Here is a 72,089-nt window from a genome sequence, read left to right on the forward strand (position 1 = left end):
GCCCGGCCACAGCAAGAGCCAAGTGCCGTTATAATATTATACAATAGGAGGGGAGTGTATGTTATACTGAATTTACCTGTAACAATGGGTCAGCCAGGTCCCAGAAAGGCGCACCCCGACGCACGTTTCGGATCTCAGTCCTTCGTCAGGGGGTGGCCACTGTATCGAATGTGGGGGCTTTTATATAAAACCTTCACCCGAGCGCTGCGGCCCGGATGTAATCGGCGCATGCGCAGTTGCGTAGTTCGGGAACTTCCGGTGCCCGCGTCATGCCGCTGGACGTACGGGGTCAGAGTACCCGACGTCTCCCAGCAACAAGGACGCTAAAGCCACGGAGCTCCGTCGCAGCAACCAGGCATGCGCACTACCAGGGACCGAGTCTCAGGTAAGTATACGGAGCTTCTCCCTATCAGCGCTACAAAATCGCTATCTCTTAATGTATGTTTGTATGTGAGAAGACCTCTCTTGCGTAACCCACTATAATGTATGGCAGGTATCCGCATTTAGGCTCAAAGGAAAAAGGATAGTACGGGAAATGACCGATGTATACCTATCAACTGGGGTGAATATATATGTGAGAATACATCCATATATGTGTATATATGACACACGAAAATGGAACCCCCCATATAAGTAAAATGTATGAACTGGGAATAAACAATATATATATATTGACTGCGGTGCATGTGTATGTATAAATGCATACACATATATATAAACAACATACTAGAGAGGAACCCTCCATATATGGGATGTACAGATAACCCGAAAAGGGGACAACCGACTCTATAACAGATAGAATATAACAATATGTGGATATGGAATGTACAGAAAATCCAAAAAGGGAGCAACCGACAATATGCCAGATGCGATATAGCAATATATAGAGAGCATCCCTAATACGTGTACAGTTCATATATTACTTGATTTAGACATTTGTATATATATATATGGCAATAATTAACATATACACTATTTTATGCAAAATAAGCAGGTTTGGTCCAAGGAGAGTCCCAAGTCATCCGCCACAGCAACCACATCCCGACATCCATCACTGGATGCCAACATGGTAAGTAGACACTGAAAGAATAAGGTAATAGTTAATATATAAAAACGGCATAAGATCAACAGTAGCCGGTTAGTTGAATAAAATCTAACATATATACATAAGTTCATACATATATACTGGTGGTACCCTGCTAAATTCATAAATATATATAAAAATATAAAAGGATTAAATGGGGATATGTAATACAATTAATGATAATTCTCATATTAAAATACTAAAAAGGGACAATATTTAAAAAGAGAACAATATTTATATGTAATGTTTAAAAGGAATTAAAAAGGAAGGAACGAAGGTTTTTATAAAAAGGGAGCAAAACTCAAGTTCTCATTTAGACCCTTGGGTGCTACTGTATCAAGGGTCCAGATCCACTTGGTCTCTAATCTAGCAAGGGGCATTCCAATCTCACCACCTCGCTCACTCAAAGTGATAGTATGAATCCCTATAAATTTAAGACCAGATGGATCACAGTTGTGGTGACTTTTAAAATGTTTCGGGATTGTTTTGAGTTCTGATATATCTACCACATCATGTGCAGCCTGTATTCCGCGCACATGTTCTCTAACCCTCACCTTAAATTGCCTGGTTGTCATACCCACATAAATTAGTGGGCATGGGCATACTGCGTAATAGATTACGGCCTTTGATGCACATGTTATAGCATGTTTGATTTTGAATGTGCTGGTCCCACTTGAATTTGTGAATGTTGTTGCTCTCATTACATTTGGACAAGCCACACATTTGCCGCATTCTTTACAGCCAGATGGACGTCTGCCACCGTCCAAAAAGGAAGGGACTATAGGCTCAAATTTATAGTGGCTCTTAATCAAGTAGTCACTCAAATTTCTGGATCTCCGATACGTTATACTTGGTCCATCACCCACATATTGAGACAGGATTGGGTCAGATTTGAATTTGAGAATCTGAACCCAATCCTGTCTCAATATGTGGGTGATGGACCAAGTATAACGTATCGGAGATCCAGAAATTTGAGTGACTACTTGATTAAGAGCCACTATAAATTTGAGCCTATAGTCCCTTCCTTTTTGGACGGTGGCAGACGTCCATCTGGCTGTAAAGAATGCGGCAAATGTGTGGCTTGTCCAAATGTAATGAGAGCAACAACATTCACAAATTCAAGTGGGACCAGCACATTCAAAATCAAACATGCTATAACATGTGCATCAAAGGCCGTAATCTATTACGCAGTATGCCCATGCCCACTAATTTATGTGGGTATGACAACCAGGCAATTTAAGGTGAGGGTTAGAGAACATGTGCGCGGAATACAGGCTGCACATGATGTGGTAGATATATCAGAACTCAAAACAATCCCGAAACATTTTAAAAGTCACCACAACTGTGATCCATCTGGTCTTAAATTTATAGGGATTGATACTATCACTTTGAGTGAGCGAGGTGGTGAGATTGGAATGCCCCTTGCTAGATTAGAGACCAAGTGGATCTGGACCCTTGATACAGTAGCACCCAAGGGTCTAAATGAGAACTTGAGTTTTGCTCCCTTTTTATAAAAACCTTCGTTCCTTCCTTTTTAATTCCTTTTAAACATTACATATAAATATTGTTCTCTTTTTAAATATTGTCCCTTTTTAGTATTTTAATATGAGAATTATCATTAATTGTATTACATATCCCCATTTAATCCTTTTATATTTTTATATATATTTTTGAATTTAGCAGGGTACCACCAGTATACAGTTAGGGCCAGAAATATTTGGACAGCGACACAATTTTCGCGAGTTGGGCTCTGCATGCCACCACATTGGATTTGAAATGAAACCTCTACAACAGAATTCAAGTGCAGATTGTAACGTTTAATTTGAAGGGTTGAACAAAAATATCTGATAGAAAATGTAGGAATTGTACACATTTCTTTACAAACACTCCACATTTTAGGAGGTCAAAAGTAATTGGACAAATAAACATAACCCAAACAAAATATTTTTATTTTCAATATTTTGTTGCAAATCCTTTGGAGGCAATCACTGCCTTAAGTCTGGAACCCATGGACATCACCAAACGCTGGGTTTCCTCCTTCTTAATGCTTTGCCAGGCCTTTACAGCCGCAGCCTTCAGGTCTTGCTTGTTTGTGGGTCTTTCCGTCTTAAGTCTGGAATTGAGCAAGTGAAATGCATGCTCAATTGAGTTTAGATCTGGAGATTGACTTGGCCATTGCAGAATGTTCCACTTTTTGGCACTCATGAACTCCTGGGTAGCTTTGGCTGTATGCTTGGGGTCATTGTCCATCTGTACTATGAAGCGCCGTCCAATCAACTTTGCAGCATTTGGCTGAATCTGGGCTGAAAGTATATCCCGGTACACTTCAGAATTCATCCGGCTACTCTTGTCTGCTCTTATGTCATCAATAAACACAAGTGACCCAGTGCCATTGAAAGCCATGCATGCCCATGCCATCACGTTGCCTCCACCATGTTTTACAGAGGATGTGGTGTGCCTTGGATCATGTGCCGTTCCCTTTCTTCTCCAAACTTTTTTCTTCCTATCATTCTGGTACAGGTTGATCTTTGTCTCATCTGTCCATAGAATACTTTTCCAGAACTGAGCTGGCTTCTTGAGGTATTTTTATGCAAATTTAACTCTGGCCTGTCTATTTTTGGTATTGATGAATGGTTTGCATCTAGATGTGAACCCTTTGTATTTACTGTCATGGAGTCTTCTCTTTACTGTTGACTTAGAGACAGATACACCTACTTCACTGAGAGTGTTCTGGACTTCAGTTGATGTTGTGAACGGGTTCTTCTTCACCAAATTAAGTATGCGGCGATCATCCACCACTGTTGTCATCCGTGGACGCCCAGGCCTTTTTGAGTTCCCAAGCTCACCAGTCAATTCCTTTTTTCTCAGAATGTAAGAAGGGATAGAACAAGCTTGTTAAATCCCACTGCTAGAACACAAGAACAGGATTCTGTTCGCTTCATTACTACCTTTGACAATGGGGCAAATTACGTAAGGCGTATTATTCAGAAACATTGGCCGATTCTGCGTATGGATCAGGACATTTCTCAGTATCTCAGTGACTCCCCTGCAATTACTTATAGAAAGTCCCGCTCCTTAAACGATAGATTGGTCCGCAGTCACTTCACTAGCCCTGTGGCCGAGACCTGGCTTAGAAGTGATGTTACGGGGTGTTTTAAGTGTGGACACTGTACCATCTGTCGTTATATTGAAGTAGGTAAAAGCTTCACAAGTAATGTTACGGGTAAGAGCTGCACCATCAAACAATTTATGAATTGCAGTACTAGAGGAGTCGTGTATAGGGCTTCCTGCTCCTGTGGCGCCGAGTATATCGGAAAGACTATCAGAGAATTCAAGCGACGTGTTGGTGAACACATTGGCGATGTGGAACATAAGAGAGACACCTCTTTAGCCCGGCATATTAATCATCTGCATGGTGGCCAACCTAGCCACCTTAAATTTATGGCCATCGAAAATGTCAATAGGCCAATACGGGGAGGTGACTGGGATCGTGTATTGTTACAACAAGAGGCCAAGTGGACCTTTTATTTGAATACTGTGAGCCCACATGGCCTTAATGATCAGATCAATTATAGTTGCTTTGTTTGAGGGGCCTCCTGACCTCCTTTTCCTTTAGCCTTCTTTCTGTGTTTGTACAGTTTTTTAGTACATTGTGCCAAAATCCTTTATCATGTCATCCAAATAGTTATGGGATTCGCTATATTTACAATATAATATGCTATTTACCATTTCTGTATTTGTTTGGGCGCTTTTTTTTGCGTGGCCGGTACATCATGGGTAGTTGGGGTATTTTTCTTTATATATTGGTTGCTGATCATGTAGCTGCACTTACTATTTCTTGTTAAGGTTTCTAAGTTAGCATACATGTCCTTAGTGGAATTCATATACTGCACTCAGCATTTTTTCTGTCATCTTAATCTATTGACAGATCACCTTGATTCCACTTCATACTGTGCTGTCATAAACCTTTCTTTGGGCACTCGGTTATATAGGTGGTAATTATACTGCACCACCTTTTAGAATCGGGGGATATATACAGTGGGGCAAAAAAGTATTTAGTCAGTCAGAAATAGTGCAAGTTCCACCACTTAAAAAGATGAGAGGCGTCTGTAATTTACATCATAGGTAGACCTCAACTATGGGAGACAAACTGAGAAAAAAAAATCCAGAAAATCACATTGTCTGTTTTTTTAACATTTTATTTGCATATTATGGTGGAAAATAAGTATTTGGTCAGAAACAAACAATCAAGATTTCTGGCTCTCACAGACCTGTAACTTCTTCTTTAAGAGGCTCCTCTTTCCTCCACTCATTACCTGTAGTAATGGCACCTGTTTAAACTTGTTATCAGTATAAAAAGACACCTGTGCACACCCTCAAACAGTCTGACTCCAAACTCCACTATGGTGAAGACCAAAGAGCTGTCAAAGGACACCAGAAACAAAATTGTAGCCCTGCACCAGGCTGGGAAGACTGAATCTGCAATAGCCAACCAGCTTGGAGTGAAGAAATCAACAGTGGGAGCAATAATTAGAAAATGGAAGACATACAAGACCACTGATAATCTCCCTCGATCTGGGGCTCCACGCAAAATCCCACCCCGTGGGGTCAGAATGATCACAAGAACGGTGAGCAAAAATCCCAGAACCACGCGGGGGGACCTAGTGAATGAACTGCAGAGAGCTGGGACTAATGTAACAAGGCCTACCATAAGTAACACACTACGCCACCATGGACTCAGATCCTGCAGTGCCAGACGTGTCCCACTGCTTAAGCCAGTACATGTCCGGGCCCGTCTGAAGTTTGCTAGAGAGCATTTGGATGATCCAGAGGAGTTTTGGGAGAATTTCCTATGGTCTGATGAAACCAAACTGGAACTGTTTGGTAGAAACACAACTTGTCGTGTTTGGAGGAAAAAGAATACTGAATTGCATCCATCAAACACCATACCTACTGTAAAGCATGGTGGTGGAAACATCATGCTTTGGGGCTGTTTCCTGCAAAGGGGCCAGGACGACTGATCTGGGTACATCAAAGAATGAATGGGGCCATGTATCGTGAGATTTTGAGTGCAAACCTCCTTCCATCAGCAAGGGCATTGAAGATGAAACATGGCTGGGTCTTTCAACATGACAATGATCCAAAGCACACCGCCAGGGCAACGAAGGAGTGGCTTCGTAAGAAGCATTTCAAGGTCCTGGAGTGGCCTAGCCAGTCTCCAGATCTCAACCCTATAGAAAACCTTTGGAGGGAGTTAAAAGTCCGTGTTGCCAAGCGAAAAGCCAAAAACATCACTGCTCTAGAGGAGATCTGCATGGAGGAATGGGCCAACATACCAACAACAGTGTGTGGCAACCTTGTGAAGACTTACAGAAAACGTTTGACCTCTGTCATTGCCAACAAAGGATATATTACAAAGTATTGAGATGAAATTTTGTTTCTGACCAAATACTTATTTTCCACCATAATATGCAAATAAAATGTTAAAAAAACAGACAATGTGATTTTCTGGATTTTTTTTTCTCAGTTTGTCTCCCATAGTTGAGGTCTACCTATGATGTAAATTACAGATGCCTCTCATCTTTTTAAGTGGTGGAACTTGCACTATTTCTGACTGACTAAATACTTTTTTGCCCCACTGTACATTAGTCCTCTAATAGCTATTTTATAGTGTCACATTGCTTGCCATTCATTTGTGATGCTTAGTGCCATCCCTTTGGCATAGCGGCTAGTTTCGATTACTCTGCGTGCCGTCTGGTCACTAGGTAACCATCATTTCCGGCTTTGTAGCTATAAACATTCAATGCCCTCATAGTAACGTAGCAGTTCCGGTCTTGGTATGTCTAGCCTTATTTAGTGTTATTTTCACTTACAGCGCTATACATTGCTTTTTTGGACCGCTTTTTCCTTTTGTGTTAAGGACCTTATTGTTTTGGTGAGCGTATCCCGGAGCGTGTACAGTGTGGTCGCTAGGCAGCGTATACTTCCGGTTCTGGGACTCGGGACCGGAAGCACCTTTTAGACACACGCCACACAGGGTTCCAGTATGATACATCGTGTGTGAGTATTTCATCTTTATGTATACTGGGGTGCCTATGGAGTGCTGGGGTCCACTTCCTATGCAGTTTACAGCGTGCATGAGTGTTATCTTGGGTACGCATTACTGGGTCGTCATGGTAATGTGGACTTCCGGTTTCGGGACGTAGCACCGGAAATACCTCTCCTGTATTGGATTCGTGTGCTCCACATGTGGCTGGGCGTGTGACATCACCGGACCTGTGAGTGTCTGATTATGTATATCTGGTTGTTTATCTAGTGCCGCATTACTTCTGGTATGAATCATACAGTGCGCTGCCATCAGCTTCTACCCTAACTACTTGCAGCTGCTTAGCATTCAGTTGGCCCTTTGTTGGGGGCGTGACATTTCACACTTCCTATTTAAGAATTGCTCTAACCCCTCATTCTTTGCAGGACAGCATAGAGGGGGGGCAGGACCTTTTGTCCCTCTGTTATTTGCACTTAATCCCCTTACACAAGCGAGTCCCCTGATGACTTGAGCTTGGAAGAAACGCGTCGGGACAACACAGGGAGAGTGCAGGGCATATGTGTTTACAGGGGTAGATGTGGACTGCCCTTGTAAGGGCGGGAGCTTGGGGGATAGTTTATCGTAGCCCCCTAGGGATTGACATAGGGACTGTCATCTCTTCACGGTCTGGATGTCCGCTTGACTAAAAGAATATCCGGTGCTCCCTTGCCTGCCCACGGAATTGGTGAGACCATTCCTGTTTATTTATTAGTACAGTAAGCATATTTTACAGTACATGCTGATTACTGTCTATTGTGTCTATATGCGTCCGGTGGTATAGAGTTAGTTGCTGTCTTATAGATTGTTGAACAGCTTCTTTTGGATACTTTATCCCGGATTGATTCCGCATATATTGCTGGAAACTTTTAATCCTGTGTAGGACCTGTCATCTCTCTATGTCCATTTTATATGGTGGTGACAGGGTCCCGTATTATATGTTCACTTGGATGACTGCTTTTAGCTACTTTTGAGTATTAAAAGTTATGTTTTATTTTCCACTTTGTGCTTTTTTCTCCTATTGTTAGTGGTATTATCTGCTAGATTTACACGCTTTATGCAGATTTTCTTGCTTTGTTATACTTTTTTCTCAGAATGTACCCAACTGTTGATTTTGCTACTCCAAGCATGTCTGCTATCTCTCTGATGGATTTTTTCTTTTTTTCAGCCTCAGGATGTTCTGCTTCACCTCAATTGAGAGTTCCTTTGACCGCATGTTGTCTGCTCACAGCAACAGCTTCCAAATGCAAAACCACACACCTGGAATCCACCCCTGACCTTTTAACTACTTAACATAGTAACATAGTTAGTAAGGCCGAAAAAAGACATTTGTCCATCCAGTTCAGCCTATATTCCATCATAATAAATCCCCAGATCTACGTCCTTCTACAGAACCTAATAATTGTATGATACAATATTGTTCTGCTCCAGGAAGACATCCAGGCCTCTCTTGAACCCCTCGACTGAGTTCGCCATCACCACCTCCTCAGGCAAGCAATTCCAGATTCTCACTGCCCTAACAGTAAAGAATCCTCTTCTATGTTGGTGGAAAAACCTTCTCTCCTCCAGACGCAAAGAATGCCCCCTTGTGCCCGTCACCTTCCTTGGTATAAACAGATCCTCAGCGAGATATTTGTATTGTCCCCTTCATTGATTACAGGTTAACGAGGGAGACGCCTTCAGAGTTAATTGCAGCCCTTAGAGTCCATTGTCCAATTACTTTTGGTCCCTTGAAAAAGAGGACACTATGCATTACAGAGCTATGATTCCTAAACCCTTTCTCCGATTTGGATGTGGAAACTATCATATTGCAGCTGGGAGTGTGCACTTTCAGCCCATACTATATATATAATTGTATTTCTGAACATGTTTTTGTAAACAGCTAAAATAACAAAACTTGTGTCACTGTCCAAATATTTCTGGCCCTAACTGTATATGTATGAACTTATGTATATATGTTAGATTTTATTCAACTAACCGGCTACTGTTGATCTTATGCCGTTTTTATATATTAACTATTACCCTTATTCTTTCAGTGTCTACTTACCATGTATGTTTGCCTCTTCTGATTCTCATGTTGGCATCCAGTGATGGATGTCGGGATGTGGTTGCTGTGGCGGATGACTTGGGACCCTCCTTGGACCAAACCTGTTTATTTTGCATAAAATAGTGTATATGTTAATTATTGCCTTATATATATATATACAAATGTCTAAATCAAGTAATATATGAACTGTACACGTATTAGGGATGCTCTCTATATATTGCTATATTGCATCTGGCATATTGTCGGTTGCTCCCTTTTTGGATTTTCTGTACATTCCATATCCACATATTGTTATATTCTATCTGTTATAGAGTCGGTTGTCCCCTTTTCGGGTTATCTGTACATCCCATATATGGAGGGTTCCTCTCTAGTATGTTGTTTATATATATGTGTATGTATTTATACATACACATGCACCGCAGTCAATATATATATATTGTTTATTCCCAGTTCATCTTTATCTATAGTCTGGAAAGCGGATTGACTGTACATTTTACTTATATGGGGGTTCCCTTTTCGTGTGTCATATATACATATATATGGATGTATTCTCACATATATATTCACCCCAGTTGATAGGTATACATCGGTCATTTCCCGTACTATCCTTTTTCCTTTGAGCCTAGAATGCGGATACCTGCCATACATTATAGTGGGTTACGCAAGAGAGGTCTTCTCACATACAAACATACATTAAGAGATAGCGATTTTGTAGCGCTGATAGGGAGAAGCTCCGTATACTTACCTGAGACTCGGTCCCTGGTAGTGCGCATGCCTGGTTGCTGCGACGGAGCTCCGTGGCTTTAGCGTCCTTGTTGCTGGGAGACGTCGGGTACTCTGACCCCGTACGTCCAGCGGCATGACGCGGGCGGCGGAAGTTCCCGAACTACGCAACTGCGCATGCGCCGATTACATCCGGGCCGCAGCGCTCGGGTGAAGGTTTTATGTTATGATTAGGTAATTCAGAACCACAATGGACCTTGAAGTTCAGAGCACACAAGTGACCTGACAAAACCCACAAAACATAGGACGAGCTCTGAGACGTGGAAACTCTGCTGACCGCAATCCCTAATCCTATCATACCACACTAAAGGTAGCCGTGGAGCGCTCCTGACCAGACCTAGGCGCCTCGGGCACAGCCTGAGAAACTAGCTAGCCCTGAAGGTAGAAAAATAAGCCTACCTTGCCTCAGAGAAATTCCCCAAAGGAAAAGGCAGCCCCCCACATATAATGACTGTGAGTAAGATGAAAATACAAACATAGAGATGAAATAGATTTAGCAAAGTGAGGCCCGACTTACTGAATAGATCAAGGATAGGAAAGATAGCTTTGCGGTCAACACAAAAACCTACAAACAACCACGCAAAGGGGCAAAAAGACCCTCCGCACCGACCAACAGTACGGAGGTGCTCCCTCTGAGTCTCAGAGCTTCCAGCAAGCAAGCAAAACCCAAAAAGCAAGCTGGACAGAAAAAATAGCAACAAAATAAACACAAGCAGAACTTAGCTTATGCTGAGCAGAAAGGCCACAGGAACGATCCAGGAGGAAGCAAGACCAATACTAGAACATTGACTGGAGGCCAGGAGCAAAGCACTAGGTGGAGTTAAATAGAGCAGCACCTAACGACTTCACCACATCACCTGAGGAAGGAAACTCTGAAGCCGCAGTACCACTTGTGACCACAGGAGGGAGCTCTGCCACAGAATTCACAACAGTACCCCCCCTTGAGGAGGGGTCACCGAACCCTCACCAGAGCCCCCAGGCCGACCAGGATGAGCCACATGAAAGGCACGAACAAGATCGGCAGCATGGACATCAGAGGCAAAGACCCAGGAATTATCTTCCTGACCATAACCCTTCCACTTAACCAGATACTGGAGTTTCCGTCTCGAAACACGAGAATCCCAAATCTTCTCCACAATATACTCCAACTCCCCCTCCACCAAAACCGGGGCAGGAGGATCAACAGATGGAACCATAGGTGCCACGTATCTCCGCAACAATGACCTATGGAATACGTTATGGATGGAAAAAGAATCTGGAAGGGTCAAACGAAAAGACACAGGATTAAGAACCTCAGAAATCCTATACGGACCAATGAAACGAGGCTTAAACTTAGGAGAGGAAACCTTCATAGGAATATGACGAGTTGACAACCAAACCAAATCCCCAACACGAAGTCGGGGACCCACACAGCGTCTGCGATTAGCGAAACGTTGAGCCTTCTCCTGGGACAAGGTCAAATTGTCCACTACATGAGTCCAAATCTGCTGTAACCTGTCCACCACCGTATCCACACCAGGACAGTCCGAAGACTCAACCTGCCCTGAAGAGAAACGAGGATGGAACCCAGAGTTGCAGAAAAACGGCGAAACCAAGGTAGCCGAGCTGGCCCGATTATTAAGGGCGAACTCAGCCAAAGGCAAGAAGGACACCCAATCATCCTGATCAGCAGAAACAAAGCATCTCAGATATGTTTCCAAGGTCTGATTGGTTCGTTCGGTCTGGCCATTAGTCTGAGGATGGAAAGCCGAGGAAAAAGACAAATCAATGCCCATCCTAGCACAAAAAGCTCGCCAAAACCTCGAAACAAACTGGGAACCTCTGTCAGAAACGATGTTCTCAGGAATGCCATGTAAACGAACCACATGCTGGAAGAACAATGGCACCAAATCAGAGGAGGAAGGTAATTTAGACAAGGGTACCAAATGGATCATCTTAGAGAAGCGATCACAAACCACCCAAATGACCGACATTTTTGAGAGACGGGGAGATCCGAAATAAAATCCATAGAGATATGTGTCCAAGGCCTCTTCGGGACCGGCAAGGGCAAAAGCAACCCACTGGCACGAGAACAGCAGGGCTTAGCCCGAGCACAAATCCCACAGGACTGCACAAAAGAACGCACATCCCGCGACAGAGACGGCCACCAAAAGGATCTAGCCACTAAATCTCTGGTACCAAAGATTCCAGGATGACCAGCCAACACCGAACAATGAACCTCAGAGATAACTTTATTCGTCCACCTATCAGGGACAAACAGTTTCTCCGCTGGGCAACGATCAGGTTTATTAGCCTGAAATTTTTGCAGCACCCGCCGCAAATCAGGGGAGATGGCAGACAAAATTACTCCCTCTTTGAGAATACCCGCCGGCTCAGACAAACCCGGAGAGTCGGGCACAAAACTCCTAGACAGAGCATCCGCCTTCACATTTTTAGAGCTCGGAAGGTACGAAACCACAAAGTCAAAACGGGAGAAAAACAGCGACCAACGAGCCTGTCTAGGATTCAACCGCTTGGCAGACTCGAGATAAGTCAAGTTCTTATGATCAGTCAAGACCACCACACGATGCTTAGCTCCTTCAAGCCAATGACGCCACTCCTCGAATGCCCACTTCATGGCCAGCAACTCTCGATTGCCAACATCATAATTTCGCTCAGCAGGCGAAAACTTCCTGGAAAATAAGGCGCATGGTTTCATCACCGAGTAATCAGAACTTCTCTGCGACAAAACAGCCCCTGCTCCAATCTCAGAAGCATCAACCTCGACCTGGAATGGAAGCGAAACATCTGGTTGACACAACACAGGGGCAGAAGAAAACCGACGCTTCAACTCTTGAAAAGCTTCCACAGCAGCAGAAGACCAATTGACCACATCAGCACCCTTCTTGGTCAAATCGGTCAATGGTTTAGCAATACTAGAAAAATTACAGATGAAGCGACGATAAAAATTAGCAAAGCCCAGGAACTTTTGCAGACTCTTCAGAGATGTCGGCTGAGTCCAATCATAGATGGCCTGGACTTTAACAGGGTCCATCTTGATAGTAGAAGGGGAAAAAATGAACCCCAAAAATGAAACCTTCTGAACACCAAAGAGACACTTTGATCCCTTCACAAACAAAGAATTAGCACGCAGGATCTGGAACACCATTCTGACCTGCTTCACATGAGACTCCCAATCATCCGAGAAGACCAAAATATCATCCAAGTATACAATCAGGAATTTATCCAGGTACTCTCGGAAGATGTCATGCATAAAGGACTGAAACACCGATGGAGCATTGGCAAGTCCGAAAGGCATAACTAGGTACTCAAAATGGCCCTCGGGCGTATTAAATGCAGTTTTCCATTCATCGCCCCGCTTAATACGCGCAAGATTATACGCACCACGAAGATCTATCTTGGTGAACCAACTAGCCCCCTTGATCCGAGCAAACAAATCAGATAGCAGCGGCAAGGGGTACTGAAATTTGACCGTGATTTTATTTAGAAGGCGGTAATCTATACAAGGTCTCAGCGAACCATCCTTCTTGGCCACAAAAAAGAACCCCCCCCTTGATCCAGGAGGAAGCAAGACCAATACTAGAACATTGACTGGAGGCCAGGAGCAAAGCACTAGGTGGAGTTAAATAGAGCAGCACCTAACGACTTCACCACATCACCTGAGGAAGGAAACTCAGAAGCCGCAGTACCACTTGTGACCACAGGAGGGAGCTCTGCCACAGAATTCACAACAGTATCACACTGCATAGGCTCAGGTTTATGCTCGGATAATACCGCCAAATGGTGCACAGATTTACGCTCACGCAAGCGTCGACCGATCTGAATGGCTAAAGACATAGACTCATTCAGACCAGCAGGCAAGGGAAATCCCACCATGACATCCTTAAGGGCTTCAGAGAGACCCTTTCTGAAGATAGCTGCCAGCGCTCCTTCATTCCATTGAGTGAGCACGGACCACTTTCTAAACTTCTGACAATAAATCTCTATCTCATCCTGACCCTGACACAGAGCCAGCAAATTTTTCTCTGCCTGATCCACCGAATTAGGTTCATCGTACAGCAATCCGAGCGCCAGGAAAAACGCATCAATATTACATAATGCAGGATCTCCTGGCGCAAGGGAAAATGCCCAGTCTTGAGGGTCGCCACGTAATAAAGAAATAATGATCTTAACTTGTTGAACTGGGTCACCAGAGGAGCGAGGTTTCAAAGCCAGAAACAGTTTACAATTATTTTTAAAACTCAGAAATTTTGCTCTATCTCCAGAAAACAAATCAGGAATAGGAATTCTTGGTTCTAACATAGAATTCTGAGCCACAAAGTCTTGAATATTTTGTACTCTTGAAGTGAGATGATCCACACATGAAGACAGACCTTTAATGTCCATCACTACACCTGTGTCCTGAACTACCCAAATGTCTAGGGGAAAAAAAGGCAAAACACAGTGCAAAGAGAAAAAAAAATGGTCTCAGACCTTCTTTTTTCCCTCTATTGAGAAGCATTAGTACTTTGGGCCTCCAGTACTGTTATGATTAGGTAATTCAGAACCACAATGGACCTTGAAGTTCAGAGCACACAAGTGACCTGACAAAACCCACAAAACATAGGACGAGCTCTGAGACGTGGAAACTCTGCTGACCGCAATCCCTAATCCTATCATACCACACTAAAGGTAGCCGTGGAGCGCTCCTGACCAGACCTAGGCGCCTCGGGCACAGCCTGAGAAACTAGCTAGCCCTGAAGGTAGAAAAATAAGCCTACCTTGCCTCAGAGAAATTCCCCAAAGGAAAAGGCAGCCCCCTACATATAATGACTGTGAGTAAGATGAAAATACAAACATAGAGATTAAATAGATTTAGCAAAGTGAGGCCCGACTTACTGAATAGATCGAGGATAGGAAAGATAGCTTTGCGGTCAACACAAAAACCTACAAACAACCACGCAAAGGGGCAAAAAGACCCTCCGCACCGACTAACGGTACGGAGGTGCTCCCTCTGCGTCTCAGAGCTTCCAGCAAGCAAGCAAAACCCAAAAAGCAAGCTGGACAGAAAATGTAGCAACAAAATAAACACAAGCAGAACTTAGCTTATGCTGAGCAGAAAGGCCACAGGAACGATACAGGAGGAAGCAAGACCAATACTAGAACATTGACTGGAGGCCAGGAGCAAAGCACTAGGTGGAGTTAAATAGAGCAGCACCTAAAGACTTCACCACATCACCTGAGGAAGTAAACTCAGAAGCCGCAGTACCACTTGTGACCACAGGAGGGAGCTCTGCCACAGAATTCACAACAGTTTTATATAAAAGCTCCCACATTCGATACAGTGACCACCCCCTGACGAAGGACTGAGATCCGAAACGCGCGTCGGGGTGCGCCTTTCTGGGACCTGGCTGACCCATTGTTACAGGTAAATTCAGTATAACATACACTCCCCTCCTATTGTATGCTATTATACCGGCACTTGGCTCTTGCTGTGGCCGGGCAGTGGCAGCTTTTTCCTGTCTTGAGGACAGCATCAGGATCTTATGCTATTATATAAACGTTTAGCCATTTACGTATGATCATTTTTTGCGATTTTTTGCACATCTTAAATTAGCTATACACTGCTATTAATTCTGTATTGTTTGGTTTATGCAATTTTTTGTGCTAGCCACAATCCTTATGGTCCTTGCACTATATTGCACATTGCACTTTTCTTTGCACTATACACTTCATGACATTTTACCAAATGCCATATTAACTTATACCTTCCTGTTTAGCACCTTACACTGTAGTTTTGCACGCACATTTTGGCATTTATGACCGAGGACTTTTTGCTATAATTTGCACAATTTTTTGAACATCCATGATATGAATATGTAATTTTCTGTCCATATGATTTTAGTTATCTATAAATTGTCTGGGGGTGTATGTACCTGTTTTTATATTTATTTATATATACTCTTTGGGTCAGCCTGTACCATTCTGTATTGATTTTAATTATTAATTATATTGTCCCTTGTGCGCACAATTCTTTGATTTATTTTTTTATTACTGTTAATAATTGCCAATCTGATATAATAAAGACATTTTTTGTATCTTATCCCTGTCTGGTGGTTCTTCTTGGATTACTCCATGTCGGCTGTGGTTGCTTTCGTCTTCTCCATCTTTAAGAGAATCAATCAACACTGCTAATGATCTGGCACCATATTCATCCCCTTTTCATAGGTTTATCCCAAATTCTACATAACTGTTGGAGATGCCGGTAATCCAAAAACTCCCTGACCTGCCTTTATTACTTCCATTCCCAAATCCTGGATAATTTGGTCAGAGATTAAAGGAATGCAATATGTTTTTTCTTACAATGGAGCCACTATATTTATATAAGTTCGTTAGGCAAAGGTAAAATATATATAATGAAAAGTGATTCAACACTTTCTCTGATTTGGATCTTTGATGCTTTGATTTTATCAGTGCCAGTTTAATTCAACAACCTGGATTCTCATTGTACATTAACCCCTTACCATCAATTGCCCTACTCATCAGATGATGCCTGTAATACACAGCAAGGACCTGCTTCTAATATCTGGTAAAGTGGAGCTCCACGTACAACTGTAAGCTGTTAATGCCCCTTGTCATTGTGCCAGCATGGGGTGCATCATTCTTACTGCCCATTGTGAATCCATGAGGCATCAATGGGTATCTATGACAGCTGATGGGTCTGTTGAATAGCTCCTTGCCTACCATCATGGAGCTCCTTTGAAACCTCTCCTGTGGCTGTACTTCAAAGGAGACTTTATTTTTTTACTATATGCAGCAGTATTGCTTTATATAGCACAAACGATCAGATGATCACAGATTCAAGTTCTCTAAGGAGACTAAAAATTACAGTAAAAAGTAGCAAAAAATAAAAGAAATCTGAAAAAATAAAATGAAAATTGAAATCACTCCATTTTTCCCCATTAGAAAAAAAGATCAAAAAGCACAAGTATGTGGTATCGTTGAGTCCATAAAAGTCTGAATTATCAAAATATAGAAATAATTAAGCAGATCACTATACACTTTAAACAGAAAACAATGAAAAACGCCCAAATTGTTTTTTTTTTGTTGCCACAATATTGCAAAAAATGCTGTAAGGAGCGATTAAAATGTTATATCTATCCCAAAATGGTATCAATAAAAATGTAATTTCGCCCCACAAAAAACAAGCCCTCAGCACAGCTCTATTAACTGAAAAATGAAAACGTTATGAGTCTTGGAAAATAGCTACACAATCAAACATTTTTTTTTTTAATTTCTGATTTTTTTATACAACTAAAATAATAAAAATACTGGCCAAGTTTGGTATTGCCGTAATCGTACTGTTGTGCAAAATAATATTGCCAGGTCATTTTTAACACACAATGTATGCCATCTAAACAATTCCCAAAAAACAATGTTAGAATTGCAATTTTTTTTGCAGTTTCACCACACTTGTACTTTTCCCCATGTTTTCCAATACAGTCTGTGGTAAAATGAATTGTTTCACTCAAAAGTACAACTAGTCTTGCGAAAAAAAAACCCTCATACTTCTATGTGAAAAGAAAAATAATATAAAAAAGTTATTAAAAAAGTTATGGCCCTTAGAAAAAAGGAATGAAAAAAAGAAAACTTAAAAACGGAAATTGGTCGTGTCGGGAAGGGGTTAAAAATAGCCAAGCACTTTGAAGGCTGAAGCACAGAAAAGGGGATGGAGATTATACAAATTTTACACTGTATATTTCTAATAACGGCGATCTATGTTGATGGAGAATACATGCAAAGCATTTTCAGGATGTTTACAAGTGTCTATAAAAGAGTAAAAAAGAAAGATGGTGTATATTTCTTTATGGTTAGCTAGAATGGCTATAAAAAGACATATGTTGATCAAGTTTAACCAGGGGAGAACTTGTACAGGTCCTTCTCAAAAAATTAGCATATAGTGTTAAATTTCATTATTTACCATAATGTAATGATTACAATTAAACTTTCATATATTATAGATTCATTATCCACCAACTGAAATTTGTCAGGTCTTTTATTGTTTTAATACTGATGATTTTGGCATACAACTCCTGATAACCCAAAAAACCTGTCTCAATAAATTAGCATATTTCACCCATCCAATCAAATAAAAGTGTTTTTTAATAACAAACAAAAAAATCAACAAATAATAATGTTCAGTTATGCACTCAATACTTGGTCGGGAATCCTTTGGCAGAAATGACTGCTTCAATGCGGCGTGTCATGGAGGCAATCAGCCTGTGACACTGCTGAGATGTTATGGAGGCCCAGGATGCTTCAATAGCGGCCTTAAGCTCATCCAGAGTGTTGGGTCTTGCGTCTCTCAACTTTCTCTTCACAATATCCCACAGATTCTCTATGGGGTTCAGGTCAGGAGAGTTGGCAGGCCAATTGAGCACAGTAATACCATGGTCAGTAAACCATTTACCAGTGGTTTTGGCACTGTGAGTAGGTGCCAGGTCGTGCTGAAAAATGAAATCTTCATCTCCATAAAGCATTTCAGCCGATGGAAGCATGAAGTGCTCCAAAATCTCCTGATAGCTAGCTGCATTGACCCTGCCCTTGATGAAACACAGTGGACCAACAGCAGCAGCTGACATGGCACCCCACACCATCACTGACTGTGGGTACTTGACACTGGACTTCAGGCATTTTGGCATTTCCTTCTCCCCAGTCTTCCTCCAGACTCTGGCACCTTGATTTCCGAATGACATGCAACATTTGCTTTCATCAGAAAAAAGTACTTGGGACCACTTAGCAACAGTCCAGTGCTGCTTCTCTGTAGCCCAGGTCAGGCGCCTCTGCCGCTGTTTATGGTTCAAAAGTGGCTTTACCTGGGGAATGCGGCACCTGTAGCCCATTTCCTGCACACGCCTGTGCACGGTGGCTCTGGATGTTTCCACACCAGACTCAGTCCACTGCTTCCTCAGGTTCCCCAAGGTCTGGAATCGGTCCTTCTCCACAATCTCCCTCAGGGTCCGGTCTCCTCTTCTCGTTGTACAGCGTTTTCTGCCACATTGTTTCCTTCCAACAGACTTACCATTGAGGTGCCTTGATACAGCACTCTGGGAACAGCCTATTTGTTGAGAAATTTCTTTCTGGGTCTTACCCTCTTGCTTGAGGGTGTCAATGATGGCCTTCTTGACATCTGTCAGGTCGCTAGTCTTACCCATGATGGGGGTTTTGAGTAATGAACCAGGCAGGGAGTTTATAAAAGCCTCAGGTATCTTTTGCATGTGTTTAGAGTTAATTAGTTGATTCAGAAGATTAGGGTAATAGGTCGTTTAGAGAACCTTTTCTTGATATGCTAATTTATTGAGACAGGTTTTTTGGGTTATCAGGAGTTGTATGCCAAAATCATCAGTATTAAAACAATAAAAGACCTGACAAATTTCAGTTGGTGGATAATGAATCTATAATATATGAAAGTTTAATTGTAATCATTACATTATGGTAAATAATGAAATTTAACACTATATGCTAATTTTTTGAGAAGGACCTGTATGTTGAGAGGGATAATTTATAGTGGACCTACCAGTTGTGCGAAAAAGCAAGAAGTGACAGCAGATGAAATTCAAAGGCCGGTGTCACACCTAACGTATAAAAATACGGTCCGTTTTTTATGGCCGATATACGCAGAAAAGTTCATGAACAGTGATCTGTATGACTACCTTTTGAAGCTCATCAAGAGAATGCCAAGAATGTGCAAAGCAGTCATCAAAGCAAAAGGTGGCTACTTTGAAGAACCAAAAATATAAGACATAATTTCAGTTGTTTCACACCTTTTTGTTAAGTATATAATTCCACATGTGTTAATTCATAGTTTTGATGCCTTCAGTGTGAATGTACAATTTTCATAGTCATGAAAATACAGAAAAATCTTTAAATGACAAGGTGTGCCCAAACTTTTGGTTTGTACTGTATATGGACACACATGTATGTTCACTGAATATACACAGGCTTGAATATATATATATATATCAGTGAGACATATATATATATATATATATATATATATATATATATGTATATATATATATATTTCATACAGAGCTAGATAGCAAAAAAGCCGGTAATTCATTTGTCGGCTTTTGCTAAATCATTACCGAACCCAACGGGATATGAGACATGGTTTACATACAGTAAACCATTGCATATCCGATATATTTTTTATTCACTAATAATGTTAGTAGTGTGTGTGTGTAAAATTTTGGAGCTGAAGGTGTTAAATTAAAAGATTAATTCACGGAAAAAACTGGCGTGGGCTCCCAGCGCAATTTTCTCTGCCAGAGAGGGAAAGCCAGTGACTGAGGGCAGATATTAATAGCCTAGAGAGGGACCATGGTTATTGCCCCCCGGCTAAAAACATCTGCCCCCAGCCACCCCAGAAAAAGCGCATGTGTATGATGCGCCTATTCCGGCATTTAGCCTCTCTCTTCCCACAGCACTGTAGCATTGGCAAATAGGTAATAAGGGGTTAATGTCACCTTGCTATTGTAATTTGTATTTTGTAGTCATTTTTTATACACATTATTTCCTGAGATGTTGCTATAGTTTATAAGGTGACATTAAGCCTGGTTAATAATGGAGAGGTGTCAGTAAGACACCTATCCATTAACCCCTTCATGACCCAGCCTATTTTGACCTTAAAGACCTTGCCGTTTTTTGCAATTCTGACCAGTGTCCCTTAATGAGGTAATAACTCAGGAACGCTTCAACGGATCCTAGCGGTTCTGAGATTGTTTTTTCATGACATATTGGGCTTCATGTTAGTGGTAAATTTAGGTCAATAAATTCTGTGTTTATTTGTGATAAAAATGGAAATTTGGCGAAAATTTTGAAAATTTCGCAATTTTCACATTTTGAATTTTTATTCTGTTAAACCAGAGAGTTATGTGACACAAAATAGTTAATAAATAACATTTCCCACATGTTTACTTTACATCAGCACAATTTTGGAAACAAAATTTTTTTTTGCTAGGAAGTTATAAGGGTTAAAATTTGACCAGCGATTTCTCATTTTTACAACGAAATTTACAAAACCATTTTTTTTAGGGACCACCTCACATTTGAAGTCAGTTTGAGGGGTCTATATGGCTGAAAATACCCAAAAGTGACACCATTCTAAAAACTGCACCCCTCAAGGTGCACAAAACCACATTCAAGAAGTTTATTAACCTTTCAGGTGCTTCACAGCAGCAGAAGCAACATGGAAGGAAAAAATGAACATTTAACTTTTTAGTCACAAAAATTATCTTTTAGCAACAATTTTTTTATTTTCCCAATGGTAAAAGGAGAAACTGAACCACGAAAGTTGTTGTCCAATTTGTTCTGAGTACGCTGATACCTCATATGTGGGGGTAAACCACTGGGTGCACAGCAGGGCTTGGAAGGGAAGGAGCGCCATTTGACTTTTTGAATCAAAAATTGGCTCCACTCTTTAGCGGACACAATGTCACGTTTGGAGAGCCCCCGTGTGCTTAAAAATTGGAGCTCCCCCACAAGTGACCCCATTTTGGAAACTAGACGCCCCAAGGAACTTATCTAGATGCATAGTGAGCACTTTGAACCCCTAGGTGCTTCACAAATTGATCCGTAAAAATGAAAAAGTACTTTTTTTTCACAAAAAAATTCTTTTAGCCTCAATTTTTTCATTTTCACATGGGCAACAGGATAAAATGGATCCTAAAATTTGTTGGGCAATTTCTCCTGAGTACACTGATACCTCATATGTGGGGGTAAACCACTGTTTGGGCACATGGTAAGGCTCGGAAGGGAAGGAGCGCCATTTGACTTTTTGAATGAAAAATTATCTCCATCGTTAGCGGACACCATGTCGCGTTTGGAGAGCTCCTGTGTGCCTAAACATTGGCGCTCCCCCACAAGTGACCCCATTTTGGAAACTAGACCCCCAAAGGAACTTATTTAGATGCCTAGTGAGCACTTTAAACCCTCAGGTGCTTCACAAATTGATCTGTAAAAATGAAAAAGTACTTTTTTTTCACAAAAAAATTATTTTTGCCTCAATTTTTTCATTTTCACATGGGCAACAGGATAAAATGGATCATAAAATTTGTTGGGAAATTTCTTCCGAGTACGCCGATACCTCATATGTGGGGGTAAACCACTGTTTGGGCACTCGGCAGGGCTCGGAAGGGAAGGCGCGCCATTTGACTTTTTGAATGGAAAATTAGCTCCAATTGTTAGCGGACACCATGTCGCGTTTGGAGAGCCCCTGTGTGCCTAAACATTGGAGCTCCCCCACAAGTGACCCCATTTTGGAAACTAGACCCCCCAAGGAACTTATCTAGATGCATATTGAGCACTTTAAACCCCCAGATGCTTCACAGAAGTTTATAACGCAGAGCCATGAAAATAAAAAATAATTTTTCTTTCCTCAAAAATGATTTTTTAGCCTGGAATTTCCTATTTTGCCAAGGGTAATAGGAGAAATTGGACCCCAAATGTTGTTGTCCAGTTTGTCCTGAGTACGCTGATACCCCATATGTGGGGGTAAACCACTGTTTGGGCGCACGGCAGGGCTCGGAAGGGAAGGCACGCCATTTGGCTTTTTAAATGGAAAATTAGCTCCAATCATTAGCGAACACCATGTCACGTTTGGAGAGCCCCTGTGTGCCTAAACATTGGAGATCCCCCAGAAATGACCCCATTTTGGAAACTAGTCCACCAAAGGAACTAATCTAGATGTGTGGTGAGGACTTTGAACCCCCAAGTGCTTCACAGAAGTTTATAACGCAGAGCCTTGAAAATAAAAAAAAAAAATATTTTCTCAAAAATGATCTTTTAGCCTGCAATTTTTTATTTTCCCAAGGGTAACAGGAGAAATTTGACCCCAAAAGTTGTTGTCCAGTCTCTCCTGAGTACGCTGATACCCCATATGTGGGGGTAAACCACTGTTTGGGCACATGCCGGGGCTCGGAAGTGAAGTAGTGACGTTTTGAAATGCAGACTTTGATGGAATGCTCTGTGGGCGTCACGTTGCGTTTGCAGAGCCCCTGATGTGGCTTAACAGTAGAAACCCCCCACAAGTGACCCCATTTTGGAAACTAGACCCCGAAAGGAACTTATCTAGATGTGTGGTGAGCACTTTGAACCCCCAAGTGCTTCACAGAAGTTTATAATGCAGAGCCGTGAAAATAATAAATACGTTTTCTTTCCTCAAAAATAATTATTTAGCCCAGAATTTTTTAATTTTCCCAAGGGTAACAGGAGAAATTTGACCCCAATATTTGTTGTCCAGTTTCTCCTGAGTACGGTGATATCCCATATGTGGGGGTAAACTACTGTTTGGGCACATGCCGGGGCTCGGAATTGAAGTAGTGACGTTTTGAAATGCAGACTTTGATGGAATGCTCTGCGGGTGTCACGTTGCGTTTGCAGAGCCCCTGATGTGGCTAAACAGTAGAAACCCCCACAAGTGACCCCATTTTGGAAACTAGACCCCGAAAGGAACTTATCTAGATTCTGGTGAGCACTTTGAACCCCCAAGTGCTTCATAGAAGTTTATAATGCAGAGCCGTGAAAATAATAAATACGTTTTCTTTCCTCAAAAATAATTATTTAGCCCAGAATTTTTTATTTTCCCAAGGGTTACAGGAGAAATTGGACCCCAAAAGTTGTTGTCCAGTTTCTCCTGAGTACGCTGATACCCCATGTGTGGAGGTAAACCACTGTTTGGGGACACGTCGGGGCTCAGAAGGGAAGTAGTGACTTTTGAAATGCAGACTTTAATGGAATGGTCTGCGGGCATCACGTTGCGTTTGCAGAGCCCCTGGTGTGCCTAAACAGTAGAAACCCCCAACAAGTGACCCCATTTTAGAAACTAGACCCCCCAAGGAACTTATCTAGATATGTGGTGAGCACTTTGAATCCCCAAGTGCTTCACAGACGTTTACAACGCAGAGCCGTGAAAATATGAAAATAAAAAATCATTTTTCTTTCCTCAAAAATGATGTTTTAGCATTCATTTTTTTATTTTCACAAGGGTAACAGGAGAAATTGGACCCCAGTAATTGTTGCGCAGTTTATCCTGAGTATGCTGGTACCCCATATGTGGGGGTAAACCTTTGTTTGGTCACACGTCGGGGCTCGGAAGTGAGGGAGCACCATTTGACTTTTTGAATACGAGATTGGCTGGAATCAATGGTGGCGCCATGTTGCGTTTGGAGACCCCTGATGTGCCTAAACAGTGGTAACCCCTCAATTCTACCTCCAACACTAACCCCAACACACCCCTAACTCTAATCCCAACTGTAGCCATAACCCTAATCACAACCCTAACCACAACCCTAATTCCAACCCTAACCCTAAGGCTATGTGCCCACGTTGCGGATTCGTGTGAGATTTTTCAGCATCATTTTTGAAAAATCCGCGGGTAAAAGGCACTGCGTTTTACCTGCGGATTTTCCACGGATTTCCAGTGTTTTTTGTGCGGATTTCACCTGCGGATTCCTATTGAGGAACAGGTGTAAAACGCTGCGGAATCCGCACAAAGAATTGACATGCTGCGGAAAATACAACGCAGCGTTTCCGTGCCATATTTTCCGCACCATGGGCACAGCGGATTTGGTTTCCATATGTTTACATGGTACTGTAAACCTGATGGAACACTGCTGCGGATCCGCAGCCAAATCCACACCGTGTGCACATAGCCTAATTCTAAAGGTATGTGTACACGCTGCGGAAAACGCTGCGGATCCGCAGCAGTTTCCCATGAGTTTACAGTTCAATGTAAACCTATGGGAAACAAAAATTGCTGTACACATGAAACGCAGCGGTTTACATTCCGCAGCATGTCACTTCTTTGTGCGGATTCCGCAGCGGTTTTACAACTGCTCAAATAGAAAATCGCAGTTGTAAAACCGCTGTGAAATGCGCAGAAAAAACGCGGTAAATCTGCCATAAATCCGCAGTGGTTTAGCACTGCGGATTTATCAAATCCGCAGCGGAAAAATCCGCAGAGGACCAGAATACGTGTGCACATACCGAAACCCTAACCCTAGCCCTAACCCTACCCCTAACCCTAGCCCTAACCCTACCCCTAGCCCTAACCCTACCCCTAACCCTACCCCTAACCCTAACCCTAGCCCTAACCCTAACCCTACCCCTAACCCTACCCCTAACCCTAGCCCTAACCCTAGCCCTAACCCTAGCCCTAGCCCTAACCCTACCCCTAACCCTACCCCTAGCCCTAACCCTAACCCTACCCCTAACCCTATTCTAACATTAGTGGAAAAAAAAATTCTTTATTTTTTATTGTCCCTACCTATGGGGGTGACAAAGGGGGGGGGGTCATTATTTTTTTTTATTTTGATCACTGAGATATAATCTATCTCAGTGATCAAAATGCATTTTGGAACGAATCTGCCGGCTGGCAGATTCGGCGGGCGCACTGCGCATGCGCCCGCCATTTTGGAAGATGGCGGCGCCCGGGGAGAAGACGGACGGACCCCGGCAGGATCGGTAAGTATGATGGGGGGGGGATCGGAGCATGGGGGGTGGATCGGAGCGCGGGAGGGGTGGAACGGAGCGCGGGAGGGGTGGAACGGAGCACGGGGGGGTGGAACGGAGCATGGGGGGTGTGGAACAGAGCACGGGGGGGTGTAACGGAGCACGGGGGTGGAACGGAGTGCAGGGGGGGTGATTGGAGCACGGGGAGGGTGATTGGAGCACGAGGGGAGCGGACAAAAGCACGGGGGGAGCGGAGCACAGGACGGAGGGGAGCCGGAGCAGTGTACCGGACAGATCGGAGGGCTGGGGGGGCGATCGGTGGGGTGGGGTGGGGGCACATTAGTGTTTCCAGCCATGGCCGATGATATTGCAGCATCGGCCATGGCTGGATTGTAATATTTCACCAGTTATAATAGGTGAAATATTACAAATCGCTCTGATTGGCAGTTTCACTTTCAACAGCCAATCAGAGCGATCGTAGCCACGGGGGGGTGAAGCCACCCCCCCTGGGCTAAACTACCACTCCCCCTGTCCCTGCAGATCGGGTGAAATGGGAGTTAACCCTTTCACCCGATCTGCAGGGATGCGATCTTTCCATGACGCCACATAGGCGTCATGGGTCGGATTGGCACCGACTTTCATGACGCCTACGTGGCGTCAAAGGTCGGGAAGGGGTTAATAATTCAATAAAAATACACACACACATTAAGAATAAAGTCTTTTAATGAAATAATGAAACACACAGGTTTGATATCTTTATTGCACTCTCAATCCAAGTGAAGCCCTCACTCTCCTGTAAAAAATGTGGTAGAGGTTAGAGTCTGACTGATTAATTGAGTCTGTGGACAGGAGTCTTTTATGAAGGTGATTATGTAAGAAAACTGACTCTAAGGCTGCTATCACACTATCAGTATTTGGTCAGTATTTTACATCAGTATTTGTAGCCAAAACCAGGAGTGGGTGATAAATGCAGAAGTGGTGCATATGTTTCTATTATACTTTTCCTCTAATTGTTCCACTCCTGGTTTTGGCTTACAAATACTGAGGTAAAATACTGACCAAATACAGCTAGTGTGATGGCAGCCTAAATGCAGGTAATAATGTGATTAGAAGTGTGTAACTGGTCTGTAGGAGCCAGAACTCTTAGGGTATGTGCACACGATGCAGATTTAGTGCAGAACAGCAGCAGATTTTTCTGCAGCAGAAACGCTGCAGAACTGCACTGTGATTTACAGTACAATGTAAATCAATGTGAAAAAAAAAAGCTGTGCACATGGTGCAGAAAAATCTGCGCAGAAACGCTGCGGATTTCAAAGAAGTGCATGTCACTTCTTTTGTGCAGTTCTGCAGCGTTTCTGCACCCCTCCATAATAGAAATCCATTTTGTGCGTTTTTGGTGCATTTTTGATGCATTTTTGAAGCGTTTTTTATGCGTTTTTTGCGCAGATTTGTGCATCAAAAACGCACCAAAAACGCACAAAAACGCATAAAAACCGCACCTGCGGATTCTGCCAGGAGATGCAGATTTAGTGCAGATTTTATGCAGAAAATTCTGCACCAAATCTGCATCGTGTGCACACAGCCTTAATGGTTGGTAGGGGAACAAATACTTATTTCTGACTATAATATTTTCTGGATTTTATTTTTGATATTCTATCTCTCAATGTTAAAATTCACCTATCCTTAAAACTATAGACTGTTCATGTGTTTGTCAGTGGGCAAACCTACAATATCAGCAAGGGATCAAAAACTTATTTCCCCCACTGTACGAGGGACAAACATACCATTGGAGCAACCTGTGCAGCCACACAGGGGCCCAAAAGGTAAGGGGGCCACTTTCATCTCAAGACCAGCAAGCAGCTTATGTCCCAGACACATAAATTGGTGCATTATGATGACCTACTGCACTGCAAATAGCCCATATACTGTTCTTGCACAGTGGTCTTCTGCTTGTGTCCACTCCTGTAATATATATACGATACATGAACTCAACATTGTGAAAAGTTCAGGCATGCATTATTTGGTAACATACAGCATAACACAATTGTTGATAACACTAAAGGGCCATATTGGCGGGCCCCATAATCCAGGTTTGAGCATTCATAAGAATTTTCGTAGAAGTGTTCCTGCCTATCAGTAATCATGCCGGCTATCACCTGGTGTTAGAGCAAAACACTTGTTAAAGATGTGCAATGACTTTTAACACTAGGACTACTGCACTCGTGACCCCGCCTAGAACTACTGAAAGGAGTCATTTTGACTCCGTGCTTGTTTTCGTTTATTTTTAGAGTTTCATTTGTGGTTATTTATTAATAATTATATTTTTTGTAATGTATTATTATTGTGAGATCCAACAGTAATGCTTTTGATTGTTTTTTTTCTGCTTTTCTTATTTTTCTACAGAAAATAACAATAATTATAATATACGTTTTTCAAACATTTTTTTTTTATTCAAGTGCACACATATAAACAACAACTGAAGAACAAAAAGCAGAGAAAATGTAGGTGGAGGAGCATAAGAATGAAAATATGGCGCAGAATTCACCTTCTAAACATTTGGTGTTTCGCATTTTAGGCATTGCCTTTGATTTATGGCAGTACATTGCCCACACAAAGACTTACCACAAGTCTTACAATTGCCGACAGATCTATTTTTCTTGAACTTTTCTTTGATCTGGCAAAATTTTGTTTGAACCATCACTTCTGAACATGTAGAAACTTGGGACATGGAACCCTTTTCCCTATCTGTGACATAAGAACCACTCAACTCTCTCACAAGCGTTTGCAAAAATGCCTTGCGTGACATTTTTTGGTGGGTAATCTCCTTGAATATTATACATGCATTTATACCCGCAAAGTCTAAGGCATTTTCAAATGCATGAACAGGCCATCTCCTTGTGGATGTTCGTGTGGTATATTTTCGTGCCATCTGATCCACTACATCTACTCCATATTTTGTTTCATTGTAAAACTTTACCGTTTCTGGAGTTTTTTTAGCGGAATCAGACGCAACAACAACATCTGGATGGACGGAACTCAAAATTACAACATTTTTGTTGGGCTTTCCTTGATATACTGTAAGTGTAAAATTGTCTTCATTTCTAAACACTTTAGTGTTGTACAATTCCTCTTTCATGGATTTTATTTCTTTAGGCACTTCTCGCCTTATCTTATTCAGTGTTCCCACGATGGTTGTTCCTTTGCTTTTTAGCTGTTTAGCTAATTTTAATGAAGTAAAATAATTATCGGTTGTAACATTGCGACCTTTTTTCAAAAACGGGTCCAATAACTTCATTACCACATGGTCAGCTAAACGGTCCTCAGAACGGCGTGTGTCATCTTTGCCTAGATAAGGGAAGCCATTTGCCAGATATTTGCTCTCCTTATCAACAGCTAGCCAATATTTGTGGCCATATTTATCTGGTTTGGAAGACATGTACTGCGTGAATGGACACCTAGTTTTGCTTGGGAAAAGTTGCTCAACCACCGTTATGTATGGGCCAGGTTTGTAACACGCAATACAATTTTCAATAAACCTGTCCCACACAGTAGAAAATAGAGCAAACTTGTCCGTTTGCAGTCTCTCCGATCGAGTAGATTTCTCATCAAATCTGAGAAACCTCATAATTTCAACAAAGCGGTCCCTAGACATTGTCGCTTTGCAAAACGGTATTCCCCAGTCATTACACCAAATACTGCTAATCGAGTGACGGTTCGTGCCAGATATTCCACGAGCATAGAATATCGCAATGAATGCATCTAGCTCCTCATCAGATAGAGTAAACTGTAAATTATTGTTCCTGCATGCTTCTGCAAGCGTACAGTTCTTAATATCTGTCAATATATATGAATCAAAAAATAAACGCCATGCGCTCAAAGGACTATCGATAATGATATTTCTTCTGGCGTATCCTGTAGGGCCAGGTGCTTCTCGAAGAATATTTTGGCTGTCACGCCTACCAGGCAAGTGTTGTCCAATTTCAACAGGTTTCCATTGAATACCATCCGCTGAAACTAGTATTCCTTCAGATTTGCCTTCTCTGGTGTTTGTTGTTGCATTACCTTCGCCGCCATCGTTAACTGTTGTTCTTTCATTTCTGGGACGTTTTGCTGATTTTTTCTGTCCACGACCAGGAGGATGGTCACGAGGCAACATAACTGCATGAGCCCGATCCCCAGTTGATGTGCTTGGAATATCTGGAAAAAAGTTGATGAATATTTAGAATTTTTGTTTTGTAAGGGTCCGTGCACACTGGCTGGATTAGCGGCGGAATATCCGACCGGATATTCTCACCACAATCCGGCCCGTACCTGCCCGCTCAGGTACAGAGCGGAGTTTCATACCTGAAGCTCCGCTCCGAACCCCGGGCTGGAGCCGCTGTCTAGGACGGAGCCGTGCTCGCGCGTAAGCAAGCGCTGCTCTGTCCCTGACAGCGGCTCCAGCTCGGGGTTCGGAGCGGAGCTTCAGGCATGAGCGGGCAGGTACGGCCTGTATTGCGGCAAGAATATCCAGATGGCTATTCAGCCAGAATTCTGCTAGTGTGCACAGGCCCTAACTCAGTGTGTGGAAGAACAAATAAATACACATAACTACTTACCTTCTGGATTTGTTCCTTCTGAGTCTTCAGATTCACTTGATATGTTCTGAGGAATGAAATCTTCATCACTGTCAGAATCAAATACATGTTCCTGCAATTCGGATTCCGATTCATCCTCCGGTATGGATTGCAAAGTAGCCAGAATATCCTGAGGCTTTATCAAACGTCTTCTCTCCATATTCCTCACAAATTCCATAATTCTATATAGTTCCCTTCTGAAAAATAGAAATGAAATGAAAACTAAAAGAAATAATAACTGTTCTGCCACCTTCAAAAGTAGGTGGGCTGAATCAGTTGACAGACAGCTAAACTATTTCATAACAATTCATACCTGTATGAGTCTTCAGAGCTCGTATGTCTGCGTCTGTTCTCTTTGTCTCTTCAGCTGAACTGAAAGTAAAGTTACTATCCAGAATACTGTCTCCTGCTAGGACCTTAGAAAAACACCACCCTTCATTAGCATAAGATAAGAGCCTAGAGTAAACAAGCTATTTTGTTCAGCATTACACAGTAATACAAGCAGGTAAAACACAAGGAAAATGTGAAAAGTTGACATGTAAATTGAACTACATCTATATGAACATCAGGGTAAATAAGACAGAGTGAAAAAATTATGCACAAAACTTTATAGCAACATTTAGTGACAAAAGGACCTCAAAATATAGTAGGGAGTCAAAATGACTCCCTTCAGTAGTTCTTGGTAAATTTTGAAAAAAACGCGCACATTTTTTACCAAAATTATTTATTCTCACAAAATCTTTTTTCACATCATATTTGAGGAAAAGTCACCGAGTTTCAAGCTGGAATTCTGAAAAATATAGTCACAGAAGAGAAATAAAAAACGAAAGGAGTCAAAATGACTCCATCAGTAGTTCTAGTGTGCTGCTTTAAAAATGATCATTGATCATTCTTGGGATTACATTGTCCTGTGTAAGCAAGAGACGTGCTGTAAATAATATTCTATGTGCACATGTTTTGGATTGTCATTATGATTTAAAAAGAGAAGACACAGTAGTTTGACAATAAATGGCTTCACCCAACCACTAACCATGAGTGGAGAAAATGTTTTTGTGTTATCATTCATATTCTCTGAAAAAAGGCCAAGAAAGCAAAAATTCTGCTGGGGTATGTAAACTTTTGAGCACAACTATATCTGTGATCTGCTAATGTAAATGTGCTTTTTTTGGCATCTCAATCAAATCAATACAATAGAATAAGGAACAAATATAAGTTCATAAAAAGGTAACAGAACATTTAGGTTTGCAGATTTGAGCCCACCAACACACTCTTGACAATGCATACGTCAATTCATATACTGGCCAATGAACAATGATGAGAACAGAACAATTGCTAATATTTTCCTATCTCATAAGCTAATCATTCCGTCTCCACATTATCATGTTATCTGCAGCACATCCCATTTTCATGGCCCAATATGCTGCCAACAACTATTTTTTTGCTGGTATAAATGATCCAACCACATGAAGCCTGAGCGTTTTGCTTATTTGTGGGATGATTACAAGCATTGACGTAAATGCACTATAAGCCAAAGCTGAGTTAAGGACTCTGGTTACACTGAATCTGAGTTCTACTCCGTTTGTTTTATATTACTTTTTCCCAAAAAGTAGTGTGAATCACTAATTTTGCCATTTTTTAACAAACTTAATGGATTACTCATGTTACCTCCCATCAATAGGAGCAGAGAAGCACATACTTGATCTCTGTTCCAATCATTGTTTAGGGGACTGTAGCAGAAAATCGAGAGCTGTACGTGGCTTTTTTGGGCAGTCCAATTGGCATTAAATTGAGCAGAGGCTAAGTATGCTCACCTCTGCTTCATTCAAGATGGGTCCATAGAATCCTGATATCAGGAATGCTGAGGGACCCAATGGTCAAACACCAAGTTATCTTCTATAGTATGATTACGGGATAACTTGCTTTGTTGGGAATAATCCTGATGGTAGGCAGTAGAGTCTATGAATCGCTAGTTTGGTCCTTTAAGAGTTATTGGGACCTTTTTGAAAAGCAGATTTGCCAATGCAACCTACTGTAAATAGAAAAGGATAGGGAGACAGACTCTTAGGCTCAGTGACTCCTGATGTATACAGATGTAGTGGATCTGTGTAATAGGTATACTAGGTAACATATCTTTAGGTTTAGGTTTACTACTCACAGTCCAATGAAAAATTAGAGATGAAAAATTACAACTATGATAAATGACAGTCTCAGGTCTACTATATATTAATTTTCAATCCAATGAGTCCATTCCTTCTGAAATTTGCATTGTGAATCTGACAATATGCCAAACAGTTTATAAGATATTCTCACATTTACTAGTAACATGTAGAAAGTGAACAAAGTGTTATTATTATGTCATAAAATAGTAGAGGGAAATAGACTGAATGCATAAAACCTTATAACGTGATCCCGCCTAGATACAGAAGAGACAGATTGCAGGTACTTTCATATGCAGAGTAAAAAGTAGGTGATTTATCACATACACACTAGAGGAAAGTACTGTATGTCCCGATTCTCTACTTTTTCCATAGAAGAAAATTTCTGATGATAAATTATATCTTCTATTTAAGCATCAACCCAAGAGACAGAATCAGTAAGATTGCAATTTGTGTACTGCACTTGTAGGAAATCCAGTCTAGCTGCCCAGGCTGAGGAATATTGTGAAGAACTCTGTAGTTAATTTTGGACCTGATTTCTTAAGATGATTATGTAACATAAAACACCTTAAAAAGTTGCAAATGTTTTGCACAGCTCAATGGTTGAGCAAAACTTTTGTGACTTTTGGCATTTTCAAGACAGTTTTGGCTCGCTTAACCTAAATAAATGGAGCATGGTTGGAAAGGGGCTTCCCTAAGACTATGACTTACATACATACATTTCTGAAGGAGGCACAGAGCAATTGCAAGATGCACCCAAGTCATTAATTGGGACACTTAACTCCTGCACATCCTTCCTTAAAGGGGTTTTACCATGAACAAAGTTAATTGTAATCAATATTTTAATCAATAGATCTTTGAATAATAATACGTTTCACAATTGGATGTGATTAAAAAAAAATCATAGAATGTTAGAGTTGTAAGGGACCTCCAGGGTCATCATGTCCAACCCCCTGCTCAATACAGGATTCACTTAACCATCTCAGACAGATGTCTGTCCAGCCTTTGAAAACTTCCATTGAATGAAAACTCAGGTCAAAGATCAAAGGTCTGTGGTGAACTCACGGTGCTGAACTAGGATGGACTCAGTGACGTTTTCTGACAGTGCTGAGGTCACCACAGTTTAGCCTGGCTGGGAACGCAGCCCTCAGTGACCCTCGGTAACCTTGATGAGGTCACCGCTGCTCACTGATGCTGTGCTTGCAGCAACTCATTTAGTGGTTTTCAGTCTGGACGGTCACATCTTGGCACCCTACAGGTTGATAACTATTTATCCCGAGACATGGATTACGACATGGGACAGAACGTTGGACAGGTGAAGGACATTTTTTGTTTTATTCTTGCTTTATTTAAGGAGACAAGTTATTCAATGCGATGGGCATTAGGTGAGTATAACTGTGTTTGTTATTTTTAAATAAAAATGGAAAAGTGTGTTTTGTTTTGATTTCAAATAAAGGACTTTATTCTGGCTGTGTCTTTATTTGCCATACAATTATAGGATTAGTAATGTATAGGTGTCTTATAGAAACCTCTTCATTATTAACCCGTGGGCTTGATGTCACCTGGCAATACTTGCCATCTCTACAGAGCAAGTGGGAAGAGCCGGGCAAAGCACCAGAAATGGTGCATCTAATAGAAGGGCCTTTTCTGGGTGGATGCGGGCTTCTATTTTTAGACTGAGGGAGCAATATCAATTGCTTCTTACCAGCCTGAGAATACCAGCCCCCAGCTGTCTGCTTTGGCAGGGCTGCTTGTCATTTTTTAAAATTAGTTATTTAAATAAGTAAAAAAAACAGTGTGAGGATCCTTCTATTCTTGATAACCAGTAGTGATGAGCGAGCATGCTCGCCACTAATAGGTACTCGCACGAGCATCTCACTGCTCGAGATGCTCAGAACTCACCGAGTATTTCCGAGATTGCTCGGTGGGTGCAGGTTTGGCGATCTTTAGAGAGCCAATGAACGTGCAGGGATTGTCTTACACACACTGTAGTGCCGCAGCCATGTTGGTTGTGGCATTACAGTGACTGGCTGGGCGCACAGCATCATTAGGTCTATATCAGTCCTGGCACCGCCATGCTCGTCACAGTCTCCTCCAGAATCAAGCAGTGTAGGGAGCACTAAATATCCATCTATTTAAAACTGTGGTTTGTCTGTCATACGGATCACATATAATTGCGCTCAAAATTCTGCCATTTCTGGCCTCCATTTAAATTTTGTTGCAGTGTGTTAGCGAAGTTATTGACACCTGTTTGCTGGCAAACATAGTTACCTACAGGCCAGCTATTTAAAACTGTGGTTTGTCCGTCACAAGGCTCACATATAAGTGCGTTCAAAATTCTGCCATTTCTGGCCTCCATTTAATTTTTGTTGCAGTGTGTTATCGAAGTTATTAACATCAGTTTGCTGGTAAAAATAGTTACATACAGGCCAGCTATTTCAAACTGTGGTTTCTCCGTCACACGGATCACATATATGTTCGCTCCAAATTCAGCCATTTGTAGTGAATGTGGAAAATATTGTCCTCCATTTAAAATGGGCAAGGCGCATGGCAAGGGATGGGCAACTGGACATGATGGTGATGGTGCATGCAGAGGGTGAGGCTAAGGCTGTGGGCAAGCTGAAATTGTGCCACAACAAACACCCACTTCTTCTCATCCGACCTTCCTGTCCCAATTACTAGGGGACCGCAGCATGCCACTATTGAAACTAGAGAAGTGTCAAAAGGTTGTTGGTTGAATAGCAGATAATGCTTCCAGTCACTATGCCACCACCAACATCAACCCTGTCTTCCACACAGTCAAGTCTCAGTCTCAGTTATTCTGGACCGCATATTTTCACCCTGAATCTCCTTCCTCCCATCATGCCGAGTGCCCGAAGACAACTGATCCCACACTTGGACCCTTAGTTAAGCTGTTCACTTTTCCATTTGTAGATTCGGGCCTCTCACCTGGTGCACTTTAAGCCAGGCAAGAGGAGATCGCATAGCGATGCCCAAATATTTGAACAGCCACGGTCACAAGAAAGTGACGGTGGGAAAGTGTCAGAAGAGGTGGACGATGATGAGACACAATTTCCAGAAAGTCAGGATGAGGACCAGGGTGCCGAAGTGAAAGACAAGGTGGCGGATGATATAGTAACTGACCCAACCTGGCAGGAGGACATGCAGAGCGAGGACAGCAGCACACACAGGGAGGGACGCATAGTACCCCAACAGGCAGGTAGAAGCAGAGTTGAGGCTGCAGACAGAAGGCGAGCAACCGTTCCCCGTAATACCAACATGATGGAAGTTGCCAGTACAACTGTTAGGTCTTCCCGAGTCTGGTTGTTTTTTAAAGACTCTGCCGATAATCCCAAAAAGGCCATTTGCACCACCTGCCAGCATCAGCAGGGGTAGTAAAACTACCAGCTTTACCACCATCAACATGATCAGGCACATGGCAGCAAAGCACCCGACTTTGTGGGCCGAACCCCAGGGTCCAGGAACCAGGAACAGTGTCTGCAGGTGACACCACTTCTTCTTCCCCTGTCCATGGTGCATGCAAAGATGCCTCTTCCCCTGCACCTGTCATTGAGCACACTCAACTAGCACCATCAGCAAGCATGTCTTTGTTCCAGTGCAGCGTTCAGTTGTCCATACCCCAGTCCTTGGAAAGCAAGCACAAATACGCAGCCAACAACCCACAGGCCACACTAATAAATTCCCACATTTCATGACTGCTTGCGCTCGAAATGTTGCCTTTTAGGCTCATGGAGTCAGAACACTCTCTGCTCACAGTCAAAGAGGATGCATTTCAAGCAGAGCACGATGAGATGGAGCAAGCAACAATACAGGGTGATTACACACAGCCCAGCATCATCTCATCCCAACATGGATTGAGTGACAATGAGGAAGAGGACGAGGATGAACAGGAGCTAGTTTCATGCGTTACAGATGGTACTACCTGCACAACTGTCATACCGTCATACCATCTGTTCAGCGTGGATGTACTGAGGACAGGAAAGAGGAGGAGAGCATGGTCAGTCATCCTCTTGGTGAGGACACGGAAGTCTTGCCTGTTAGTAGTCTGGCACGCATGGCTGAGTTTATGCTATGCTGCCTTTTCCGTGACCTTCGCATTCTCAAAATTTTGAGTGACAGTCATTACTGGTTGGTGACACTTCTAGACCCACGATACAAGGAAAACTTTCAATCTCTTATTGCCGAGGCAGACAGGTCTACTATAATGGGGCAGTACCCGAAAGCCCTTGTTGCGGAATTATTAAAAAAATTCCCCAAAATGTTACTCATGATAGCCAATCCTAAGGAGTTCATTCCTTTCATAATGGAGGCTTTCCATGAGTTTGGAGATATCTCGGGATTCCGCATAAATTTTAACAAATCCAAGGCTTTAGTGATCCTCAGGGATGCTCGACAAAGGTGGCCCTTTCCTTTTCCATTTCAGTGGGGGCATGGTTCTTTACGATATCTTGGTATTCTTCTACCCTCCAACCCACATACTATTTACCAACTTATTATCCGACCCTTAATATCTGCCATTACTCAGGAAATACAATCCTGGACGTCTTTTAAATTATCTTTCGCGGGTAAAGCTCACCTTATTAAAATGGTTTCCTTCCCTAAAACACTCTTCCCATTACAAGCGCTACATATTCTATTATCTAAAGCTGATGATCAACTCCTAACTAAGATTTTTCGACAATTTGTATGGGGTTCGAGGGGGAGATCTAGGATCAGTATTTTTAAATTGCAACAGGCTAAATCTTTGGGGGGCCTCAATTTTCCAAATTTAAGATTGTATAGCATTGCAGCCATTTTCAGACATTCTCTTGATTGGATTTGGGCCCATACTAAATTTACCAACACCCCATTAGATGAAGCAATGTCTGGACTGATCAGTCTTCCTGCCTTAAGGTACCGTTACACTAAACGATTTACCAACGATCACGACCAGCGATACGACCTGGCCGTGATCGTTGGTAAGTCATTGTGTGGTTGCTGGAGAGCTGTCACACAGACAGCTCTCTCCAGCGACCAACGATCAGGGGAACGACTTCGGCATCGTTGAAACGGTCTTCAACGATGCCGAAGTCCCCGGGTAACCAGGGTAAACATCCGGTTACTAAGTGCAGGGCCGAGCTTAGTAACCAGATATTTATCCTGGTTACCATTGTAAAAGTAAGAAAAAAACAAAACACTACATACTCACATTCTGATGTCTGTCACGTCCCTCGCTGTCAGCTTCCCGCACTGACTGTGTCAGCGCCGGCCGTAAAGCAGAGCACAGCGGTGACGTCACCACTGTGCTTTACGGCCAGCGCTCACTGTCAGTGCGGGAAGCTGACGGCGAGGGACGTGACAGACACCGGAATGTGAGTATGTTGTGGTTTTTTTTCATTTACAATGGTAACCAGGGTAAATATCGGGTTACTAAGCGTGGCCCTGCGCTTACTAACCCGATATTTACCCTGGTTACCAGTGAACACATTGCTGGATCGGCGTCACACACGCTGATTCAGCAATGACAGCGGGTGATCAAAAAAAAGGTCCTGATCATTCCCAGCGACCAACCATCTCCCAGCAGGTGCCTGATCGTTGGTCGCTGTCACACATAACGATTTCGTTAACGATATCATTGCTACATCACAAAAAGCAACGATATCATTAAAGAAATCGTTATGTGTGACGGTACCTTTACTCCATTTGCAACAAAATAGAGTTCCCGCTGCAATCAGGGATAATCCTCTGCTACGGTCCATGGTATTGGCATGGTGTTATGCTAGAAGGATTAGGGGACAAGACCGTTATACTTCAGTTTTCCTTCCCTTTCAAGGTAACCTTTTCTACTTACAAGGCAGATCACCCCCAATTTGCCAAGTGCTGGGGGAGAGAGGGTGCAGACTGGTCTGCGATCTTCTGACAACTACTCAATGTCCTCTTTCTCTGGGTTTTTTTTCTCAAAATATCCAATCTTAGTGGGTAATATTTTCATTGCTACTCAGATTAAACATTACGTTGACTCATCTTCTGAGGCATACCAGACAGTGTCTGCACCTGTCATCTCCATCTGATCTCCCTTGGCACTCATGCAGGAGTTTATTCGCTAAGTCTTATCTATAAATCAATCAAACCTTTTATTTCATGGTCAGACTCTTCACCAGGCCTGGGCAGATCGGTATCACAACTATCTAATTATAGACTGACTGATCTTTTGAAAGCCACTCTACGTTTAAACTCTTTATTGCCATATGACAGCTACTCAACTATAGATCGTGATGTGATCGCGTTGCTGCGAGGGTCTTCCTACCTTCTTCTCCCTGCAGGCCCCGGATCCAAGATGGCCACGGCAACCGGGTCCTGCAGGGAGGGAGGTGGCTTCACAGAGCCTGCTCAGAGCAGGCACTGTGAAGCCTGCAGTGCTGCATGTCAGATCGGTGATCTGACAGAGTGCTGTGCAAACTTTCAGATCACCGATCTGTGATTTCCCCCTCTGGGACAAAGTAAAAAAGTTAAAAAAATGTTTTCCAAATGTGTAAAAAAGTAAAAAAAACTATTCCTAAATAATGAAAAAAAAATATTATTCCCATAAATACATTTCTTTATCTAAATAATAAAAAAACAATAAAAGTACACATATTTAGCATCGCCGCGTCTGTAACGACCCGACCTATAAAACTGGCCCACTAGTTAACCCCTTCAGTAAACACCGTAAGAAAAAAAAAAAAACGAGGCAAAAACAACGCTTTATTATCATACCGCCGAACAAAAAGTGGAATAACACGCGATCAAAAAAGACAGATATAAATAACAATGGTATTATTTTTTCTATAAAATAGTTTTTATCGTATAAAAGCGCCAAAACATAAAAAAATGATATAAATGAGGTGTCGCTGTAATCATACTGACCCGAAGAATAAAACTGCTTTATCAATTTTACCAAACGCGGAACGGTATAAACGCCTCCCCCAAAAGAAATTCATGAATAGCTGGTTTTTGGTCATTCTGCCTCACAAAAATCGTAATAAAAAGCGATCAAAAAATGTCACGTGCCCGAAAATGTTACCAATAAAAACTTCAACTCGTCCCGCAAAAAACAAGACCTCACATGACTCTGTGGACCAAAATATGGAAAAATTATAGCTCTCAAAATGTGGTAATGCAAAAAATATTTTTTGCAATAAAAAGCGTCTTTCAGTGTGTGACGGCTGCCAATCATAAAAAACCGCTCAAAAACCCGCTATAAAAGAAAATCAAACCCCCTTCATCACCCCCTTAGTTAGGGAAAAATTAAAAAAATGTATTTATTTCCATTTTCCCATTAGGGCTATGGTTAGGGCTAGGGTTATGGTTAGGGCTAGGGTTAGGGTTAGCGCTAGGGTTAGGGCTAGGGTTAGGGCTAGGGCTAGGGTTAGGGTTAGGGCTAGGGTTAGGGCTAGGGTTAGGGCTAGGTTTAGGGTTGGGGCTACAGTTAGGGTTGGGGCTAAAGTTAAGGTTAGGGTTGGGGTTAAAGTTACAGTTAGGGTTTAGATTACATTTACAGTTGGGAATAGGGTTGGGATTAGGGTTAAGGGTGTGTCAGGGTTAGAGGTGTGGTTAGGGTTACTGTTGGGATTAGGGTTAGGGGTGTGTTTGGATTAGGGTTTCAGTTATAATTCAGGGGTTTCCACTGTTTAGGCACATCAGGGGCTCTCCAAACGCGACATGGCGTCCGATCTCAATTCTGCGTTGAAAAAGTAAAATAGTGCTCCTTCCCTTCCGAGCTCTCCCGTGTGCCCAAACAGGGGTTTACCCCAACATATGGGGTATCAGCGTACTCAGGACAAATAGGACAACAACTTTTGGGGTCCAATTTCTCCTGTTACCCTTGGGAAAATACAAAACTGGGGGCTAAAAAATAATTTTTGTGGGAAAAAAAGATTTTTTATTTTCAAGGCTGCATTATAAATTGTAGTGAAACAATTGGGGGTTCAAAGCTCTCACAACACATCTAGATGAGTTCCTTAGGGGGTCTAGTTTCCAAAAGGGTGTCACTTGTGGGCGGTTTCTACTGTTTAGGTACATTAGGGGCTATGCAAACGCAATGTGACATGTTATGATGTGTTGGTTTAGGAGCAACATGGAACGAGCTCTGAAGGAAGTGGTAACTGTACTGACCGCAGTCCCTAAGCTCAACACAACACTAGAAGTAGCCGTGGGATGCTCCTAACTCTCCCTAGGCACCTCGTCACAGCCTAAGAGCTAACTACCCCTAAAGATAGAAGCAGGAAAACTATCTTGCCTCAGAGAAAATCCCCAAAGGATAGATTAGCCCCCCACAAATAATGACTGTGAGTGGAGAGGGAAAAGACATACACAGAATGAAACCAGGATGAGCACAGGAGGCCAGTCTAGCTAGATAGATAGGACAGGATGGAATACTGTGCGGTCAGTATAAAACACTACAAAAATCCCCGCAGAGTTTACAAAAAATCTCCACACCTGACTAAAGGTGTGCAGGGTAAATCTGCTTCCCAGAGCTTCCAGCAAGACATAATTAATTCATACTGATAAGCTGGACAAACATAGAAAGCACAAAACGAATAAGTCCACAATCTGTGGACAGAAAAGAGCAAGCAAGAACTTAGCTTTGCTGAACTTGTCATGATAACAGGGAAATCCAAAGAGATGTGAATCCAACCAGGAACCATTTACAAGTGGCACTGGCTGTAGGAAAGAGCCAGGCATAAATAGCCGAGCAGAAAAGACGATCAGTGGAAGCAGCTGCTGACAGCTAACTCCAAGGAGCAGCCATACCACTTGAAACCACAAGAGGGAGCCCAAGAGCAGAATTCACAACAGTGACACCTGCAGACCATTCCATCTAAGTCTGCATTCCAAATGGCGCTCCTTCCCTTCCGAGCCCTCCCATGTGGCCAAACAGTGGTTCCCCCCCACATATGGGGTATCAGCGCACTCAGGACAAATTGTACAACAAATTTTGGGGTCCAATTTCTCCTGTTACCCTCGGGAAAATACAAAACTGGGGGCTAAAAAATAATTTTTGTGGGAAAAAATTTTTGTTTTATTTTTATGGCTCTGCATTATAAACTTCTGTGAAGCCCTTGGTGGGTCAAAGCGCTCAAAACACATCTAGAAAAATTCCTTAGGGGGTCTACTTTCCAAAATGGTGTCACCTGTGGGGGGTTTCAATGTTTAGGCACATCAGTAGCTCTCCAAAAGCAACATGGTGTCCCATCTCAATTCGTGTCAATTTTGCATTGAAAAGTCAAACGGCGCTCCTTCCCTTCCGAGCTCTCCCATGCGCCCAAACAGTGGTTTACCCCCACATATGGGGTATCAGCGTACTCAGGACAAATTGTACAACAACTTTTGGGGTCCAATTTCTTCTCTTACCCTTGGGAAAATAAAAAATTGGGGGCGAAAATATAATTTTTGTGAAAAAATATGATTTTTTATTTTTACGGTTCTGCATTATAAACTTCTGTGAAGCACTTGGTGGGTCAAAGTGCTCACCACACCTCTAGATAAGTTCCTTAGGGGGTCTACTTTCCAAAATTGTGTCACTTGTGGGGGGTTTCAATGTTTAGGCACATCAGTGGCTCTCCAAACGCAACATGGTGTCCCATCTCAATTCCTGTAAATTTTGCATTGAAAAGTCAAACGGCGCTCATTCCCTTCCGAGCTCTCCCATTCGCCCAAACAGTGGTTTACCCCCACATATGGGGTATCAGCGTACTCAGGACAAATTTTACAACAACGTTTGGGGTCCAATTTCTTCTCTTACCCTTGGGAAAATAAAAAATTGGGGGCAAAAAGATTATTTTTGTGAAAAAATATGATTTTTTATTTTTACGGTTCTGCATTATAAACTTCTGTGAAGCACTTGGTGGGTCAAAGTGCTCACCACACCTCTAGATAAGTTCCTTAGGGGGTCTACTTTCCAAAATGATGTCACTTGTGGGGGGTTTCAATGTTTAGGCACATCAGGGGCTCTCCAAACGCAACATGGTGTCCCATCTCGATTCCAGTCAATTTTGCATTGAAAAGTCAAATGGCGCTCCTTCGCTTCCAAGCTCTGTCATGCCCCCAAACAGTGGTTTACCCCCACATGTGGGGTATCGGTCTACTCAGGACAAATTGTACAACAACTTTTGGGTCCATTTTCTCCTGTTACCCTTGGTAAAATAAAACAAATTGGAGCTGAAGTAATTTTTTTGTGAAAAAAAGTTAAATGTTCATTTTTATTTAAACATTCCAAAAATTCCTGTGAAGCACCAGAAGGGTTAATAAACTTCTTGAATATGGTTTTGAGCACCTTGAGGGGTGCAGTTTTTAGAATGGTGTCACACTTGGGTATTTTCTGTCATATGGACCCCTCAAAATGACTTCAAATGAGATGTGGTCCCTAAAAAAAAATGGTGTTGTAAAAATGAGAAATTGCTGGTCAACTTTTAACCCTTATAACTCCCTAACAAAAAAAATGTTGGTTCCAAAATTGTGCTGATGTAAAGTAACCATGTGGGAAATGTTACTTATTAAGTATTTTGTGTGACATATCTCTGTGATTTAATTGCATAAAAATTCAAAGTTGGAAAATTGTGAAATTTTCATAATTTTCGACAAATTTCGTTTTTTTTTCACAAATAAATGCAGGTAATATCAAAGAATTTTACCACTATCATGAAGTACAATATGTCCCGAGAAAACATTGTCAGAATCACTGGGATCCGTTGAAGCGTTCCAGAGTTATAAATTCATAAAAGGACAGTGGTCAGAATTGTAAAAATTGGCCTGGTCATTAACGTGTAAACCACCCTTGGGGGTAAAGGGGTTAATACCTAAGCAGACACGGTGGCAACTTGTGGGGGTCGGGGCGTCTCTAGGGTCCCTATAAACAAGCCCCAGGCCATCGGTCATAAAGGTTTGTCCTATCCACACCATCTGGGGGACAGAGAGGAAGACGTAACATATAGAACATCTACAAGAGTTGTGAGGACCTTACCGAGAAGCTCAGCGGGGAGGTACTACAACACACAGGTGTTAGAAGGAAGGCTACTGATTTCCACCTGGATAAGGGGACTCTGGAATTGCCTTCAGACCGATCGGACTCTGCCTGCCCTGTCATCTGGCGCTCTGGGCTGAGGATACTATCTGAAGTCTTCAGTAAACAAGGTAAAAGACTGCAAACCTGTCTCCTCGCTCTTTACTGCACCTGGCCCATATATAAACTCTGTTACTGGACACCCCTGAGGGCCACGAACCGGGTCAGCCACCGTGACATCCCCGCGAACCGCAGGACCCGGTGCCGAGTACCCCATTGCCCTACTCTGGGGGCGATCCATACCTGATACTGAAGAGACCAATGAACCATGCAAGAATCAATGATTTTAGCAATCTGAAATTCCAAGTTCCCATAAACAATGACCGGGGATGGAGGTGATAATGATGGTTCAGAGGACACAACTTATTTTTTGAGTAGAGAATGGTAAAGCACATTATGAATCCTACAAGTGGGTTGTAAAGCTAGGCGGAATGCTATAGGATCGATGACGACCACCATCTTATAAGGACTAATAAACCTTGGTGCCAGTTTACAAGAAGGAACCTTCAACTTAATGTTGCTCAAGGACAACCACACCAAGTCACCAACACACAGGTGAGACCCACCAAACATCTCCAATCAGTAACACTCTTATATTTGAACTCCATTCTCTTCAAATTATTCAAAACCCCTAGCAACACAGATGTAATAGATGATGAAAACCATTCCTCTTCAGGTATTCCTGAAGAGTGATTCCTATTTAAAGAGTAGAACTGAGGATAAAACCCGTATGCCCCAAAGAGCCGAGACTTACCAGAAGACTCATGACTAGGGTTGAGCGACTTTTACTTTTATAGGATCGGGTCGAGTTTCACGAAACCCGACTTTTTCAAAAGTCGGGTCGAGTGAAATCGGCCGATCCAATAAAAAAGTCGGGGTCGGGGTCGGCCGAAACTCAAAACCCAATGCAATGCATTGGGTTTCCAATGGTTCCCAGGGTCTGAAGGAGAGGAAACTCTCCTTCAGGCCCTGCGATCCATATTTAAGTGTAAAATAAAGAATTAAAATAAAAAATATTGCTATACTCACCCTCGGACGCGCCCTGGTACTAACCGGGAACCTTCCTTCCTTCGAATCAGCGCTTGAAGGACCTTGCGGTGACGTCGCAGCTTGTGATTGGTCGCGCGAGCGGTCACATGGGCGGTCGCGCGACCAATCACAAGCCGCGACGTTATCTAAGGCCCTTCACGCGCTGATTCGAAGGAAGAAAGGCTGCCGGTTAGTACCAGGGCGCGTCAGAGGGTGAGTATAGCAATATTATTTATTTTAATTCTTTATTTTACACTTAAATATGGATTCCAATACCGATTTCCGATTTTGCAAACATATCGGAACTCGGGATCGGAATTCCGATACCAGATTCAGAAGATCGCCAACTTCATGGCCGACCCCACACAGGGGTCGGGTCGGGTTTCATGAAACCCGACTTTGCCAAAAGTCGGCGACATCTGAAAATGTCCGACCCGTTTCGCTCAACCCTACTCATGACAATGGCAATTCACCGTGAATTCAGCTATAGGTAAGTAAGTAACCCAATCCTCCTGATTCTCAGACACAAAACACCTAACATAAGTCTCGCGATTTTGGTTAACATGTTCAGTTTGCCCAGTAAACTGTAGATGAAAGGATGACAAAAATTACAGATGGATCCCTAAACAAGCCAAAATGCTTTTCAAACTTTGGAAATAAATTGCACTCCACGGCCAGAAACAATATCAGTAGGAATCCTATGTAATTAAACAATTTCTTTGATAAAACATTGCTCCAAGGTCTTGGAGTTTGGTAAAGCAGTTAGTGCAATGAAATGAGATATCTTGCTGAATATGTCCACCACCACCAAAATAACTGTATTACCTGCAGATACGGGTAGATCAGTGATGAAATCTACTGAAAAATGAGTCCAAGGTCTACTGGGAATTGTCAATGTTAGGAGAGATACAGACGGACTAGTATGAGGGGTGTTAAAACGCACACAAACACTGTAGGCAGCTGTATACTCCCAAATATCCTGGTGTACCCCAGACCACCAAAACTGCAGAGTAAGGAGATTTGTGATGGCTTTACTACCAGAATGTCCGGCCATAACCAGATCATGATGTTCACTTAAAACTTTACAACAGAGATTCACAGGTACGAACAGTTTATCTAATGGACAGGCAGCAGGGGCGCCCCCCTAAGACTCTACCACTTCCTTCTCAAGGTCAGAACATATACATGCAATGTACACCCTTTTCTGTAGTATAGGAACCGGTTCACAATTATCTCCAACCCCAGGAAAACAATGAGATAAGGCATCTACCTTGATGTTCTTACTCCCCAGCTGATATGTCACAAAAAGTTGAATCTGGTGAAAAACAAAGACAATCTTGCCTCTCTTGGTTTCAGACGATTAGTAGATTCTAGATATAAAAGATTTTTATTATCAGTGATTACCATGACTGGATGAACTGCCCCCTCCAGAAAATGTTGCAACTCTTCAAAAACCAATTTAACTGCCAAGAGTTCTCTATTACCAGTGTCATGATTTTTCTCAGTAGACAACAGTTTCTTAGAAAAATATGCACATGGATGCCATTTACCAGGAGATGCACCCTATGAAAATACAGCCCCAACCCCATCTCAGACGCATCAACTTCTACAATAAATGGGTGAGTAACATCAGGCTGTATAAGAATTGGCGCAGATGTAAAACATTTTTTCAAGGTATCAAATGCCTCCCTGGCTGACCATTTGGAAAAATCCATCCCTTTCCTGGTGATATCCATCAGAGTTTTGGCCAATTCGAAAAAGTTATTGATGAACCTATGGTAGTAGCTGGCAAAACCCAAAAACCTTTGTACTGACTTTAAGCCCTTAGGATGATCCCAATCCAATAAAGAACGACTTTCAACAGATCCATACTAACACTGGTGGATGATAAGAAATAACCCAGAAAATGGATCTATTGAACTGAGAACATACATTTCTCTGGTTTGAAAAAATAATTTATTGTCTCTGAGTATCTGCAAAACCTGCATGACATGTACCTGATTTGACTCGAGGGAAAGCGAATAAATAAATAAGTCAGCAATATAGATCACAACAAATCTACCTGCCAAGTGATTACAAATGTCATTCTCAAAGTGTTGAAAGACAATGGGAGCATTAGTCAACCCAAATTTCATCACAAGGATTACATAGTGTCCCTCAGGTGTATTGAAGGCTGTCTTCCACTCATTCCCCTCCTTAATTTAAATGAGATTATACTCCCCTGAGATACAGTTTAGAAAACCAGTTTGCTCCTACAATCTGGTTAAAGAGGTCTGGGATGAGAGGGAGAGGATATGAATTCCAGACCATGATATGATTAAGTTTACGAAATTTTATGTAGGGGCATAACCCCCATTATCTTTTTTTCTTGACAAAGAATAACCCTGCTGCAACAGGAGATGAACAAAGTCTGATATGGCTCTTTGCCAGACTTTCAGCGATATAGTCCTTAATGGCCTGCCTCTTGGGACCAGAAATATTATATAGCCTTCTCTTTGGCAGTTTGGCCTCAGGTATAAAATTAATGGTGCAATCATAAGGAAGGTGGGGAGGAAGTTCTTAAAGGCCCTGTTTTGAAACCACATCCCTGAAGTCAGACAGGAATTCAGGCAGAGATTGGGTACTCACCCTCGTTAGCCGGGTGCCAAATATTCCCTCCACTTTACCACCTCTAGAGTCTGCCAGTCTACCACCGGATTTTGCAGCATAAGCCAGTGTAGTCCAAGAACCACAGGAGAGGGCAAACTCTCTAGCACATCTACTATATAATTGTCTAAGGGTCACTTCCGTCTTTCTGTCTGTCACAGATATTCATTGGTCACGGCCTCTGTCTGTCATGGAATCCAAGTCACTGATTGGTCACGGCAAAACAGCCATGACCAATCAGCGACGGGCACAGTCCGGAAGAAAATGGCCGCTCCTTACTCCCCGCAGTCACTGCCCGGCGCCCGCATACTCCCCTCCAGCCACCGCTAACACAGGGTTAATGCAGGCGGTAATGGACCACGTTATGCCGCGGGTAACGCACTCCATTACTGCCGCTATTAACCCTGTGTGTCCCCAACTTTTTACTATTGATGCTGCCTATGCGGCATCAATAGTAAAAAAATGTTATGTAAAAAATAATAAAGAAACAAAAAACCTGCTATACTCACCCTCCGTAGTCCACCGAGCCGCTCGCGCCTGCCGCCATCTTCTGTTCCCAGCGATGCATTGCAAAATTACCCAGAAGACTTAGCGGTCTCGTGAGGCTGGGCAATATACTACGTGTCTGTGCTGTATACTACGTGGCTCTGTGCTGTATACTACGTTGCTGTGCAATATACTACGTAGCTGGGCAATATACTACGTGACTGGGCAATATACTATGTGGCTGGGCAATATACTACGTGACTGGCCAATACACTATGTGGCTGGGTAATATACTACATTTCTGGGCAATATAGTACGTGACTGGGCAATATACTACGTGACTGGGCAATATACTACGTCGCTGTGCAATATACTACGTAGCTGGGCAATATACCACGTGACTGGCCAATACACTATGTGGCTGGGCAATATACTACATTTCTGGGCAATATACTACATTTCTGGGCAATATACTACATTTCTGGGCAATATAGTACGTGACTGGGCAATATACTACTTGACTAGGCAATATACTATGTCGCTGTGCAATATACTACGTAGCTGGGCAATATACTACATGGCTGGGCAATATACTATGTGGCGGGGCAATATACTACGTGACTGGGCAATATACTACGTGACTGGGCAATATACTACGTGGCTGGGCAATATACTATGTAGCTGGGCAATATACTATGTAGCTGGGCAATATACTATGTGACTGGGCAATATACTACGTGACTGGGCAATATACTACGTGACTGGGCAATATACTACATGACTGGGCAATATACTACGTGACTGGGCAATATACTACATGACTGGGCAATATACTACGTGGGCTGTGCAATATACTACGTGGACATGCATATTCTAGAATACCCGATGCGTTAGAATCGGGCCACCATCTAGTAACGTTTAATAAATTCTGAGTATTTGGCACCTACCTGTCGATGCAACACTCAAACGACCTGAGTAAAATACCCCTATCTCAAGTGTGTAGAGTCAATGGCGATTATGGGTATTGGTCTAGGCAATCTATGTGATTTGAGGTCCCAGACATGGATGAACCTAGCGTCAATCAAATTAAACCCTGCCCCACTGTCCAGAAAGGCTGAAATAACCACCTTATTTTTGCCCAGATGGATCTCAGCCAATAAAAAAATTATGACCTACCCACAGAGGAAATATACTGTATACACCTGGGTTGCCAACCTCCCCACAACCCAGGCTCCTTAGTTTTCCAGAGGCTGTTTACAGCGTGATAAGGAATGACAAGCACCCACAAAATAACCCTCTCCACCACAGAAAAAGCATGCTCCCACTTTACGCCAAGCTACACTTGGACCAAAAGAACAAGTCGCTCCAACTGCATAGGTTCCTCAGTTGACTCAGACCTAGGTTCCCTTGACAGCAAGGTTCCCAGCAAGTTGTCTCTTTATGTCTCTGGTGAAGACGGCAGTCAACACGGATAGCTAGAGAAATGGCTGCCTCATGGGAACCAGTCTCATTCAGAGCAAAAGTATCCTTTACCGTTACAGATAGCCCTTGACTGAACTGGCTATGGAGCGTGGGATCATTCCACTTAGTATCTGTGGACCACCTCTGAAACTCGGAGCAATACACTTTCATGCCAATCATTCTTTATGGGGCTGGCAGATGTAGAGTACTATACTCAGCTACTTCCGACAGCCGAAAGAAAATCGAGGAATGGAGTGGAGATGAACATGCCCACCACCTTTGCATTCAAATGGGTCTCCCAGCACCCAGTTCTCAGGATTAAAAGGGGGTTCCATTTGTTCCCCCCAGCGATCATTAAGTTAACTGCCCTTCTCTTCTCATACAGTGCCCACTGGGAATCTAAATGTAAACCTAATCCAGCAGCACCATTGCAGAATTAATACCAACATAATTCAACTGCAAATATTACCATATCATTACTTATCAATGCCGGCTTTATGAAAAGGTTTTAGATGTGTCATAATGATGGAGTGAATAGTTAGTTCGGACCTGATGATGATATGTTACAAAGTTTCACTGAAAATTTGTTACAATAGACAGTATAATATATGTGGATACAATTTTTTTTTTAAAATCCACTAATTGTAGAATTCAGGGCATATTGTGTTTTTTTAAACCAGCAGCATACTGATATTGTTGTGGAAATGTTGTAGGGTCTCTTCGTACAATTCAAAAGCTGAAATCAACAAAAATACACATGTAACACAGATTTAGCTGCAAATTTGCCATAGATTGGCAGCTAAATCATAGTTGTGGCCAAAAGTATTGACACCCATGCAATTCTGTCAGATAATACTCAGTTTCTTCCTGAAAATGATTGCAATCACAAATTCTTTGGTATTATTATCTTCATTTAATTTGTCTTAAATGAAAAAACACAAAAGAGAATGAAGCAAAAAGCAAAACATTGATCATTTCACACAAAACTCCAAAAATGGGCCCGACAAAAGTATTGGCACCCTCAGCCTAATACTTGGTTGCACAACCTTTAGCCAAAATAACTGCGACCAACCGCTTCCGGTAACCATCAATGAGTTTCTTACAATGCTCTGCTGGAATTTTAGACCATTCTTCTTTGGCAAACTGCTCCAGGTCCCTGATATTTGAAGGGTGCCTTCTCCAAACTGCCATTTTTAGATCTCTCCACAGGTGTTCTATGGGTTCAGGTCTGGACTCATTGCTGGCCACCTTAGAAGTCTCCAGTGCTTTCTCTCAAACCATTTTCTAGTGCTTTTTAGGCCGGCCTCACACAAAATACGGTCTGTTATTTACAGCCGTAATACGCAGAAAAGTCCCCAAAATAGTGATCCGTATGTCATCCGTAGGCAGGGTGTGTCAGCGTATTTTGCGCATGGCATCCTCCGTATGTAATCCGTATGGCATTCGTACTGCGAGATTTTCTAGCAGGCTTGCAAAACCGACATACGGACATACAATGGATCCATGGGCTCAAATAATGTAAAAAACATACATACTGTATATATATATATATATATATATATATATATGTCAGTGAGACACATATATATATTAATATATCATACAGCGCTAGATAGCTTAAAAGCCGGTAATTAGTGTTGAGCATTCCGATACCGCAAGTATCGAGTATCGGCCGATACTTGCGGTATCGGAATTCCGATACCGAGTTCCGATACTTTTGTGGTATCGGGTATCGGTATCGGATCCATAGTAATGTGTAAAATAAAGAATTAAAATAAAAAATATTGATATACTTACCTCTCTGGAGGCCCCTGGACATCACCGCTGGTAACCGGCAGCCTTCTTTGTTTAAAATGAGCGCGTTTAGGGACTCCCATGACGTCACGGCTTCTGATTGGTCGCGTGCCGCTCATGTGACCGCCACGCGACCAATCAGAAGCCGCGACGTCATTATCAGGCCCTAAACTCCTCATTCTAGGAATTTAGGACCTGAGGAATGACGTCGCGGCTTTTGATTGGTCGCGTGGCGGTCACATGAGCGGCACGCGACCAATCAGAAGCCGCGATGTCATTCCTGAGGTCCTAAACTCCTCATTCTAGGAATTTAGGACCTGAGGAATGACGTCGCGGCTTCTGATTGGTCGCGTGGCGGTCACATGAGCGGCACGCGACCAATCAGAAGCCGCGATGTCATTCCTCAGGTCCTAAACTCCTCATTCTAGGAATTTAGGACCTGAGGAATGACGTCGCGGCTTTTGATTGGTCGCGTGGCGGTCACATGAGCGGCACGCGACCAATCAGAAGCCGCAACGTCATTCTCAGGTCCTAAACGCGCTCATTTTAAACAAAGAAGGCTGCCGGTTACCAGCGGTGATGTCCAGGGGCCTCCGGAGAGGTAATTATATCAATATTTTTTATTTTAATTCTTTATTTTACACAATAATATGGATCCCAGGGCCTGAAGGAGAGTTTCCTCTCCTTCAGACCCTGGGAACCATCAGGATACCTTCCGATACTTGGTGTCCCATTGACTTGTGTTGGTATCGGGTATCGGTATCGGCGATATCCGATACTTTTCGGGTATCGGCCGATACTATCCGATACCGATACTTTCAAGTATTGGACGGTATCGCTCAACACTACCGGTAATTCAATTGCCGGCTTTTCCTATCTCCTTCACAAACCCGACATAATATGAGACATGGTTTCCATACAGTAAACCATCTCATATCCCTTTTTTTTGCATATTCCACACTACTAATGTTAGGAGTGTGTATGTGTAAAATTTGGCCACTCTAGCTATTAAATTAAAGGGTTAAATTGTGGAAAAAATTGGCGTGGGCTCCCGAGCAATTTTCTCAGCCAGAATGGTAAAGCCAGTGACTGAGGGCAGATATTAATAGCCTAGAGAGGGACCATGGTTATTGCCCCCCCGGCTAAAAACATCTGCCCCTAGCCACCCCAGAAAAGGCACATCTGGAAAATGCGCCTATTATGGCACTTGGCCACTCTCTTCCCATTCCCATGTAGCGGTGGGCTGGGCCCTACATTATGCTGCAAAATTAGTTGGTAGTATTCAGACTTCATAATGCCATGCACACGGTCAAGCAGTCCAGTGCCAGAGGCAGCAAAGCTACCCCAAAACATCAGGGAACCTCCGCCATGTTTGACTGTAGGGACCATGTTCTTTTCTTTGAATGTCTCTTTTTTTCTCCTGTAAACTCTATGTTGATGCCTTTGCCCAAAAAGCTCTACTTTAGTCTCATCGGACCAGAGAACATTCTTCCAAAACGTTTTAGGCTTTTTCAGGTAAGTTTTGGCAAACTCCAGCCTGGCTTTTTTATGTCTCGGGGTAAGAAAGGTAAGAAGTGGGGTCTTCCTGGGTCTCCTACCATACAGTCCCTTTTCATTCAGACGCCAATGGATAGTACGGGTTGACACTGTTATACCCTCGGAGTGCAGGGCAGCTTGAACTTGTTTGGATGTTAGTTGAGGTTCTTTATTCAACATCCGCGCAATCTTGCGTTGAAATCTCTTGTCAATTTTTCTTTTCTGTCCACATCTAGGGAGGTTAGCCACAGCGACATAGGCTTTAAACTTCTTGATGACACTGCGCACGGTAGACACAGGAACATTCAGGTCTTTGGAGATGGACTTGTAGCCTTGAGATTGCTCATGCTTCCTCACAATTTGGTTTCTCAAGTCCTCAGACAGTTCTTTGGTCTTCTTTCTTTTCTCCATGCTCAATGTGGTACACACAAGGACACAGGACAGAGGTTGGGTCAACTTTAATCCATGTCAACTGGCTGCAAGTGTGATTTAGTTATTGCCAACACCTGTTAGGTGCCACAGGTAAGTTACAGGTGCTGTTAATTACACACATTAGAGAAGCATCACATGATTTTTCGAACAGTGCCAATACTTTTGGCCGCCCCCTTTTTTATGTTTGGTGTGGAATTATATCCAATTTGGCTTTAGGACAATTCTTTTTGTGTTATTTCATTTAAGACAAATTAAATGAAGATAATAATAACAAAGAATTTGTGTTTGCATTTTCAGGAAGAAGCTGAGTATTATCTGACAGAATTGCAGGGGTGTCAATACTTTTGGCCACAACTGTAGCTGCAAATTTGCCATAGATTGGCAGCTAAATCATATCAACACACCCTCAGACATTTAATTATATTTAACAATTATGAACACACCTATATACACAATCCATATAATTAGGCTCTAATGCACGAAAATTCAGAAAACACCAATATCAAAACAACACAAGCCAATAAAATAAAAATCAATTTATTGTTATTATATTAAATCAGACGCACAATAATAACAGAAAATAAATAGACAAAGAATGGAATACACAGGCAAAGAAAAAACGGGGAATATCACCATAGGAAAAAAAAAACATAATTGAGAACTTGCTGGATTGATAATAAATGTAGCCACAGGGGTATATTTACTGCAAATAATAACTCACTCTATAGTATAGGCAGCTAAATAAACATTAAGTATATATGGAAGTAGATATAACACTTGCAATAACCCCCCTACTTAACCAATAAATCAAAATTAAGCTATGTGACAGAAACACCTGTTATATACCCACATGGCTCCAATAATATAGCACCAAGGTAGAGGGTGAAGTTCCGCTGCACCCGAGGAGCATTTCACAACAACAGCTTTGTCCAGTGGTTGAACCCATTGGGTATATAATGAGTCTTTCTGTCATATCACTTAATTTTGAATTCTTGATCAAATGGGGGGTTATTATTACTGTTATATTACCTTACTCCCAAATATACTTAATGTTTATTTCGCTGCCTATACTATATAGTGAGTGATTATTTGCAGTAAATACATCCCTGTGGCTACATGTATAATCAGTCCAGCATGGTCTCCATTATGGTTTTATTATTCACAATCCAATAAAAGTTCTTCTTTATTCAATGAACCTTAAAACATGAATGCAGGAGAATGCAGGTACAAGAACGGACGACAGCCGTCACGTGCACAATGGCTCTTCATTGGGTACAACAGGTGTCCTTTTTTGTCCCTGCATTCTCCTGCATCTGTGTTTTAAGGTTCATTGAATAAAGAAGTTTTATGGGATAGTGAGTGCCACCAATTTTTTCTCTGGATTGCTTATATCTTATTTGAGGTGAAGTCCCAAGCAAGCAGCAAGGTGTGCGAGGATGTCCAGGGGTGATACGTGAGTTCATTAATGGTGTTGGTGATCTTTTCTTACCACATACTTTCTGTAATTATTGTGTGTCTGATTTTACATATTAATAATACAGATTTTGTTGACTTTATTGACTTGCGTTGTTTTGATATTGGTGTTTTCTATAATTAAAAATTGTAATGAATGTAGAAAAAAATGTCTTTGTAACAATATTATTTGTTGATGTTGATTGGTGAATAAATATCACAATGAAATCCAATGTTATTCCATGCTGATATGTAATAAAATAAATCAAAAATAAAAAGGGAGGGTGAGAAGATACCTTTTATATGCACAGTAAATTGGGGACCTGCAGAAAATCAGACTGTGTAACTATAAACCTAATTTATACCGTATATTGTTTTTTTTCCTGTGTTTTGGTCTGTTTCCAGTTTCTAACTCTTATACATATAAATAGTCAGTTAACTAGATCTACATAAATGTCATTTTGCAAATAAGGTTCAGAAAGGCAGAAATGTGTAGCTGTAAATGTAGAATGTAAAAAATGCAGTTTACTTAGTAAATAACTATAGAGAGGATGGCACAAAAGTGGAGATTCATATGGAGGAAAGGGACAGATGCATCTGGCAAAAATATTTGCAATCATCCATATGTTCATTTTGATTGGAAAACGTACACCCCTTAGATGTGTAAAACTGGGCATTTAATTGTATGTGTCTTGAAATGTCTTGATCTCTTGCCATTTGCAGATATTTTAGCACAATATGTTTAATTTAAACCATTAGGTACAAAGGCTTTTTTCACAGACTGTTAATTTTCTGCACTGTTTTCGGAGGACACTGCATGAGGCACCTCTCATTAGCTCCTTTATTGGTAGATCTGAATCTCATGGCATAGCATCATTAAGCCTGGCACAGTTTTCCTTCTCTTTCAGCAGAATTTGTTAACCTGTTCATTCCAGCTCTCATTATGTTGCTTTCATACCAGATGGTTATGTGCTAGCAAGGGAAAATAAGTCAAATTGTAGATAATGGACTGTTCAGTGTAATATTTTTCTACATGTGACTGCATCAAGCTACTGTTTAGGCCTACAGTGACTTAACAAAGAATTATGATGATATCAGAGACTAATAACATTTCCGACCCACTTGTTTTTATTTTTTATAAATCCCAAAAGACGTGCAACTAGCATGAGTTTTTAGGTATTTATCGTAAAAGTGCTGTTGGAAGATTTTCTAAAAAGTTCAAGACACAAAATGTTACGAGAAAAAGAAGGAACAGATGTCTTAACTCTATGCAGTTCTGCCAAATGTAACATCTAATATAGTCAAGGAAACTGTTTGGAATTGGGTGTCCATGTTTTTTCATAAGAACATGGAATGGTGGGGGGCAGCAACTGGAAGTCAATGTAACCTAAAGCTAGCCAGTTACTGACTTACCTTCTACTAAAGTGGTTCTCTTGGGGAGAATAAATATGGCTGAAATAAGTCAGGACTAGATGTGCTCTGGTTTTCTAATGTATAATCAGTAATTAACAATAATTTGGTACCTAATCAAATGTTGTTGAGATTTGTCCATGAATATAGGATTTTCCCGCAACAATTTATGTAAATGTTTATTAAAATTTAGAGATCATGAATGTGAACCAATGAAACAGATTATTACAGAGTTTACTACAGGGAAAACTGGGTCAGAGAATCTCCAAAATGGCATGCCTTGTAGTCTGTTACTGTAATGTTCCAAAGAAAAGTCAATTAGTAAACTGGTGTAAGAACCAACGGCAACCAGTGGTCATTTCATATGCATAAGGTGTGAGGGCTACAGTATCAGAAATGCTGAAACTATGAAAGCTGGCTATGGAAAGGTGTCATTACCAAAAGTTTTTACTTTGAGTAAACGGACCATGTAAGAATAGAAGAATGTGGTAGTGTTGAGTGAATATACTCGTTACTCGAGATTTCTCGAGAACGCTTGGGGGTTTTCCGAGTATTTTTTAGTGCTCGGAGATTTCATTTTTCTTGCCTCAGCTGAATGATTTACATCTGTTAGCCTGCATAAGTACATGTGGGGGTTGCCTGGTTGCTAGGGAATCCCCACATGTACTTATGCTGGCTAACAGATGTTAATCATTCAGCTGCGGCAAGAAAAACTAAATCTCCGAGTACTCACAAATAATTGGATGACACCCGAGCATGCTCGGGAAATCTCGAGTAACGAGTATATTTGCTCATCACTAGTTCTGGGTAGTGAAGAGCGAATAGCATTGTTGCTCGTGTCTCCCCGAGCATGCTCGGGTGATCTCCGAGTATTTGTTAGTACTCAGACATTTCATTTTCGTGGCCTCAGCTGAATGATTTATGGCTGCTAGCCAGGCTGAATACATGTGAGGAATGCGTGTTTGTTTAGGAATTCCCACATGTATTCAGGCCCGAGCACTACAAAATACTCGGAGATCACCCGAGCACTAGTTCTGGGCTATTAATCATGTGTTCTTTTACATCATGTGGTCAGTCAGGGAACTTCTCATTGCTTACCTGCAAAAACAATGACTTTAGAATGCCCTATAGACATGAAACATGTAGATGGAGGCAGTGTGATGCCCAATGTTCTACTAAGACATACAGTTGTGGCCAAAAGTTGAGACTGATATAAATATGGGTTTTCTCAAAGTTTGTTGCTTCTCTAGTTTTTGAATCTTTTAGTCAGATGTTTCTATTGCTACTGAAGTACAAATATAAGCAATGTTTTTAATTTTTTTATTGGTAAAAAATTGGTAAATTGTGATTGAGCACTCCCTTGGATGAAAAGTACCGTAGAAATCCAATGTCAGCTGCAGGCCTCTTATTGTCTGGTGACGTATATTGCAGCTTAAGGTATCTATACTGTAATACCTTAAACTTGAATGTGCTTCCGAATATGCACAAACATGTAAAATAAGAGTCTACACCCCCCTCCTGCATGGGCCCAGTTGTGTTATGCCCCTGATGATATCTAAACATTCTCTCCAGTGCTTTGTTTCTATCAACGTCTGGGTGCTTCTTGAAATATGTTTGGAGTCAATTGTCTTGCTGGAACCTAGGACACAAACCCAGCTTTTTGACTCTGAGAACTACATTGCAACCCAAAATTCTTGGGTCAAGGCATTTGGTGCCAAAGGCAGCTAAACACCAAAACATCTTTGAACCTCCACCATAATGAACTGTAGGTACTGTGTTATATTCTTAGAAGGCCTCAATCCGTTTTTGGTAACAGTAGAATGATGTGATTTACCAAAAAGTTTTATCTTGATCTCATCTGTCCACAAAATATTTTCCCAGAAGGATTTTGGCTCATGTACATATTGGTAAACTGCACTGCAATCTTGCTTTTTTATGTTTTCAGTGTCAGCAATTCATTCAAATATCGACAGATAGTTCACGCTGACACTGAAGCACCCTGAGCCTGCAGGACTGCTTGAATTTCTTTGGAACTTGATTGGGCTGCTTATCCACCATCCAGACTTTCCTGTGTTGCAACCTTTCATCAAATTTTCTATTCTGTCCAAGTCCAAGGATATTGGCTACAATGACATGGGTTGTAAACTTCTTAATTATGTTGCACACCATGGACAAAAGAAAATCAAAATCAAAATCTCTGAAGATGGACTGGTAACCTTAAGATTGTTGAAATTTTTGAGCAATTTTGGTTCTTAAGTTCTCCCACAGTTCCCTTCTTCTCTTTCTGTTCTCCATGCTTAGGGTGGGACACACAGACACACAATGCAAAGACTGAGTAAGCTTCTCCCCTTTTATCCGTTTTCAGGTGTGATTTTCATATTGCACACACCGGTTACTTGCTACCAGTGAGTGAGGATCACATGACTGAAACAAAGTTGCTGAATCACAATTTTGGAAAAATGCCAACAATTTGTCTGGCACATTTTGGGGTATTTTGGCTGAAATTGTGTTCAATTTGCCTTTTTTTCTCATGTTTTTGTGTTGCTCCAATACACACAAAGTAAATAAACATGTGTATAATAAAACATGTGTAATTGCAATAATTTTCTTGGAGAAATACTTAATTTTCTTGAGCAGTTCCAAGGGTGCCAACACTTCCGGCCATATCTTGATCTATAGCTAATATCCTAAAGAAATCTAAACAAAATAAGTCTTCAAACATAATTTCTTATAATGAATCACAATAAATAAATTCAGAAAGCATGTTATCATGAAATTATGAAATGAATGATTTAAGGCTATATAACTATATAACAAATAACTATCATTGGGGTTAGATCCAGCTAATTTGTTAGCTGGATCTAACCCCAATGATAGTGCTGTTCTAGCAGTATTTCTGGCTAGTAACATTTCTGGCTTGATTTCTTCTGGTTGTTCTAGGCAGGATACATAATGCTTCAATCCAGATCTTACAGTCTTTGTCATAGAGCAAAGTATATAGGTTGGCTTACATAATTAACCAACATGGCAAGTTATTGTTGACAAATGTCTAAAAGTCACACATACTGTAAAGTTTACTAGATTCAGTAGTGTTTGATGGGCCGTGGTGCAAAATTTGGACCTTGCCCCCCACGCATGTTGGTCAGATGTACAGACCTTTGTAGCTTTTTTCATAGGTGATGCCCCCCTAATCCTAGTTAACGTCCAGGTATATTTATCCCTCATCTTGGGCCCCTTCCTGGTATATATGTCCCACAGCTCTTCTAGGTACAACTTTGTCTTGTTACAAACACATTTGCTGCAGATCTTACAAATCTGCTATATTACAACAATTTTACAACCCTGTCTGTGAGATGGAAGCTGAAGGTGAGAGAAACCTGCAGATGTGTCAGGTATAATCACACAGCTCTACAGAGAAATCAGGAGAGCAGAAAGCGGCAATTAGAAACGGATCACTTTTTTATTTAACCACTTTACCCCCAAGGGTGGTTTGCATGTTAATGACCAGGCCAATTTTTACAATTCTGACCACTGTCCATTTATGAGGTTATAACTCTGGAACACTTCAATGGATCCCAGTGATTCTGACACTGTTTTCTTGTGCCATATTGTACTTCATGACAGTGGTAAAATTTCTTTGATATTACCTGCATTTATTTGTGAAAAAAACGGAAATTTGGCAAAAATTTTGAAAATTTCACAATTTTCCAACTTTGAATGTTTATGCAATTAAATCACAGAGATATGTCACACAAAATACTTAATAAGTAACATTTCCCACATGTCTACTTTACATCAGCACAATTTTGGAACCAAGAGACAAGCGGGGATTCCGTGTCTGGACACAAGCACAGCACCTATCAGCGTTAATAAGTCCAGTCTGTGTGCCTAAACCTATCTGCGCAAATACCAGACGCAGACCATGCTGTGCCTTATATGACACTACAGTCATTCACTTTTTCATCATAGTACGTAACTGATGAAGGTCCAGATATAGGACCGAACCGTTTTTTGGCTACTACCATTAAAATCTCACGAGCATTAAGTTGAGTGCCAGGTTCTTTCTTTTAGTATCACATGGTGTGGGAACCTACCTGGGCACCACTAATAGTAGTGCACACGGCTTTATCTTTGAAATTGCTAACCCTAACCCTAGCCCTAACCCTAGCTCTAACCCTTACCCTAACACTAGCCCTTACCCTAGCCCTAACCCTAACCCTAGCCCTAGCCCTAACCCTAACCCTAACCCTATCCCTAACCCTAGCCCTATCCCTAACCCTAGCCCTAACCCTAACCCTAATGGGAAAATGGAAGTAAATACATTTTTTAAATTTTTTAATTTTTCCCTAACTAAGGGGGTCATGATGGGGGGTTTGATTTACTTTTATAGCGGGTTATTTAGCGGATTTTTATGATTGGCAGCCGTCACACACTGAAAGACGCTTTTTATTGCAAAAAATATTTTTTGCGTTACCACATTTTGAGAGCTATACTTTTTCCATATTTAAGTCCACAGAGCCATGTGAGGTCTTGTTTTTTGCGGGACGAGTTGACGTTTTTATTGGTATCATTTTTGGGCACATGACAGTTTTTGATCGCTTTTTATTCCGATTTTTGTGAGGCAGAATGACCAAAAACCAGCTATTCATGAATTTCTTTTGGGGGAGGCGTATATACCGTTCCGCGTTTGGTAAAATTGATAAAGCAGTTTTATTCTTCAGGTCAGTACGATTACAGCAATATCTCATTTATATCTTTTTTATGTTTTGGCGCTTTTATACGATAACAACTATTTTATAGAAAAAATAATTATTTTGGCATCGCTTTATTCTCAGGACTATAACTTTTTTACTTTTTTGCTGATGATGCTGTATGGTGGCTCATTTCTGGCTGGACAAGATGATGTTTTCAGCGGTGCCATGGTTATTTATATCTGTCTTTTTGATCGCGTGTTATTCCACTTTTTGTTCGGCGGTATGATAATAAAGCGTTGTTTTTTGCCTCGTTTTTTTTTTTTCTTACGGTGTTTACTGAAGGTGTTAACTAGTGGGACAGTTTTATAGGTTGGGTCGTTACGGACGCGGCGATACTAAATATGTGTACTTTTATTGTTTGTTTTTTTATTTAGATAAAGAAATATATTTATGGGAATAATATTATTTTTTCTTTATTTAGGAATTTTTTTTTACGCATGTGGAAATTTTTTTTTTAACTTTTTTACTTTGTTCCAGGGGGGACATCACAGATCGCTGATCTGACAGTTTGCATAGCACTCTGTCAGATCAGCGATCTGACTTACAGTAGTGCAGGCTTACCAAGCGCCTGCTCTGAGCAGGCACTTGGTAAGCCACCTCCCTCCCTGCAGGACCCGGATACCACGGCCATTTTGGATCCAGGCCTGCTGCAGGGAGGAGAGGAAAGAGACCCTCGCAGCAACGCGATCACATTGCATTGCTGCAGGGGTCTCAGGGAAGCCCGCAGGGAAGCCCGCAGGGAGCCCCCTCCCTGTGCGATGCTTCCCTATACCGCTGGCAAACCGCGATCATGTTTGATCGTGGTGTGCCGGGGTTTAATGTGCCGGGGGCGGTCCGTAACCGCTCCTAGCACATAGTGCCGGATGTCAGCTGCGGCCGATCGCGTATGACGTACTATTCCGTCGGTGGTAATAAAGGCCCACCCCACCTCGACGGGATAGTATGTCATAGGTCAGAAAGGGGTTATGCAGATTTGCATGCGGCCCATAGCCTGGAATAGCTTGTTTCCATATAAGAAAAATGTGGATTTTTCTGAAATAACCCCTTTCTGACCTCGGACGAGATAGTAAGTTGGAGGTCAGAACCCCCGCTTTGATGCGGGCTCCAGCGATGAGCCCGCATCAAAGCTGGGACATGCTCATAGCAAGCCTGTAATTCAGCTACATAGCAGCGATCTAGTGATCGCTGCTATGTAGCAGACCCGATCGAGTTGTGCCAGCTTCTAGCCTCCCATGGAAGCTATTGAAGCATGGCAAAAGTAAAAAAAAAAAAAGTTAAAAAAAATGTGAAAAAAATTAAAAAATATAAAAAAGTTTATATCACCCCCCTTTCACCCCATTCAAAATAAAACAATAAATAAAAAATCAGACCTACACATATTTAATAACACCGGGTTCAGAATTGCCCGATCTATCAATAAAAAAAAGGCTTAACCTGATCAATGGCGTAGCGAGAAAAAAATTCGAAATGCCATAATTACGTTTTTTTGGTCGCCGCGACATTGCATTAAAATGCAATTACGGGCGATCAAAAGAACGTATCTGCACAAAAGTAGTATAATTAAAAACGTCAGCTCGGCACGCAAAAAAAATAAGCCTTCACCCGACCCCAGATCACGAAAAATGGAGACTCTACGGGTATCGGACAATGGCGCAATTTTTTTTTTAGCAAAGTTTGGAATCTTTTTCACCACTTAGATAAAAAAGAACCTAGGCATGTTTGGTGTCTATGAACTCGTAATGACCTGGAGAATCAAAATGGCAGGTAAACTTTAGCATTTAGTGAGCCTAGCAAAAAAAACAAACAAAAAACAAGAGTGGCATTGCACTTTGTTTGCAATTTCAACTCACTTGGAATTGTTTTCCCGTTTTCCAGTACATGACATGGTAAAACCAATGATGTAGTTCAAAAGTAAAACTCGTCCTGCAAAAAATAAGCCCTCACATGGCCATATTGACAGAAAAATGAAAAAGTTATGGCTCTGGGAAGGAGGGGAGCGAAAAACGAACACGGAAAAACGGAAAACCCCAAGGTCATGAAGGGGTTAATTGAAGAGATCAAGGTGTAATTTGATTCAGCTTCCTATGACCTACATGCCCAAAAAATGGCCTAGGAGGGTTGATCCTACTGACAGGTTCCCTTTAAGTTGGCATAAAAATAATCGTTATCAGCAGCACATTGCTCCATGTAAACAAGGTATGTGCTGTCGATAGCATGATGTTGTATGAGGACAAAATGATTGTATTAAAGGGATTGTCCTGCCCTAGGTTACAAGTATGCATTCATGCTATGTTACTGCAGACTTTTGAAATCACACATCGTGAGCACTGTATGCTGTGAGGATTCTCTGATGCTGGTGTGCGACTGAAAATATGTGATTTGCATACACGCGGTCCTTTGCCTACTAGATGGGTGCGACCTTGCTTGATGTAAGTGTATTGAACGAGGCCAGACAAGTCTAGTGCTGATCAACTTATATATAGAGCTTGCTAATGGACTTGTCTGGATGCTGCTTTAGGTGTAAATTTTTTTCAAACCAGCAACGAATCCCACCAATTAAAAACATCTGTCAAAGCCCAAAAGTGAGGGATTTATGACAATACTGGAAACAGTACACTTTCTCACCTTTCATTCTAGCTATGACTTTAAATTATTTTTTATTTCCTTAACAAGTAATTTGTATCCAGCATAAATTAGGGAGACTATAAATATTACTCTAGAAACAGTAACATTTGAAACTTCTGGAGCAGTGTGTAGCATCTAACAGAATGGTTTTTAACAGTGAAAAATGCAAAGTACTACATCTGGACAATAAAAATGAAAAAAAAAACATATACAGAATGGTTGGAATAGGGCTAAGCAACAGCACATGTTAAAAAGACTTGGGTATACTAACAGATCATAAACTGAACATGAGTCAACAGTATGATGCAGCAGCAAAAAAAGGCAAATGCAATTCTGAGATGTAGTATTAACAGAAGCATATTGTCTAGATCACGTGAAGTCATTATTTTGGTCAGGCCTCACCCGGAATACTGTATCCAGTTTTGGGCACCACATTTTAAAAAAGACATCATCAAACTCAAGCAAGTTCAGAGAGGAGCGACCAGAATGATGACCGGTCTGCAAACCATGTCCTATGAGGACTGGTTACAGGATTTGGGAATGTTTAGCTTGCAAAAAAGAAGACTGAGAGGAGACATAATAGCTGTCTACAAATATATCTAGGTCTGTCACACTGTAGAAAGATCATCTTTATTCTGCACAAGGAAAGACTAGAAGCAATGGGAAGAAACTGAATGGGAGGAGGCTTAGGAATTAGAAAACACTTTTTGACAGTGAGGGTGATCAATGAGTGGAACAGGCTGCCACAGGAGGTGGTGAGTTCTCCTTCCATGGAAGTCTTCAAGCAGAGACTGGCCAGACACCTGTCTGGGATGATTTAGTGAATTCTGCTTTGAGCAGGGGTTTGACCAGATGACTCAGGAGGTCCCTTCCAACTCTACTATTCTATGATTCTATAACTACTGATGATGAATTTTATATAAAAAATGTATATATACAAAGTAATGCTTTGGTCAAATTTGTAATACAGTCTGACATTTTGATGAAGTAATTTAGATCCAACAATAAATGCTTCTTATTGTACTACCAATGCTGTAGGCACTAATACTAAACTGAAAAAATAAGATCACTTAGTCCATGAAATTTGCCTGCAGACCTTAACATGTAAGTGATACATGCAACATGTATCCAAAATTCTTTTTTGACCTAGTTTCTATTAATGGTAACTGTCTGCACTACAAAGTCTTTCTTATTTTGTGACTTGTGGTTGTTTAATTAAAAAAAACACACAATTACATGAGCACAAATGGTAATTTGCATGAAGACCATACTGTAGGCCAACTAATTAACTGTCGGCTGAATGCATAAATCTTTGAAAAGTAACATGTTTACATGTTATTAAAAACTTGATGGAAGAACATGTTATTCATCTTAAATTGTGCACTCTACTAATTTTAAGCATTATCCTTTAAAGTCACATAGTCAGGAATATAATTACAGGTATCCTAGATTTGTGTAAAAACAAGACTGCAGATGTTTTAAAGTCCCCCAAACAGAAAATTTGGGGGTGTTGCCTGCTAGTTCTACAGGTCATGTATATTTTAATTGCAACTAGTGGATGAGATGAAGCTCCATATCTGCAGCACTTCTCCAATCTACAGTGCCTTTAACCCCTATCTGACCTCGGACGGGATAGTACGTCCGAGGTCAGATCCCCTGCTTTGATGCAGGGCTCCGCGGTGAGCCCGCATCAAAGCCGGGACATGTCAGCTGTTTTGAACAGCTGACATGTGCCCGTAATAGGCGCGGGCAGAATCGCAATCTGCCCGCACCTATTAACTAGTTAAATGCCGCTGTCAAACGCAGACAGCGGCATTTAACTACCGCTTCCAGCCGGGCGGCTGGAAATGACGTCATTGCCGACCCCCGTCACATGATCGGGGGTCGGCAATGCGTCAGGATGGTAACCATAGAGGTCCTAGAGACCTCTATGGTTACTGATGACCGGTGGCTGTGAGCGCCACCCTGTGGTCGGCGCTCACAGCACACCTCCATTTCTGCTACATAGCAGCGATCAGCAGATCGCTGCTATGTAGCAGAGCCGATCATGCTGTGCCTGCTTCTAGCCTCCCATGGAGGCTATTGAAGCATGGCAAAAGTTTAAAAAAAAGTTTAAAAAAATGTGAAAAAAATAAAAATATAAAAGTTTAAATCACCCCCCTTTCGCCCCAATCAAAATAAATCAATAAAAAAAAATCAAATCTACACATATTTGGTATCGCCGCGCTCAGAACCGCCCGATCTATCAATAAAAAAAAGCATTAACCTGATCGCTAAATGGCGTAGCGAGAAAAAAACTCGAAACGCCAGAATTACGTTTTTTAGGTCGCCGCGACATTGCATTAAAATGCAATAACGGGCTATCAAAAGAACATATCTGCACCAAAATGCTATCATTAAAAACACCAGCTCGGCTCGCACAAAATAAGCCCCCAACCGACCCCAGATCACGAAAAATGTAGACGCTACGAGTATCGGAAAATGGCGCAATTTTTTTTTTTTTTAGCAAAGTTTGGAATTTTTTTTTCACCACTTAGATAAAAAATAACCTAGTCATGTTAGGTGTCTATGAACTCGTACTGACCTGGAGAATCATAATAGCAGGTCAGTTTTAGCATTTAGTGAACCTAGCAAAAAAGCCAAACAAAAAACAAGTGTGGGATTGCACTTTTTTTGCAATTTCACCGCTCTTGGAAATTTTTTCCCATTTTCTAGTACACGACATGCTAAAACCAATGATGTCGTTCAAAAGTACAACTCGTCCCGCAAAAAAATAAGCCCTCACATGGCCAAATTCACGGAAAAATAAAAAAGTTATGGCTCTGGGAAGGAGGGGAGTGAAAAACGAACACGGAAAAACGAAAAATCCCAAGGTCATGAAGGGGTTAAAGGTTGTAGTGTGGCTAATGGTCGCATAGTCGATGGGAGGTATGTATGGCTTGTCTCTAGTGCATGAAAGCACTAAGAGGTTCGTTTGTTGCACCTGGGACTGGGTAGCTGTGAGAAATGGGTGGGTCTGGCTACCCACATATCTCACCTCTGGGTGTAGTTAGCAGCCTAGAAAATGGAGGCTGTTGTTTGGCACATGGTCTGTATGTTGGGAGGGAGAAGGCCCCTTGTGTGTGTTTGTCTCCAGATTGAGCCTGAATACTGGACACTACCATGGCCTGTGGTCCCCTGGGGCCTGACAGAGCCAAGCCCTGCTATGGACATTTTGTGCCTGATCAAAAGGCTGTTTATTTTCTGTTTGTGCTTCTGGGGTCTATAAAGCTATAAACTCATGAACTTTTAAAGAACCAGCCTCCTCTGTTTTCCTCCCGTCGCACTTGAGTGCGTAAAACCCCTACAAGGGGTTGTCAGTCCAAATCGATAAGTCTGCAGTCATTCTGTGTGACTGCAGACTTATCAATCACCCAGCACGCGCACTGTGCTGTGTGGATCCGCCAGTTTCTGAGTCGGGACCAGAGTGTATGTATGAGTTATACATATTCCCGGCCATTGTTCACGGCCTCGTTCTCCATGCATTTTAAGAATATTATATGAAAACATATGGGGCAGAAATAAAAAAACATAAGAATAAAGGACACATAAGGGAGGAGCGAAATTGACAGGATAGGATCAGGACGAAAAGTATGCCGTACACTAGGAGGGAGTAAGTAAATGGTAATTAATTAAAAGTGATCTTTCACTTATAGGAATAAATAGTAATAGAAGTGGATAATAAAAAAGTGATAAACCTGAAAAATATCATAAGAAAAAAGTGTTAGCACTACAAAAACAATAAAATGTGAAAGCATATGTGTAGGGGTGCAAAGCTCCATGTCAGATGTCCCCAAAGTAAAGAATATGATATTGCGAACTAGCATGTGGATAATAAATTCATAATGAGCATATGTGATGCCCAGAGTGAGTGTGACACCCAACCCTGGGTTAATCACGTATGTAGAACCCCTCCTAATCCTCCCACCATCCCACCCCACTCCCATTTTTCTACAAATATGTATAAAAACTTAAAAGAGAACAAATACATGATGAATAACATACTAATCCAATTATTGTGTACAGATTGATAAGGTCCAACATAGAAATAATCTCCGTAAATGGTGGATATTTCAGTCATAATGCATCATCCATCTATGGAAAAAAAGACCACCCGAGCACTAGAACTAGGGAAAAATATCCAGATTCAGTCAGATCCTCAATAGGCATGTAATAAACTAAAAGCATGACAAACAAAAAAATGTGTTAAAAGCATATCTGTGGCAAGGAACGGAATATATGACTACAGAGATGGGCAGATCAACAAGGGAAGGGATGGGAGAATAGTAGCATAATTGGACAAAACTGAGTTTCTCATTTAGGCCAATAGGTGACATCGTATTAAGTGTCTCTATCCATTTACATTCTTGCTGTGCGAGAATTTGTCTCTGATTCCCACCCACCATGGATTTTGTCAGTACCCCTTATTTTGAGACCTCGGGGTTACAATCATGGTGGACTTTGAAGTGTTTGGGAAGTGTTTTTAATATAGACAGATCAGATATGTCATTAGCTGAAGTGATGTCCCTGGTGTGTTCACGAGTACAGATTTTGAACTCGTGAGAAGCTAGTCTAATATACATTTTTGGACATCGGCAAGTGGCGTAATAAGCCACATTTTTGGGATTAAAATAGATGTATTCCTTGATTTGAAAATACTTAAACCCATCTGATGACATGAAAAAGGTAGATCTGAGACTATTTGGACACGCCAAGCAGTTTCCACAAGGGAAACTGCCATGTGTATACCTGAAAATTGTAAATGGCCCACTTGGTTTCGGTACATAATGACTTTTTACCTGGAAATCCTTTAAATTCCTGTCTGGGTATGATTCTGGGAGCCTGAGGTAAGTGAGCTTCCAATACATTGTCAGTTTACCATACCGGCCAATGCTTTAGTAGAATTTTCTGCAATCTACTCCACTGGCAAATGGAGGTAGACACAAAACAGGTTTCGTGGCCCTTTCGCATCTCTTTCCTGGACTGCATCAAGAGATTATCCCTAGGAGTGACTTTGGCCCTACGATAACTATTCTTATTGCACCTATTGCTATATCCCCTACATTTGATTCTCTCTTTGAGGATGTCCGATTGAGATTCAAATCTATCATTCGTGGAACAAATTTGATGAGTTCTAAGGAATTGGCCAACCGTGATTGCCCTTATCACTGAATGAACATGTGCTAACGAGGCAATGTGCTGAGAAGACAATTGACAGCTGTTTCTTTGCAGTATAGATCTGTTTGTATTGATCCATCTTTCCTGCACACAACTGTATATCAAGAAAATCAATTTTGGATGTATGCCATTTGTAAATGAGTTTTAATATGAAGGGGTTGCAGTTGAGATTTTGTATAAATTCAATCAGCAAGGCATCGTCAATATATCGATGACAGCATTGCAGTGGGTCAAAGGCGTGTGCAACATCATCTTGGAAAATCTGTCTCTTGCAATAGTTGAGAAACAGATTTGCATATGATGGAGCACACAGTGCGCCCATAGCAGTGCCTTGTTTCTGTACATAGAATATATCCTTGAATTCCAATAATTCCAGTATAAATTCACACCAGTTGTGACTCCAGCTGGTCATCTCCAGATATAAACGAACTGCAGTCACTGTATATCGATGGTAATGAGGATCATATTGTCATCCAGATAAATTCCATTTCTTTTAGTGAGTACATCGGAGGTTTCTCTGACATAGGAAGGCAAGGTCTCCATAATAGCCTCTAAATAGAAATTGATGACATTTCAATATCACATAGCCCCCCTATGCCAGGGACAATGAGCAGTCTAGGCAGGTTGATGGGATCCTTATGGACCTTTGGAAGTCAGTAAAAGGTGGCAGTTTTCAGGTTTTTTGCTAATAGGCCCTCAAGAACTTTTTTGGGGAGTAAGGCCAGAGTTATATGCACTGTAAAGAATTTGCTCTAGTGCATGTACGCTGGGGTGGGGTTGTGAGACAGTAATTTATGTGTCCTTATTTCTAAGTAGTCAGAAAGCCTCTTTCTCATACTTGTCAGCTAGCCAAATGATCACTTCCATGACTTTGTCAGCAGCCTTAATTACAACATCATCTGTGTCATGCCCTCAGTTGCAGGTCCGGTCTCCTCTGCGCAGGGAGACCGGCACTTTTCATGCAGCTCCACTGGTACTACTCACCCTGTCCGTGGCTCCAGACGATCAGCGGCTCCTTTCTCTGCTAAGAACCTGCATCCTCTTGGCAAGTCTCCTGGAAATGCTCTTAGGAGGCACGCCCCGCTTCCTGCACATACTTAAAACTGCAGAGCACCTGTTCTCTATTAGGGCTCTCTGTGCTATGATGCTCTGTGCATAAAAGGCATCCTACTCTTATGGGATGTGCCTGGGCAATGTGTTCATTCAGTTGTTTGTGGCCTTCTGCTCAGACCACACTCTGCTGTGCTCTGCAAATTGAAGTTTACTACTTTTGATATTCTGATTCCTCTGTCTCCTCAGAATCCTCCACTGGCAGTTCCCTATTCTGGATCCTTCTGGACTCTGCGGTTTCCACTCCAGGCTGATTAAGCTGCTCCTCACGGAACCATCCAGATATCGCTGCGGCTGGATCAGCCTTTCCGGGACTACAGAGCTTCCAGGATTCTCTCCACTGACTGAGCCTGAATTCCACCGTCTTGTTAATATGGTAATATGGTCTGTACGGGTCATCCCTCTGGTCCGGGTACCGCGGCATTCAGGCCACCTGCTGTTGTGACGGGGAATCCCTGTATAGGGGTACACCTTGCCCGGTGCTCCACTACATGGTTCAGTGTCGTGGTCCAGAGAGTTCTTTCCTCAGGCTCCTCTTTCTGTTTGTTAAAGTTTCTTTGAAATACCTTTGGTTTTTGGAAGCTCATTCTCCTGTCTCTTGTGTATCGGGTATACAGCTACCACTGTTCCATCAGTGGTCTAGTGAGTACACTATACAGCCCCTCGCCCTGTGGGCGTAACAACCTGGTTATTGAAGTTCCTTCAAGGCCCTTCTTTGTGATGATGTTATATTGTTATTGAAGACCCCGGAGGGGATCTTTCTGAGGTCCTTAACCCCTTTACCCCCAAGGGTGGTTTGCACGTTAATGACCGGGCCAATTTTTACAATTCTGACCACTGTCCCTTTATGAGGTTATAACTCTGGAACGCTTCAACGGATCCCAGTGAATCTGACAATGTTTTCTCGTGACATATTGTACTTCATGACAATGGTAAAAATTATTTGATAGTACCTGTGTTTATTTGTGAAAAAAAATGGAAATTTGGCAAAAATTATGAAAATTTCGCAATTTTCCAACTTTGAATTTTTATGCAATTAAATCACAGAGATATGTCACACAAAATACTTAATAAGTAACATTTCCCACATGTATACTTTACATCAGCACAATTTTGGAACCAAATTTTTTTTTGTTAGGGAGTTATAAGGGTGAAAAGTTGACCAGCAATTTCTCATTTTTACAACACCATTTTTTTTTAGGGACCACATCTCATTTGAAGTCATTTTGAGGGGTCTATATGATAGAAAATACCCAAGTGTGACACCATTCTAAATACTACACCCCTCAAGGTGCTCAAAACCACATGCAAGAAGTTTATTAACCCTTCTGGTGCTTCACAGGAATTTTTTGAATGTTTAAATAAAAATGAACATTTAACTTTTTTTCACAAAAAAATTAATTCAGCTCCAATTTGCTTTATTTTACCAAGGGTAACAGGAGAAAATGGACCCCAAACATTGTTGTACAATTTGTCCTGAGTACGCCAATACCCCACATGTGGGGGTAAACCACTGTTTGGGCACAGCTCGGAAGCGAAGGAGCGCCATTTGACTTTTCAATGCAAAATTGACTGGAATTGAGATGGGACGCCATGTTTCGTTTGGAGAGCCCCTGATGTGCCTAAACATTGAAACCCCCCACAAGTGACACCATTTTGGAAAGTAGACCCCCTAAGGAACTTATCTAGAGGTGTGGTGAGCACTTTGACCCACCAAGTGCTTCACAGAAGTTTATAATGCAGAACCGTAAAAATAAAAAATCATATTTTTTCACAAAAATTATATTTTCGCCCCCAATTTTTTATTTTTTCAAGGGTAAGAGAAGAAATTGGACCCCAAAAGTTGTTGTACAATTTGTCCTGAGTACGCTGATACCCCATATGTGGGGGTAAACCACTGTTTGGGCGGATGGGAGAGCTCGGAAGGGAAGGAGCGCCATTTGACTTTTCAATGCAAAATTAACAGGAATTGAGATGGGACGCCATGTTGCGTTTGGAGAGCCACTGATGTGCCTAAACATTGAAACCCCCCACAAGTGACACCATTTTGGAAAGTAGACCCCCTAAGGAACTTATCTAGAGGTGTGGTGAGCACTTTGACCCACCAAGTGCTTCACAGAAGTTTATAATGCAGAACCGTAAAAATAAAAAAATCATATTTTTTCACAAAAATTATCTTTTCGCCCCCAATTTTTTATTTTCCCAAGGGTAAGAGAAGGAATTGGATCCCAAACGTTGTTGTACAATTTGTCCTGAGTACGCTGATACCCCATATGTGGGGGTAAACCACTGTTTGGGCGGATGGGAGAGCTCGGAAGGGAAGGAGCGCCATTTGACTTTTCAATGCAAAATTGACAGGAATTGAGATGAGACGCCATGTTGCGTTTGCAGAGCCCCTAATGTACCTAAATAGTAGAAACTCCTCACAAGTGACACCATTTTGGAAAGTAGACCCCCTAAGGAACGTATCTAGATGTGTGTTGAGCGCTTTGACCCACCAAGGGCTTCACAGAAGTTTATCATGGAGAGCCGTAAAAATAAAACAAAAATTTTTTCCCACAAAAATTATTTTTTATCCCCCAGTTTTGTATTTTCCCGAGGGTAACAGGAGAAAAAACAAAATTAATAAAGGGGATGGGAGAACTACAATACCCAGATAGATTAGCGAAATTAGGATTATTTAGTCTAGAAAAAAGACGACTGAGGGGCGATCTAATAACCATGTATAAGTATATAAGGGGACAATACAAATATCTCGCTGAGGATCTGTTTATAC

The sequence above is a fragment of the Ranitomeya imitator genome, chromosome 5 (assembly GCF_032444005.1).
Source record: "Ranitomeya imitator isolate aRanImi1 chromosome 5, aRanImi1.pri, whole genome shotgun sequence".
In the NCBI taxonomy this organism is placed as follows: Eukaryota; Metazoa; Chordata; class Amphibia; order Anura; family Dendrobatidae; genus Ranitomeya; species Ranitomeya imitator.